This window comes from Hordeum vulgare, chromosome 7H (genome assembly GCF_904849725.1).
Source record: "Hordeum vulgare subsp. vulgare chromosome 7H, MorexV3_pseudomolecules_assembly, whole genome shotgun sequence".
Taxonomy (NCBI): domain Eukaryota; kingdom Viridiplantae; phylum Streptophyta; class Magnoliopsida; order Poales; family Poaceae; genus Hordeum; species Hordeum vulgare.
The window spans coordinates 4642200-4713463 of record NC_058524.1 but is presented as its reverse complement, the minus strand read 5'-3'; the positions used below and the strand labels follow the sequence as shown (position 1 = coordinate 4713463).

Genomic DNA, 71264 nt, shown 5'->3' with positions numbered 1-71264 from the left:
CTGGTGGAAGATGTGTGTGCCTAAGGAGCAAGGAGGGATGGGGTTCCGTGATATACATTGCTTTAGCCTTGCACTACTGGCAAAACAGTCATGGAGACTCCTGACTGAACCTGATTCTCTCTGTGCCCGTGTGCCGCGAGCAAAGTATTTCCCCGATGGCGATCTACTGAACTGCTCATTGAAGAAGGGAAGATCATACACTTGGCAGAGTATATGGGAATGGTCTCCAAACTTTTAAAAGAGGTATCATTTGGAGAGTAGGTGATGGAACATCAATTAACATTTGGAATGACCGTTGGATATCTAGCAGCCCGAACAAGCATCTCCTAACCCGAGAAACAATATTGTTATTACAAAAGTCTCTGAACTTATCGATGTGGACAGTAGATCTTGGGATGAGGAGCTTATAAGACAATTTTTTTGGCCAGTGGACACTGAACGCATACTAAACATTCCATTGGCTCTAGGGATGATGTCTGATTTTGTGTCCTGGCACCCGGACAGACGTGGCGCCTTTTCTGTAAGATCGGCTTATCATGAGGAGTGGGAATTCCAACATGGGCGAAAGTTGAGGAGGACGAATATACACCAAACCTCAGGTATCAACCCAATTTGGAAAACGCTCTGGAAGCTACGGATCCCGTCGAAGGTCAAGATTCATGTTTGGAAATCCTTGCTGGGTGCAATCCCCTGCTATGGTGTCCTGGCGAATCGTCAAATCAAGACCAGCTCGCAATGCCCTCTTTGCACATCACATTGTGAAAGCATCAAACACCTCTTCTTCCAGTGCCCGCGTGTGTTGGAAATCTGGCGTATTCTGGGGCTGTCTAGCCTCATCCAAGAAGTTTGTACGATGGAGAGGGACGGTAGTGCGGTCCTACAAGATTTGCTGCTATCCAAGAGTTCCATCCGGTCGCATATCGCTGATGTTGGGAGGGGGGAACTCATAGCAACAGCTGTGTGGTACATGTGGTGGGAGAGACGACAATCCACAAATGGTGAGAAAGTTTTTGATCCACCCAGGTCCGCACATGCAATATCAGCACTAGCCAAGAACTTTTATAGGGCCAAGGGGAAGAAGTCGGGCGTCCTTCGCCATGGCCGGAAACCACCAGGCGCTGGCCTATACAAACTTAACGTCGATGCTTGCTTCAATATCGACTCCGGACAGGGAGCTCAGGGGTTGTGATACGTGATGACAAAGGAACTTTCATGGCGGCTCTGTGCAGTGATATTCCTTTTGCACATGATGCGGGCTCGGCCGAAGCTAGAGGTCTGCACGATGGTCTCATTCTGGCAAATGAATTGGGCCTGGAAAAGCTCGTTGTTGAGTCTGATTGCATAGAGGTTGTGGACACTATGCTGGACAGTGGCAACTCTTTGGGTCCGGCTGCTGCAATCTACGAAGAATGTTCCTTCCTCGCCCATAATTTTAGCTTTATCCAATTTCAGTTTTGCCCTAAGGAGGCCAATATGGCGGCACACATTCTTGCTAGATACGCTGAACCCACTAAAACTATAAAGTGGTTTGGCGGGGTTTCTCGTCGATGTATTAGCCAACGATGTAACACTATTTTCACATGAAATATAAAGGCCATACAGGCCTTCCTGGTTCAAAAAAAAAATCTGTTTGGGACGACCAGACCAAAGAACGAACGATTCTTTGAGTCCCACGTGCCCCTATCCACTGCTTTGATATTGGTGCATCTCATCTGACGGTAGAAAACGCGTTCGGGACGAGGAGCACAAACAGGACACGTTCGGGATTTATCTTTACCGTCAGGCGTCAGACAATAGGCAAGTCTATGATCTGACTTATCCGGCTTGCCCATCAAGAAACTTTGACTAGTATTGCATTAGTAGCTCATAAACACACGATGATACACATGTCAAACAAAGTCACTATCATCTCATATTATCTTTGCACTATCATATCGTTCTAATCCATTTTATTTTATTTTGGATTGGAGCAACTGTAGCATGTCTCATACGACCATTGACAAAGAAACTAAAGGCCATTCACTCTAAAAGAAACTACTCCCCGTTCCTAAATAGTATAAGTCTTTTTAAAGGTTCCATTAAAGAACTACATACATACGTATATAGGCATACTTTAGAGTATAGATTTATTCATTTTGCTCTGGATATACTCCTCTAGTGCACTATCATATCGTTCTAATCCATTTTTTTAGATTGGAGCAAGTGATCAGTAGCAAGTCTCATACGACCATGTCAAAGAAAGTAAAGGCCATTGACTAAAAGAAACTAAAAAAGAATTCAATCTTTCTTGGGGAAGAAGCAATAACACCCACCATCTGAGTTCTGAATGCAGTGTAGATGAAGAAAAACTCGCCGTTAGACCATCTATAAGTACGGGCGTGGCAAGCAAACCAAAGAACGATAAGCCAGAATCTAAAGCAAAGCAAAGATGGCTGAATCGGTTAAACTCATCGGCACATTGGGCAGCCCATTCGTCCACCGCGCCGAGGCTGCCCTGCGGCTCAAAGGGGTGCCCTACGAGCTGGTCCTGGAAGATCTCCAGAGCAAGAGCGACCTGCTGCTGAAGCACAACCCCATCCACCAGAAGGTGCCTGTGCTCGTCCATGGTGACCGGGCCATCTGCGAGTCCCTCCTCATCATGGAGTACGTCGACGAGGCCTTCGACGGACCGCCTCTCCTGCCGGCTGATCCCTACGACCGTGCCATGGCCCGTTTCTGGGCTCAGTTCCTGGAACAAAAGGTGATCTCTTATATCCTCCCACTGTCCATACAAGCAGCAAGAATCCTTTTGTTATTTCTGGAAAAAGAGGATAACTTCCGTCCTCTACATCAAACGATGCACACAACCATCTTTATTAATTATAGCCGCCATCTTTTCATGAGCATGCACTTACGCAACACTTGATGGCCATGCAAGCAGTGCTCGAGGCCGTTCTGGCTGGCCTTGTGGCTGGACGCCGGCGAGGAGCAGAAGGGGTTCGTGAAGGAGACGAAGGAGAACCTGGCGCTGCTGGAAGGGCAGCTCCAGGGGAAGAGGTTCTTTGGCGGCGACTCCATTGGCTACGTCGACGTCGCTGCCTGCGGGCCGGCTCACTGGATCTACGCGTTTGAGGAGGTGACCGGAATGAGCTTGATGGGTGATGAGAACGAGTTCCCTGCTCTGCGCCGCTGGGGAAAGGAGTATACCGAGAATGAAACCGTGAAGGAGTGCCTGCCGCCGAGGGAGCAACTGGTCGGCTTCTTCAGCGCGAACAAGGACAAATACAAGATGATTGCCAAGGCTATGCTCCATCAGTAGTAGCAACTCGATGGTGCGATGCACTGTGCCACTATAAATATTTATGCATGTTGTGTGCTAGAATAAAATTTGTGGAATGGTGACTATAATCTACTGCTACTGGGATGTATTCTTGTGTGTGTGTGTGTGATATCGAAAAATATATGAGTGCTTAATATTGGTACTATATATACTGTACTTCGGCTAAAGACTAGACCATACCCCCTCCGGTCCTTTTTACTCCTCTCCGCGTAATAGATTTGTGTCACGTTAAATTTAGTAAAGTTTGACAAATTTATGTTAAAAATACCAACATCTACAGTACCAAATAAATATATTATGAAACTATATTTCATGATGAATCTAATAGTATTGATTCGGCATTGTGAATGTTCATACTTTTTTCTATATTTTTTTGTCAAAATAGAGATATTTTGACTTCGAACAAAACTTATATGCAAACTAAAAAGGATCATAGGGAGTACTACATAATAAAGTAATTAAATTGTGTGCGTTAATATTTATGTAAAGAACAATCATAGTGATCAAAATTACATAAATGTTGTTGTTTTCCCGTTGCTTACACTTTGGAAACTATATATTCCTTTAATGGTATCGGACCACTCACCCCCGCTACTATTATTTCAGTAGGCACTCGATGACGATTCCGGGTGGAAGGACGATGTTGCCACCCATTACATGTTTGTCTCGTATATGTCGTTCTATTGATGGTGGCATGCAGGACGTACCTCATGATGTCAAATGCTTTCGATCCATCTCTCATTAAATTTCACCGATTCAGCGGGAACTCGGTCGAATGTAAACTACAAGTGCTCTATAGTTTGCTCTTTATTATTTCCAGAAATTATTTTGGTGCTCCATCGGTAGCAACTTGATCGGTGTGATGCACTGTGCTAGTATAATTATGCATGATGTGTGCTAGAATAAAGTTTGTGGACGATGACACCATAATCTACTGTGATGTATTCTTATGTGTGTGCGTGTGACATCAAAAAATATATGAGTGCATAATATTGGTACTATATACTTATACTTCGGCTAAGATTAGACCATACTACTTGTAAAATGTACATGATATAGTAATTAAATTCTGGGTGTTCAGTCAAATTAATTCAAAGAACAATCATAGGAATCAAAATTACGTTAATTTTGTAGTTTTCCCATTGCTTATACTTTGGACAAAAAGAAATATATTCCTTTAGTGGGAAGATATTTCCTTGTGGTCAAATTTATGTACCGTACTCCGGCAGTAACGCTCAAGGTAAATAAAAAAATTGAGATGGCCTCAGCATATTATGTTACTAATTAACATCACTAACCTTTCAAAAATGCTAACGGGAAGTAACAAGGAGACTTGCGATCTAATACTACTCTGGTAGAGCATGGCATTTTCCATGTTTCTTCTCAAATACCAACTTTTAAATCTCTGAAAATTGCTTATAGTTGGATGAAACTTATTTACTCGTTCTGGAGGAATTGTCAATAACACTAGTCTTTTTTTTTAGTATTATCACAGATAAAGATAGTGCATATATCATGATATTCTTCCTTATGCATGTGTTTTATATTGTTAGCAGCCAATCTATTCATGTGAAGATGATATGAAGTTACAGATAGGGTAGCATGTTGTAGGTGCAAAGTACCTTATGTCAAGGACAAGGTTCATCCTTAATGACATGGTTAGTTCGTGTTGAGTAAATAGGCAATTTTTCGAGTATATTAATCCACGAGATAATAACTAGCATGGCATTGACTAGACTAATGATATACTGATTTTTAGCTAACCTAGCACATACTACGCATATAGTGGATACATCTATGCAGACAAGCAGTACTGCTAGGATAAATACGAACATGAGGATAAACGAGTCATGCCCTTCAATCGGCCAGTTGGCCGTAGCAGCGGCGGCGGCGGCGGCAGTATCCTCTGCCGCGTTCTTCTCGGCTTCGGCCTTCTCGCGGAGACGGTCAGCTTCGCTTGGTGAAGACATGGCGATGACGAGGGCGACGCGGACGTAGACGAAGCAAACGGACGGAGGCGAGCAGTCGCGTGATCGCTCCCCAAAAACCTAATCGCCCCTCTCCCGTACAGGAACCGGAGAGGCGAGTTTCAGAGGCCTGCTCTCCCGTCGACCGTGTACGCGGTAAACGGGACGGAGTCGCCGGCGGCAGCAACAGTTCAAGGAACGAACGCGTGAGGCAGATGTGATCTGATTCTCGTGACGGATAGGGTAGGCGATCGCGTGCTTATAAAGGCGGCTGGGTGGAGAGACGTGGGCCAAGCCCACGTCCGAGTCGTTAACAGCCACGATCCGTCGGATCGTGCCTTGTCCGTTACGTATTTTCCGTTCCTGACCGGCAAAAATAAGCGCGTAGGTATGACCTCGGCTCGGCTCATTCCCATGGCGAGGCGGGCAACGGAGGAGGAGTGCGCGAGGGCACCTTCTCTTCTCACTCTCCAATAGCGTGTGGAAGAGAGACCCTTATAAAGGGGTCCAAACTCTCCTCCACTAGCGGGGTGGGACTAAACTTTCACCACCTTGTCATGCCACCACTTACATGGGTCATTGGAGATTTTTTCTGAAATTCTTTAATGGGCCTAAAGCCCACCTCCAAATTTCAACAGTTCACCACGCGGTGCATCGGACGGCATTCGCCAAGTCTGACGTCATGCCAAACTGGGTTTGCACGTACACCAATCTAGTAGACGCCTGGGCCCAGGACCATTCTTTCACCACCACAGGGAGACGCCCCGCCCGGGTGGTGCATGCGCCTTTCAGATGGGGAGCTTGCCAACATCGGACAGGATTGCACTAGTGCTGCTGTTGGCAATGGCACGAGCAGGGCTCCCGGTTAGGCATGTGACAATGCATCGATTTCTTAGCATCTTACATAGGAGCATTAATAACTTACAAAAACTACAATAGCACAATGCATTTTTTTTTAAAGTTATTTTTAAATTTAATAATTTGATGCTCATGCATGATTAGGCTATTGATCATTTTTACCTATGCATGGCGGCGTACAAATGTTGTATCTTACCTAAGATACAACATGACACTCTCATCATTAACTAATGTGATACGTCAGTAAAATGCATTAGAACCCGCGCTAAGAAATCTCCATTGGCACGGGAGGAAGTGGAGCGGCTCCTCCATTGTCAGAAGGTGGTCGGGTAGGGTAATTGTACCACCGCGTCCTTTCGTGGTCGGAAGGGCCTCGATGATGACCCTGACTTCGATGATGTCACATACCCCGATGGAGATGCCGCCGGCCAGCCCGGCCGGGCATACAAGGCCACCTTCCGTTAGAAATTAGTTTAGCTTTTTTAAGTTTTAGTTGAACGGACAAAATATCAATTGGTTTATATAAAATATATCAAATTTTATGTCTGTTTGCATGAATTTCAACTTGTTTTAGTGATATTTATCCTTCTATTTAGATTTTTGATTGCATTGTGGACGGAGGTTTGATGCAAGCGTTGGATGCCCGGCTCTGGTATCCATGCATGTCCGAGGACAAATACTATGTCTGTTTCCCGCGTTGTAGGCCACCTTACGAGCATACGGCAACGGGAAATACTTTGAGAGATGTCACATTCCATAACACTGTACACGCAGCTGGTACGGTGCAACCTGGAAACTGCATGCACACGGTCGGGAGGCCGGCAGGCCGTGCGTGTGAACAAACGGTGCAACCTGGAAATTGCAAAGCAAAATGTATGCATGGTGGGAGCACAGTTTCTTTGGACACAGACGGCTCTCACAAGTCCGCAGACTTGATAGTCTCGCGTCCACTTGTTAAAAGTACTTTTTTAGCAAAACTTTTTGTCACTATTTCTGTTTACCTCAATATACACACATGTCATGCGTGTGTATACGAGCACTTGCATCTATACTGTGTTAAAAAAAATCCACACATGTCACGTTGCTCATGTCATGTCATCAGTTCGTTTACTTTTATTTCTATCAACATTCACCGAAAATGCACTAATACTATACATTTCTTTCAGCATGCTCACATTTCACTTTTTCAACCGCACTATTTTTGTTTCTCTTAACATACATGACCAATATTAATATAAATATTTAGCAAATACTTCCTCCGTCTGAAAATATTTGTCATAAAAATGGATGAATCTAGATGTATTCTAATTTTAGATATATCCATTTTTATTCATTTGTGTGACAAGTAATTTTAGACGGAGGGAGTATGTAATAACGAAATACAAAACACCATATATATTGTTAGCTTTATTTATCATATTCAAATATCAGACTACCAAAACTCATCAAAATAATATAATGGAACCAATTCATCGATTTGGATGTATGCCGGGATATTTTTACATTGAAGTGTGTGAAAAGTAAACCGATCAAAACCATCACATGCAAATTGATTGTTCCAACTATCATAGTTTACCTCAAGCTTACGCATGGCACCAGCGAGCCACTGATGTCACCCCGGAACATTATATATTCCTGCTCAGCTTCATCGATGAGTGGCATGCATGCATGGACAAAACATACGTTAATTAGTTAGCCTGCAGGTGTTCCAACGGTCTCCACACGGTACGCCGTGGAATGGTCTCCGGACGGCGACGCCGTGTCTGGCCGTGGAATCTAACATTGCACCTCCAGGATTAATTACACGGCCGGCGCCGTGGAATGGTCTCTGTAGAATCTAACGGTGTAACTCAAGGATTGCAAGTCGATCGGTCAATATAAAGCTAACAATTTGATACGGCTTCCACTCACGCATAGTAGCCGCAAACCGCAACAAAGCTATAGTCACGGGCGTGATACGGGGTTTTACGAAGTGACTCTGACTTGGTAGATTTTGATTGGATTAAGGGGGAAGGTTAGACATCCGCAAAAAAAAAAAACAGCCTGTAAAAGGCACTAATACCCCGTGCGTTTATTGTTTTTGCCCTAGACCCTCTCGTGCCTCAGGCTGGTCATAGTGGGAGTAACTAAGGTAGTACTCTCTCCATAAGCAAATATAAGAGTGTTTATATTTCTTTACAGAGGGAGTATCATTTACTTGGGACTAGCAAACATGCTGATGTGGAAGACAATTAAAGAAGAGAGAGAGAGTGTTAGAATAACATAGGTAGATACCGTGACATGTTAAATGCTATGCTACTTATGTGTTATGCATTTCAATAAATAAGGTCATCTATCATACTATTTTATGATACTATGCACTATGAAGGTAGTAGTATCATACAATAGTATTATATGCATAATACTATTATATGATACTCCCCGCTATGGCCAGTCTCACCATCGTCAATTCATGTGTCGGCCTCGGCACACTAGTGGGGATAGGGTCTATAGTCCCGGTTCACCAACCGGGACCAAAGAGGCGGGACTAAAGGCCTAACCTTTAATCCCGGCCCTGTTCCAAGCCGGGACCAAAGGTGCTTCACGTGGGCGCCTCGGAGGGAGTACCTATAGTCCCGGTTGTACTTACGAACCGGGACTAAAGGATCCGTCTGTTTATTTTGTTTGTTTGACCCGAAAAGGTAGATTTTTTTTTAGTTTTTTTCAAATTTTATTTTTTGAATATTTTGTATGTTTTATTCCAATTTTTAAATCTTTGAATTATTTGACAATTTAATCTCTAATCACCCATCCTCACTGCTCTAGCGTGGATCACTCATTTCAAATCGTCTATCTTCCCGGCCGATCACCCATCCTTTCACTGCTTCAGCCCGAGCACGCTTAACTTTCTGGTTCAATCGCCCCTAGTTGCCAAGTGTGCACTTGTTGTTTTCCTGACAATAGTAAGCTATCAATCCTAAACAACTTGGGTCTTGATGTCATGTCACATGATTTAATTTTTTGAATTACAAACAATTATTAAAATAAACTTAATAAGTAACAATAATAGTGAATTTCAATGAAAACAACCTAATATTTTTAAATAAAATTAATTTTCTTTTTTTTTTGGAAAAGACTTCTTTTTGAAATAAGTTTTTTTCCATTTGCAATTTTGAGCATGTGAGAAAACTTCACCGGGCAAGCCCGGGTGAAATCGAGTACCAATTTTTTCTAGTTTTTTTTGATATATTAAATTTTTTTTGGACGTCGTATGCAAAAGTTATGGCCGTTTATTTTTTTCCTTTTTTGCAAAAAGGGTCAAAATTCATATCTCAAAATTTCTATACCGACTAGACACTAAAACCTAACAACATCTCAAAGGATTTTATTTTTTGAAGATTTTATCATTTTTGTTTATTTTTTGAAGATTTTATCATTTTTGTTTATTTTCTACAAAACTCAAAGTATCAAGGTTTCTCACAAAAACCCATCTGCTAGAAAGGCATTTTTTTTAAATTAATTGAACTGTAGATTTTTTTTGTGCGTTAAATATGCACCATACTACAACATGTTAAAATCTACAGAAAGAACTAACTAAAAATAATAAAAAACAACAATTAAATGACTAAAACAACTATATAAGCAAAACAATATTTCTTTAATTAAAATCCTAATTTAAATTATTCTAAAAATAACCAAATAAATCTTACTGTGACAACAATCTAACACATGAGTGGAAGCAAAAAGAATTAAATTAAAAACTATTTGTAAACTCAAGTTATTCAAAAACTGGTTTTGAAGCAAATTTAAACAAATTCAAATTTAAACCATTCAAATTTAAAAACTAATGGCACAAACAGAAACTAGACAAAAGTTTGAATATAATGCAAAAAGAATCAATCAAAAACATCAAATATCCTAAAAGATATAAGCAAGTTAAAACAGAAACTACAAACAAGAATTTAAAAACAGAAAAAAAAGCTGAACACCTTTAGTCCCGGCTCGTGTCACGAACCGGGACTAAAGGTCTACCCTTTAGTCCCGGTTCAAGACACGAACCGGGACTAAAGCCTCCAAACCCTTTAGTCCCGGTTCGAGACACGAACCGGGACTAAAGGTCTCATTTGAACCGGGACTAATGCCCGACCGGCGCCTTTGCCGCTCGAACTGGGACTAATACTAACATTAGTCCCGGTTCCTTTACGAACCGGGACTAATGTGTTTTTCGAGCTCGGACGAAAGCCCTTATTTCTACTAGTGGCACATATGTCGAAACCTCCGGCACTACTTCCTCGATTTGGATGCGTACGTGCCTTGATTTTTTTTTTTACTTTTAAGTTTGTGATGAAAAGTAAGCCCCATGAAAACCCACGCACATCACCCGCACATGGCCCATGGCAATGACAGAACAACGTACGGTGCAGCTACATGTTCCAACCGTCTCCATACCTATGAAGCCTTGGAATGGTCTCCGTGGAATCTAACGATGCAACTTCAGGATTACAAGTCGATCGGTTGATCAGTCCGTCAAGTCAAGCGTTCGTATGTACGTGCATGTTTATCTACACGTACGTGCTTGTTCGTGTATATATACATGCAGCCTGCCCGGTGGAACACATGTATATTCATTGCAGGAGATCGACACTGGCTAGCTAATTACCAAGCTAGCTAGACCAATTGTAGTTTCTGTGTGTGTGCCGAAAAATATGGCTCGCCCAGCTGCAACAAGGAGAAGCAGTACTGTTGGCAGTGCGTTGGCCGTCACCCTGGTAGCTTGGCTACTTGTCCTCCAGCTTCTCCTCGTGGCGCCGGCGCCGGCGGCGGCGACGAGGGGCATCTCCTCATCGGGCGTCAAGAAGTTGCTTGGGTTGGCCAAAAAGGCCAGCAAGTTGGGCCGGCAATCCCGAATCAGGGAGGCGCGTCGCCGAAACAGCAACACCGACATGTTGGGCAGCGCGGCGGCCGACGACGCCGGCTTCATCGTCCTCTACAACGTCTCCGTCGGGGCCACGGCGCAGAGCAAGGTCGTCTCTGGCGTCGTCGACGTCCTCAATGGCTTCGTCTGGACCACGGAGTGCCCGGCGGCGCCGGTGAGGGTGCCCTGCGCCAGCCAGACGTGCCGGAGCCTGGTGACTAACGAGACCACCGACGCCTGCGGCGCCAACACCGGCGATAGGTGCGAGTACGTGTACATGTACGGAGCGGAGTTCAACACTACCGGCTACGTCGCCAACGAGACGCTCACCGTGGGCGTGGGGGGCACCAGCACCATGATGGCCAGCGCGTCGTTGCTCGGCTGCAGCAACACCAGCACGGTGCCCCTCGACGGCGCGCCGGGCAGCTTCGGCTTCAACCGAGGGCCATTATCCCTCGTGTCGCAGCTCGGCGTCAACAAGTTCTCCTACTACCTGGTCCCGGACGAAGCCGGCAGCTCCGACTCCGAGAGCATCGTGTTGCTCGGCGACGCCGCCGTGCCGCAGACAAGGCGAGGCGGCCGGTCGACGCCGCTGCTTCGGAGCACGGCGTTGCCCGACTATTACTACGTCAAGCTAACCTCCATACAGGTTGACGGACAGGCCCTGGGCGGCATCCCCGCGGGGGCGTTCGACCTTGCCGCCGACGGCAGCTCCGGCGGCGTGGTCATGAGCACGCTCTCCGCCGTCACCTACCTCCAAGCGGACGCCTACAACGCCCTGAAGCAAGTGATGATGCGGAAGATCAAGGCGCAGGTGGTGAACGGCTCCGCGCTCGGCGACTTCGACCTGTGCTACAACGCGCAGTCCGTGGCGGCCCTCACGTTCCCGAAGATAACGCTGGTGTTGGATGGGGCTACGTTGGAGCTCACCTCGGTGCACTACTTCTACAGGGACAACGTCACAGGGCTGCAGTGCCTCACCATGCTGCCGACCCCGGCGAGCGTGCCGTTCGGGTCCATCCTGGGAAGCATGGTTCAGGCCGGCACCAACATGATCTATGACGTCGGTGCCGGGACACTGACGCTCGAGGAGGGCGCGGCGGCTCCGGTGCCCTCGCAGGTGTCGCTCATGGCGGTTGCCTCTCTGCTCCTTGCATGGCTGCTCCTCTTCTAGATGATCATCTTATTCTCATGTGTACTATTATTTCATATTCTTGCATTATTTTCCCAAAAGAAATCTTTTAGCATGGTGGTGTATTTATCTACATATAGCTATACACTATATATATATATATATATATATATATATATATATATATATATATATATATATATATATATATATATATATATATATATATATATAGTGCTGTTCTATGGCTAAATAAAATGTCATGTAACTGTGATGCTTCTATCCACATTAAGAAGAAGAATATATGTATATTGTCCACATTTTTGTCCTACTCAGCTTATATCATTATTAGTGTAATTTGTATCATCTTGATATTACATCGTTATAGAAATAAGATGTAATCGCTGTAGTCTTAATATATTAACCTTTTGTTGTAGAAGAAAAACCATCAGTGTAGAAATATGTGAACTAACAAAATAAATTTTAAATTTAGAAAAAATAAAAAATCTAGAAGCATTAAATTAAAACGTATAATACTCACTTCGATCTAAAATAAGTGTCACGGTTTGTAAACTAAGACTGAAGTAATTTTAGTTCAAAACTGCAACACTTGTTATGAATCTAAGCAAGTATTTTTATTTTTGCGAGATGAGGCAAGTATTATTCAGGTAAGGCTACAATAAATCTCTACTCCTATAAAAACCGCAGTTGTGGCAATGGTGTGTCTGCCATCTTGCATTTCAGACCATCGGATCTTCATCTAACGATTACAAAGGTAGAATGTTGCATTATTGCAAGAAGACGCCCACCGGTACGCTCATATTTACAAATAACTCCTTATCCTCTCGCGTCCAACCCATCCTTTCCCCCACCTCTAGGCCCCCGCCACCGTCCCCATCGACCACTCCTTGCTGTCACCAATGCAGCAATACTTTTTATCGAGTTTCGTATAACGGAGACTCGGTAAACATTTCCTATTTAAAAAAATTTGGAATTCCAGGGATCATATCTTTTTCGAGTTCCTGACAAACAAACTCGGTGAAGCTATGACCCTGGACTTTTGTTTAGTCCCACCTCGCACTCGAGAGGCACGCCAACCTACATAAATAGCCACATCGGTTGACAATGGCAATCCAATCTCTTGTTGCATTAGGTTCATCAATGAAAACTTTATTTTTTTCCTTTTTCTTCAGTTTTGTTGTTGTTATAGGTTTTTCTTTTTCTAAAAACAAAGAGAAGATGATGAGGTGCAAAGTTGCCGCGAGTACGGCAAGGCCGTATGTTAAAGATAAGGGATGCGGTGGTGAGAGTGTGAGGCCAGACGCACGGAGGAACATTGACGTGAAAGAGAAGCGTACGGACGCAATCGTTGACGGTGTGTTGGACGCGTTCAACGCGACCGTTCTGTTGTGAAGTATAGGGACAAGTGAGATAAAATATCGTGCCATGTGTGGTGAGGAGAGTACGAACAGCCAGGTTGTCAAACTCCTTCCCGTTGTTTGTTTGGAACACAAGAATGAGATGCCCAAACTGCGTAGAGACATAGGAGTAAAAGGCAGCAAGGGTGGTAACGGCATCAGACTTTCGCCGTAATGGGAAGGTCCACACATGGTGCGAAAAATCATCAAGGATGACGAGATAGTAAGAGAAGCCCGTATTACTTGCAACAGGAGATGTCCACACATCACTATGAATTAACTCAAACGGGTATGAGGCAACATCAGAAGAAGCACGAAAAGGGAGACGAGTATGTTTGCCAAAGACGACAAGCGTGACAAGAGTGATTCTCATTCTTATTACACGTGAAAGAAAAATTGTGAAAAATATGACGAAGGGTGGCCGGGTTGGGATGACCCAAGAGAGCATGCCAAAGATCCACGCCGGTGGCGAGTGCAACACGAGCGACAGAGGTGGAGGAGGAAGTTGTGCCGACCGGGTAGAGGTCTTCAGGATTGTCACATCGGTGAAGCATCATCCGGGTACGGGCGTCCTTGACAGAAAAACCAAACTCGTCAAATTCAACAGTAACGGGATTTTCACGTGTAATGTAGCAAACGGAAACATCATTTTTGATAAGGTCAGGTGAAACTAAGATATTGAATAAAGAAAGTGGTGTGGAGGAGGAAAAAGAAGTATGGCCTATATGATTAATGTATTTCCATTTAGCCTTTGTGCCATCCTCATCTAAATGACTATAATTTCTGTAACGATTACTGAAAAAGTTCCACTGCTTGGAAAATTGTAACATTTGTCATGTAGTCATATCATTGCAGGTCCTTCGTTAGGTGCAAAATGTAACAAAGGAAAACTGTAAGCTGAAAAGAGGAACATTAGTTTCAAAGGTACTCTCCATAATCCATCAGCCACATATCACAAGGAACTACATAAATATGACGAGGAACTAAAAGAGCACTTCTCCATGGCAATGTTAAAAAAGCACCAAGGAAGAATTAATTAATCATATTTGAATAGGTAGCTCCGAAATCTAAAACAATGGGTTAAGGATGAGCAAAACCAGCCCTTAACAGTATATAAAGAATGTGAAGCAAAGCCCTAGAGAACATTTATTTGTTGCAAAAAAAGTAAATATTAAATCTGGAAACTACAATATAATGTAGAAATTGGACAACTAGGAATCTTCTTTCCGAAATAGATCGCTGATTTATGCCTTACCGCGCCAAACGCATCTTCAGGTGGTGGTTCAGGAGGCAACTCGTTTTGTAGATTGCTATTCATTCTCCACACACTTATTTTAGGAGCTATGGATTTGAGGATATTATTTAACAAAAATAGAAGGTAATGCCGAGTTTTCAGTGTTGACAAAAACAGAAGCTATAGAACTGTTCGTCATTTGGACCGATATTTAGCTGCATAGAGTATGGATTTTGAAATTGAATTTGAAGTTGTAAAACGAGTCCTAATTTAAAAAATTAAATGAAGTATATCAATAGAACCTAAAAGGAGAAATCAAACTGAAGACAAAATCATTCAGTTGTCATTAAAAATCTGTGGTATATGCACATGGCAAAGAAATATAATTTCTTCAAGCTCCTCAATCTCCAAATGTTCTTAATACAGTTTGCAGGGGGTAGAGTTAGCTATTTCTAAACTAAAGAATTCAGCATTCAATTCATTGATAAGCTTCTAGTCCTCAACAAATGAATCGATAAGCTTTTACTTCATAATCAGACATAAATGATAAATGTATTTCTGGATCAACAAAACTCAGAGTTTAGAACAACACGGTAATACACAATATAAAATACTTGAATAGATACAATTGCTATGCATTAATAAGGACTAGTTTATTTGTGTTCATACTGATACTCGATCTTTATTAAACTTTCTTGTTTCTGTATCAATCTCTCGAAGGTTCTCCATAGCAGAGGCATGTATGACATTTCTGCGTTCTGCACAGAAAAGGATAGGTATGGAGGGGGTACTATAATATCATCAGTAGTAAAGGGGGAAGCATGATCCACCTCGGCCTATTACTAGTAATTTTTGGAATTGCCGAATTTTGGAAATCTCGTTCAGGGGCGAAAAAACACAAACCGAAAACCAAAACCTTGATTAAACTCACTAGAGTGTAGTGGAGCAAGCAGCACGAATCGCTCGCAGTTGAAGCAGCACCGTGAGCACCCTACACCATTCCGGCGGCCAGCAAACTACCACAAACCGCTTTTCTCACCCCGCACACCTCGCCGACATTGCCGCCGATCCGATCGAGCACCACGTCGTCACACCCCCACCATGGTCAGCCGCTGCTTCCCAACTCGCACAGGCTTTCATCCGACCAATATGCCATCGCGCCGACCCGCTTCTCACTTAGGTGTCGGCCACCGTCGAAAACCACATGCCATGATGATTTTTTTAGGGAATCAGACACCACAGTTACAATAGAAAACAATCACAAACACGGTCAATTTACATCGGCGCCTAAAAGATTTTACCTCATGAGAAAGGGGGCTATAGGTACCACGAACATAAATGTTTTTTTGCAAAAGTAAATTTACATCGGCGCCTAAAAGATTTTACCTCACGCGTGGAGTTCAGGTGGAACATCAGAGACACAACACGTCGGTTAGACTAGACCCAATAGGAATCTAACACGGTCAATCCAATTACTTATTCTTCAACCTACATTATTACTTATAGGGCCGGTTCTTTTGCTGGCTTCTAGAATAAGCTACCCCTACCCAGCTTATTCTAGAAGCCCAATCAAATTTATTTATTTAGAAGTCTACTAATTAAGACTTGACTGTTAGGAATAAGCCACGCATGAGTATGTGCTCGTGTGTGTGATCTGTGTGCATGGGTGTGACCGTGTGCATGCAAGATTCTGTTACTGCATGCCCTGATTAGTTAGCTAGTTTGTTGGCTTGGCCGGGTCGCCGGACGAGCGCGTATGGGCACGTACGTTTCGGTGAGAGAGGTAGCTGGCTAGGTAGGCGATCCGTTGGGATCGGCCGTGGCGCGCGCGTCGTGGGCGCGCGGCGCCGGGCATGCGGATCCTGCAGGCAGGGTGGGCTGTGCGTCGTGCGCCAGCCCGGATATAAATTATGTAGACCGCGGGATGGTTGTAAGGCACCGAGTTGAGCACCATGTAGACATTAGAAAGAGAAGATAGATTCGAGCGTTCGTGCGTCCATGGCGGTGTTCGTGCGCCGGCCGGAAAAACTTATGTCCACTGTGTTCATCTCCTTCCTTCTTTCTTGTTCGAGCGAGTGAGTTGAGAGGGAGAGGTAGTTAGGGTTGCCGTTTGACAACAACATTGACTAGTAGGCTTCTAAAAAAATATTTTTGGTTGGGCTTTTAGAATAAGCTGGGTAGGGGGCAGCTTATACTAGAAGCTTAAAAAAGCCACCAAAAGAACTAGTCCTTATTAATATAGTTACTACATATATAAATGGCTAAATGACCGTCATCTGCACAATCACAAAGATGAAGTACATGCACCCCTAATTCTTACCCCCGGATCATGATTTGAGTTGAAAACATCAAGGCCAAGAATCATGGCATGATGGCAAGCAAGGTACAATAACATCAAATCATCCATCATGAGAATTCCAGGGGTTCCTCAAACCGCCGCTATAACATTTTTTAATATCACAACCTAAAGAAGAGAAGGTTATTGTTTTGTATGACATGGAAAGCTGATCAATCAACGATTACATTAACCTAACAATAGTAAACCTATGCTCTGACAGAAATGCATCATCAAGCCAACAAACATGAAGAAACTGAATTCACGAATGCAGATTTAGACCAAGATATGTCTACCAACCTATACGAAACATTACATGGCATTGTAAAAATGAAAAAAATCTAGGCTTGCAACCATCAAATGAACAATTCTCGTTTGATGATTTTCCAATTATGTCATAAATTAAACGATTAAGAAAATGGTATTTCTAAAAGATTTGAGAATTAGAATGACATCAATGCTATTGTGGTATTGTCGCTGATTCCTGAATGAGAATAAACTTATACGGAGAGCAAATCTAAATCATAAATCTAGCTAGTAAGGAAAGATCTTGGATGGACAGATAAGATGTAAACTGAGTCATGTCTTTATCACTTTACTAATGCAGTAATGCTGCTTGTACAGTACTTGTCCAGCATAATTTGCTAAATAATCTAATCATCAGTAGCCAAATGACTAATATGAACACACACGCATGCATGCATGATAACATCTACAGAGGGAGAGAGGGGGAAGAAAGAAAGCGAGAAAACCTGGAAATGGCTTGATGCCATGCAGGAGACGGAGCCATGGAGCCTGGGCATCTTAAGTGGAGCTTGCTGGAGGATTCACAATCACAATGACTCGACAACCTCATCAGTGCTATGTTAGAATTATAACTGAGTTTAAGTTAGAGATAAAGAGATAGAGATAGAACTAGTTTAAACCACATGTAACTGGTCTTGTACTACAAGCTTCTATCCCTCATGTACTCCTATATATACCCTCATAAGGGTTAGATCAATACAACAGAACAATACATAATATTAGTCATCCTATAATTTTCACATGGTATCAGAGCGGTTAGTCTCACGACGCCGATCCTAGGACTTTCCATCAATTTCGCAGCGCGCCGCCCCCGGGGAGATTAATCTTCTCTCCTCGGGGGCGCTGCACCCGATCGATCAAAAGATTAGATCGTCTAGATCAGTTCATAGATTAGATTCAATTTTCGAAATTCCAGTAGGTTAGTTCTTCAAGCCACCAATAAATTCCGTCGAGTCTCACCAGCAGAGCCGGCAAACAGGGCCTCAACTCTACGGGCGTGCGACTCCAGCAAACCTACGCGGGTGCATCGACCGCCAGAAGGGCGGACGATCGATCCGATCTGCACCGACCCCACGGGTAATCAGGAGTCGAGCGCGTCGGATCCAATCGGACCTCCTCCCGACGTAGTACAGGCCTCCGGCCTCCGGCACACGGACCTCCTCCCGGCGTAGTACCGGCCTCCGGCCTCAGGCACACGGATCTCCTCCCGACGTAGTACCGGCCTCCGGCCTCCGGCACACGGATCTCCTCCCGACGTAGTACCGGCCTCCGGCCTCCGGCACACGGACCTCCTCCCGGCGTAGTACCGGCCTCCGGCCTCAGGCACACGGACCTCCTCCCGACGTAGTACCGGCCTCTGACGCATTCACCCGAAGCAGTTCAGCGCCATGTCTCATGGACCTCCGAGATCCCGATGGGCGTTGGTTGCACGTCCTCGACATCACTTCCAGGATCCAACAAATCTCCATCGGCTACTCGGGACTTCGTTTGTCCACCTCGGCGATTCTGCACCAGGACGCCATTCGATCCGACTACACACGCGTGTATGAGTATGGCAGAGACAAGCGGCTTGCTGATGATGCACTCAGACGAGCTACACATGCATTGTCGGCGAGCGACCGACGCAGACTGAATGACCTCTAGCGCGCGGGACTACAACGAGCGATCGTCTTCACCAGCTGCGCTCTAACGAGCGATCGTCTTCACCGGCCGCGCCCAAGAGCGTATCTCAGATGTATGTATGCAGGTACAGGTCAAGGTGGGTAGTACACGTACATGTGGCCAAGAGCCCTTGACTACTACGTCATGGTTCAGTCGTACGGCGCACCTAGCAATCCTGCATCGACATCGACACACGACATCTGCATCAAGAGGAGCGATCTCCACCGACCCGGCACCGCGACACCAATCCATCAGCACGACCGCACCGAGCGATCTACACCGACCCTACGCCGCGACATCGAGCTGTACGGCTACATGGTCTAAAAAAATCTTTGTCGAGTATATCTTCGAGAAGCGACATCAACACGCATTATCCACACGCCAGGCCGGTGTGGAAGGTGATGTAATTTTTCATTGACTTCTCCGACGCACACGGCATCGACACTTGGTCGCCGTAAACGCCTTCAAGCGACACATTATCGTCGACATGCTGCTGCGACGTCATCGCCGACACTTCATCGCCAAGGTCTTCATCAACATGGTCTTCACTAACATCTTCGTCAACACGCCGCCACCCCTCGTCCACAAGATGGACACCTAGCGTCCTCTGACAGATTTTTTCTGCAAGACGTGACCTCGACGATGGCAATGACCGCGTCACGACGTTGGCATCGACCACGTCGTCCATGACGGCATGACTGCATCGACACGGCGTCACAATAGTGACGACCCCTACACGGCCACACGGTTCTGGCAAAACCGATGTGTGCTCGATGGGCTTCCTCCGGTCTTGGCAAAACCGATGGACTCATCGCCGACGGCACCCTCTGACATCCGCAAGGTGCATCGTCCACGTCTGCAGCTCTGTTATAGCGCATTTTTTTGCGCCTCCGGTTTTGTGCGGCTTCATCATCCACGATGATCACACATTGACCACGTCTACCTCGACCACTACTACATCACCATAATCGGCTACCTCGACATCAACATTAATGACTTGGTCTACAGCAACTCATCGGCAACAACTCCAGTCAACAGCGTCCGCATCGTCACTAGCGTCCACGCCACTCCCGCTGTGACTGCGGGAGAGAATAGAGGAGAGACAAGGAAGGCACCAGAAGGGGACGCAGTCACCATCCTAGGTGCCGACCCATCAGAGACGCAGTTGATGATGACGCGGTGGAGAAGATGACAAAGGCGTAAGACTTTAAATTCAGTCGCAAGCGTCTGCTTCACTCCCGCTACGACTGAGGGGGAATGTTAGAATTATAATTGAGTTTAAGTTAGAGATAAGGAGATAGAGATAGAACTAGTTTAAACCACATGTAACTTGTCTTGTATTCCAAGCTTCTACTCCTCATGTACTCCTATATATACCCCCATAAGGGTTAGATCAATACAACACAACAATACACAATATTAGTCATCCTATAATTTCCACACGCTATCGACCAGACGTAGGCAGGGGGTCTCTTCTCGCGAGCCTCACTCCAATCGGAGCCATCCTGCTGCCGTGCATGTCAAAAAGGAAGGAGGAGCGGAGTCCGGCGCAGCGCGACGACGAGAGGCCAGGGCAAAGGCTTCGGATCGGGGAATGGGAACGGAGGTTGGTTGGGCGACGAGGGTGGGTCGTGGGCGGGCTCGTGGCGCGGCCGTCGACCGAGGTTCCAAACGTCTCAGAACGCTGCTCACCATGACGCTGTCGTCGGCAGACGGGGCCACCCCTGGCGTCGCACGCATCCAACTACACCCGCGGCTGCATGCCGTCGGGTCGCCGCCGAAACCACCGGCTGCTCGCCTCCTCGCCGCTCGCCGCTTCCGCTCCCAATATTCCAGAAATTGCGGGGAGTGGGTTAGCTAAACAGTTGCTAGGCAAAAATAAATTACCTCACTGTCCGCGCAACAAAAGATTACGTCGGCTGGATCTATGTTGCGTTCGACTGGCTTGGTCATACGACCGGGGCGAAGAATAAGTAATTCTTCACCCTGGGTCATTAATAGTATATATATATATAGTGTATTCATCACCTAGGATGCAGAATAAGTTATTCTTCATCCGGAATAATCTTACAATCGTTTCATAAATAAATTACTTTAAAATACAAATAGTTACATTTATATTGATTCATTACACAAACTTTGACATAGAAAAACAAAAATATAGGCCATAAGACCAGAAAAATGTTGTTTTTTGTATATATTATACACTATGTTTTTGTGTTTGTAATTTTACATGACATAAAATATTTTTTACGGTGATTATATATTTCTTACGGTCTATTTTTATGTATGAAATAAGGAAAAATTACGGAACGTAAAATTACTGTGCATTAATATGAAAATAGAGGGGGTGGGATGAAGAATAATTATTCCTCGCCTAGGGTGACGAATAAGTTATTCTTACCCGAGGTAATTTTATGATTATTTTATAAATAAATAAATTTGAAATACAAATATTTACATTCATATTGATCCACTAAGTAAAATTTGGCATAATAAAACAAAAATACAGGCCATAAGATCAGGAAAAATGCATTTTATGTATATTATGCACTATGTTTTTCATTTGTAATCTTACGTAACAAAAATATTTTTATGACAATTATATACTTTCTTACGTTCTCTTCTTACGTATGAAACATGACAAAATTTACGGAACGTAAAATTACGATGCATTGATGTAAAAATAGAGGGGGGTGAAGAGTAATTATTCCTTACACAGGGTGACGAATAGCGCGTTTCGGTCGAGAGAGGACTGTAGTGGCATTATTGAAATGTGGCGTTTTGTGTGTGTGGAGGAGGATCCACACCCAATCCACTCCCCGGCGGCCATCTAAGTGCAGACGGAGGGCTCGACCACATATCTTGCACGCCACTAAACCACCCGAATCCCATTCCCGCTAGCAGCTGCGCTTCCACCACTGCTCCGGCGAGGCTCGGCGGCCGGCTGAGTGCAAAAGATGGAGGTGGCCCTCGGCTTGGCAACGTCGCTCCTCGGCAAGGTTTTGACGACGCTGTCGGACGGCCTGGTGGCGGCGTATGTGGACAGCCTCCAGCTCGGCCACAACTCCGACCAGATCAGGGACAAGCTGCTGCACACGCAAGGCCTGCTGCACCTGCACAACGCCCAGGGCCAGGGGAGCCACGTCGGCCACAAACCTGGCCTGCAGCCCTTGCTGGAGAAGCTGAGCAGGGACGCCGACCAGGCAGAGGACTTGCTCGATGAGGTTCACTACTTCCAGATCCATGACAAGCTACACGGCACCAACTACGCCACCACCCAAGAGGCCGGCCATGATCTGGACAGCCTTGTCCGCCATCAAGCTCTCCACGCTGGCAGCGCTCTTCGCCACACCCTAAGCAGCTTGGTACAGTGCTTTTCTTGCTCCCCTACACCCAAGAGGAATGGTGGTGATGAATATGATGCTGCTGTTCTTGCCGGTGCACCACGCCGCGTCACCAATACCCTAGGCACCTTGCTCCACTGCTTTTCTTGCTCTTGTACACCCAAGAGCAAGAGGAATGGTGGTGATGATGATGCTCCTGCTGCTGCTGTTGCCGGCGTCCGTGGTGATGCTTCTGCTGTTGCTGCTGTTGCCGGCGTTGGTGGTGATGCTTCTACTGCTGCTTGTGTTGCCGGCGTCACCAACTCCAACTCTGCTAGTCCTGATGATGGTCATGCGCTGCATTTCGACCGAGTGTCCATGTCTAGAGAAATCAAGTCCGTGTTACAGGGCATGCAGTCCCACTGTGATTCCGTCTCCAATTTGCTCAGCACTATCCCAAGCAGCAGCACGACAATAGTCCTAAAGCGGCCTCAGACTGCTTCCATGATTATACAAGATAGGTTGTATGGCAGGACAGACATTTTTGAGGAAACTGTCAACCGTATCACCACCGTTACCGGTGCCACACGCACTCAGACTGTTTCTGTTCTTCCTATAGTTGGTCCAGGGGGTATTGGAAAGACAACTTTCGTCCGACATCTGTATAATGATGCAAGGACTAAAAACCACTTTGATGTCCCAGTCTGGGTATGCGTATCCACTGATTTCGATGTGCTTAAGATCACCAGGGAGATCCTTGGCTGCATACTTGCAGCTCAAGAAGGAGGAAGCAACAGCAGCGTTGCAAATGAAACAACCAATTTAAATCAGCTTCAGATATCCATAGCAGAACGTCTCAAGTCCAAGAGGTTTCTAATTGTCTTGGATGATATATGGAAATGTGACAGTGTGGGTCAGTGGAAAACCCTGTTAGCTCCGTTCACAAAGGGCGAAACCAAAGGAAGCGTGCTACTTGTCACGACTCGATTCCCAAAGCTAGCAGAAATGATGGAAACTGTTAGTTTGGGTTCACTAAAACTAGCAGGTTTGGAGCCTAATGACTTCCTCACATTCTTTGAAGCATGTGTATTTGATGAAGGCGACAAGCCTGAGCATTATGAAGATGAGTTTGATGGTATTGCACGAAGAATTGCAAACAAGCTAAAGGGTTCCCCGTTGGCAGCCAAAACAGTTGGTAGACTGTTGCAGAAGGACCTTTCTTGGGTACATTGGAATGGAGTTCTTGAAAAGCATCAGTGGCTAAAGCAACAAGATGATGATGATATCATGCAATCTTTGAAGATCAGCTACGACTTCCTCCCCTTTTATCTGCAGAAATGCTTTTCCTATTGTGGCCTTTTCCCAGAAGATCATAAGTTTACTTCTTCAGAAATCAGCCATTTCTGGGCTGCAATAGGCATCATATACTCTAATCACCAAGACAATAGCGATTACTTGGAAGAACTAGTGGACAATGGTTTTCTCATGAAGAAATTCGGTTGGCACGAGAATGAGCAAGGTCCATACTATGTAATGCATGATTTAATGCATGAGCTATCTAGGAGTGTTTCTGCACAAGAATGCCTCAATATAAGTGGCTTGGATTTCAGAGCTGATGCCATCCCACAATCTGTTCGACACTTATCTATCGACATAGAAGACAGATATGATGCAAATTTTGAGGAAGAAATGTGTAAACTAAGGGAGAGGATAGACATTGCTAATCTGCGGACTTTGATGATTTTCAGAAGATATGAAGAAAGAATCACCAAGATTTTGGAAGATAGCTTCAAGGAAATAAATAGTCTGCGTGTCCTATTTATAGTGGTGAAGTCTGCACAATCTTTTCCATATAGGTTTTCAAAACTTATCCATCTCCAGTACCTCAAAATTAGTTCACCTTACGGAGTCCAAGAAATGAGTTTACCTAGTACACTATCAAGATTTTATCACTTGAAATTCTTGGACCTAGATTGTTGGTGTGGTCGTTCTGATTTGCCTGAAGACTTTAGCCACCTTGAGAATTTACATGATTTCCATGCTAGAAGTAAACTCCACTCTAATATTCGCAATGTCGGAAAGATGAAGCATCTGCAGGAGCTGAAAGAATTCCATGTCAGGAAAGGGAGCATGGGATTTGAACTGACAGAACTTGGGGCATTGACACAGCTTGAAGGAGGGCTGATTATACATGGTCTTGAACACGTGGCAACCAAGGAGGAAGCTACCGCAGCCAAACTGATGTTAAAAAGGAATCTGAAGGAGTTGGGGTTACTCTGGGGCAGGGATCGACCAACTACAGATGCTGATATTCCTGATGCTCTTCAACCACACTCTAAACTTAGAGTACTTACAATTGCAAATCATGGTGGTGACGTTGGTCCTAGTTGGCTGTGTCTTGACATCTGGTTAACAAGTTTAGAGACTCTCACTCTAGAAGGCGTATATTGGAGAACCCTCCCACCTTTTGCGAAGCTACCAAATCTCAAGGTACTCGCTTTAAGGAGAATCTATGGAATGTTACAGTTTGGGCCTTGCTGTGGTGGCGCTTCAGGCAAATGTTTTATGCGCTTGAAGGAAGTTCAGTTTTATGATATGCCAGAACTTGTTGAATGGGTTGTGGAACCTAATTGCTGTTCCTTTGCAAGTCTTGAAAAAATAGAATGCACTGATTGTCCGAATCTCCGTATGTTGCCCTTCTCGGAGGCATGTTGCACCAATTTGCGTATATTTAAAGTTTCTGGGTGCCCCAGGATGTCTCTGCCCTCCATGCCTCACACCTCCACACTGACAGATTTGTTTGTTGAAACATCATATTCAGAAACGTTGTTTTCTTATGATGGAAAGAGATTGGCTGTTACAGGGTATGGTGGAGCTTTGGCCTCCCACAATCTGGATAAAGTAGAAGACATGGATATTGCAAATACATCGCGCATATCATTGTCAGACATTGAAAAGTTGAAATCCCTAACAGAGCTAACTGTCGGAAGATGCGACGGTTTGTTCCCTCAAGAGCTGGATGGCAGTATTGTCTTGCGTTCGGTTAAGAGTCTCACATTAGATGTATCTCATCTTACCAGCAGCAAATCATCATCTTCAAAAGTGTTAAACTGTTTCCCTGCTCTTTCTGTGTTGGAGATAGTTGAAGACGGAAACCATGACTATGAGCAATGTGTAATGCAGCTCCCATCATCCAGCTCACTGCAGAAACTTACCTTTTCACACTGTAAGTGCCTGGTTCTTGTGCCTGTGGAGAAGGAGAATGGAGGAGGAATTCAGGAGGACAAATCATTGCTCCAATCATTAACAATATCTGACTGTGGCAAATTGTTCAGTCGGTGGCCAATGGGAATGGGAGAATCAGAGACCATTTGCCCTTTCCCTGCTTCCCTGAGAAAACTTGTTGTTGAGGAAGAGCCAAGCATGAGGTCAATGGCTCTGCTCTCAAACCTCACGTCTCTCACCACTCTAAGGCTAGAGGTGTGCACAAATTTAACAGCGGACGGATTCAATCCTCTCATCGCAGTGAACCTCAAAGAACTGCAAGTGCGTTGGTGCAACACCTCTACCTTAGCAGCAGATCTGCTTTCAGAGGTGGCCGAATTATTGCCTGTTGAAAGTTACATCTCTAGATTGGAGGTACTCGTCGTGGAAGACATATCTGGATTGCTTGTTGCTCCTATTTGCAACCTCCTCGCCCCGGCCCTCCACACACTTGAAGTCTGGTCTGATTGGGGGACGGAAAGCTTCACGGAAGAGCAAGAGATAGCGCTGCAGCTCCTCACCTCCCTCCAGACACTAAGTTTTTACTCCTGAAAGGGTCTCCGGCCGGTTCCTTCCTCAAGGGTTACATCGCCTTTCCTCTCTCGAGGTGTTACGCGTGTCCAAATATCCGGTGATGCCCGAGGGCATCCCGGTTTCGCTGAGAAAACTACAGATGGATGGTCGCATCGCTGAGATTAACGAGCAAATTAAGGAAATCAAAAGAACCAACCCAGATTTATCCGTAACTAGACCCAAGGTAACACTTGTCGCCTCCCGATTTTTACTGTTTTTCTATTTCTAATGAAGCGAGGTTTATTCGCCATTTCTCTGCTGCCTCATCTTAACCACTGTTGTCAAATCTTACTTACATACATGATCGGTATTTCTCTGCAAGTTGAATCTGCCGGTTAGTACGTACGTAGCTCCAGAACCAAAATTCTGGTCCTTAATTTATGATTGCATTCACAGTGCAAAGCGACCACTTTGCATTGGGTTGCTTATTTATCTTTCTCCCGCTTGATCTCTCTAGTTTAGAATATGTGCTTAATTTATGACTACATTCGCAGTCCAAGCAACCACAGTCCAACGCATGTTTCTTTTCATCCAGCTCTTTTTGTACCCCTTTTCTGCTATTAGACTTGAGATTGTTAGTTGATGTCACCACCATTACTTTTATAACATAATATACATGCGTTCATTTTCTTCGGCAGGCTTCTGTCGTTCCCTATGTATGTGAAATAAAAAAGGGGCGTTTGAGACATGACTCACTCACTTGGTACCGATAACAACAAGACTCGAATCATAGGTGCAACAACTGATCGAGGCTGGAATCATGGAATTGTCAGGCTTGTGCTCCTCTTTCGCATGAAGCAGCAGGACTGATCGCAGCAAGGAATAGGTATTTGCAAGCAGAGGAACATATGTTTTCATGGCGGACAAGTCCTGACTGACTAATTTTGTTTTAGTCAAGAAGTAATTCTTGTCAATAATTATTACTCTTGTGATTCAGAGAGGAATTAAACGTCATGGTTCTGCTAATGCCCGAGGACCGTAAAAATATATATTCCCTGCCAGCTCTGAGTCTGAGGCCACGACCGTAAGATTTTTTTCTTCAACTCAACCATTTTCTTGGGGATGCTTTCGTTCTTTCTTGCAAGTAATTCATCTGTTGTGCCACTTCTTTGCTACTATCTTCTAGGTAGTGTGCATCTTCGGCCTCATCATCACAGATCCTGCTGGTTAGTTGCTCCATGGTGCTTCAGCCTTCAGGTGACTCCGGCGGACGTGACCAATAATTAGTACCATTGTGCTGTGGCGCCCAAGGAAAGGAAGAATAACAACTCTCCAATGGCCATCTAATTTCTCCATGCTGAAGTGAAATCGGAGCATCTGATTTTTACTTTATCATCTGGTGTTTATAGAGCAAAAGGGGTGTATATATCATTACTAAGAGTGAAACAGCTGGTTTTACAGCTCCTGTTTGTGTTCTGAAACTTCTCCCAGCAAAGCCAGAAGAGCAAAAACTGCATGCAAAATTGCAAATGCAACAAACAGGCAGGTAAAAAAAAGCACATCTCATTACAGCTCAGTCATGTAAAGGCCATCATGTATATATATCAGCATCATGTATATATATTCACCTGATTTTGTATGCATGTCATTTATAAGAGGTTCATTCAGAACCCCGTGTGTGTTCTAATTGGTTCATTGTTTCCTCGAGTATTTTCTTTGGATGTTTTCCACCTCATTTTGTTCCTTTTATTAAGTTTTATTTTCATTGTTTGCTGGAGTATTCGTCATTACTGGAACATTCATCCATATACTAAAAAACATTTCGTTGTGAGCAGCTTGCTGGGCGTCCTAATCTATATTAGCTAGGTTTTCTGTACTAGTAGTAATTTACTAGGACTAGGTCAGTTTACACCGGCATTGCTTAGTTTTTTGTTGTCTCTGCCTTAGGTTCAAAGGAGCACAGCAACCACCAAGCCACTCATTCGCTCATCTCATGAACACCTACTTGGTTTTGTTCTTTTATTTCGTCTTTTCAGTCCGGTTTGTTTCTTTTCTTTTTACTCTTTCTTTTTTTCCTTTTATTTTTTTGTTTCCTTTAATGGGTGGTTTTAAAAAGAATCTTGATTTTTATTTAACAATCCGATAATTTCTTAAAAATTATTTCAGCTCCTTTCGAATTTTAATGAACTACTTTAAAATTAAACGAACCTAGTTTCGGAATCATTGAACATTTTTTCAAATTCTATGAACACTTTTCAGTTTTGTGAACGTTTTTCAAATCTGATCAACTTTTTTCAGTTTGGTGAACTTTTTCTAAATTTATGAACATTTTTTCAAGCTTGTATTTTTTTCGTAATCCGTGAATCTTTTTAAAATCCCGATTTTTTTCATTTCTTTACGAATGATTTCATTTTTTTGTATTTTTGCCAAACGCGATCGAGCAAACCAGGAAAAAAACGCGAATCTACATGCACCGGCCCACCAGAGTCGGCATGTAAGCGCCAGGAAGCTTACCTGGCGACCGATGCGCCGAATAGGAGCTGCGTGAGACCCCTAATCACACGCATTGTCGATCTATTGGCCCAGCCCATCTCAGCTGTACGCATAGATTTTCAGTTAGTTTTGGAAACCATTTAGAAGGTTTTGTTTCATTTCCTTTTTTTATTATTGTATTTTTTAATTATTTTTTCATATTTTACATTTTTATTATTTATTATTTTACTTTTTGTAAATAACTAAAATATTCAAAATATTCAAAAATTAAAAGGATATTTACAATTTTATAACATTGTTCGTTTTTTCAAATGATATTAGAAGTTTCAATTATTTTCGTGTTTCAAAAATAAAATGTTCAGAGTTTATAATTGTTTTTCACTTTTGTCACAAAAATAAAAAAAAATCAAGTTTTTTACAGAAATTAACAACTTTACAAATTTATTCACTTTTTTCAAAAAACTAATTCATATTTTTTTTTAATTTTTGTCTCATTTGACCAAAATTTTCATGTTTTCAAAATTACTCATGCTTTTCAAAAACTATTTTGGAATCTTGTAGATTGAAAGTTTTGTTTTTTCCACTCTATTTTTTGTCCGCTTTGCTTATGCCACTCTAGAATTTGACATCCCATTATTGCCACTCTTAGATTTTGACAATACATCACAAATGTCATTCCGTGCCAAATGCAATAATTTTTCATTTCACGTTTACCACTCTTAGCTTCTAACAATGTATCACAATTGTCACTCTGGAAAAGAAAATTGTGCCATGAATTAGCAATTGTGGTGTATTGTTAAAAGTTAAGAGTGGCAAAAGTAAAATATCAAATTTTAGGGTGGCATAAGCAAAGTGGGTCAAAACTGGAGTGGAAAAAATAAAGTTTTGCCCTTAATAAACGGTTGCTTTTTCAAAATTATTTCGTGAATTCAAAGTGTCACATTTTCAAAAATTATTTGGATGTTAAAAAATAAATTTTGTTCATGTTTTAAGTATATTTTTGTAATATTGCTTGTGTGTGTTTGTTAAACATACAAAATAAAGAAATAAGAAAAATAAATTACAAGAAAATATAGAAATATTGAAGAATCAAAAGGAAATAGAAACACAGAAAAGAAATTCTGCTAAAGTGAGTAAAACCGGTCAAAAAAGGGCTGAAAAACCAGGAAAAACACCTTCAGAAAAAGAAATCATACAAAATCCCGTCTTTCCTGTCCACTATTGGACAATGACCATGTCGGAGCGCTAAAGGCAAGCGCAATGTATATTTCGCAACAACAAGGATATGGCCTTTCTGTCTTCTCCTTCCATGTGCATCAATCACTGCATAGACCCAGTTGGTTTATCATGCAAAGAGAGCGTTGACTAAGTGGTTGGACATGCGGTTGTGCATTTCAATGATCCGAGTTAAATTTTTAGAATTGACAGGTGATGCACAGGGAGTTTTCTTCCATTCATTAAGAATCAAGTTTGGCGTGTGGTAAAACCATTCATTAAAAAAATCTTAATATTCATTTAAAATTTTTTGAAGATCATGTTTATCTTGGTACTCATACTAAAATGAATGTATGCATCTCTAGTTGATGCAGAGGCCGGGAAGTAAAAATCTCTCTCATTTTTTGAGTTGTACATATGCTACATAAAAAGGCCGATGCTAACGAGAGCGGGCGACTGCCAAGGCGATCTCGGAGGCACCCGTTCGGGAGGCCACCCCCGATGGAACCGATTTTGGGCAATCGCCGGATCAGACTCCGGCGGCTCTAAGGATGACGATGGAGACCACGTCGGGGTGTTGCCAGAGATCTCATCCCCAACACCGCCCGACATCATCTGCGATTCATTTTCGAGGGGGTGTACGGAGGAGGAGATAGCTGATTCTATCGAACACATTCTACCGAAGAATGATCTCGCATGGAAAGGGTTTAACAGAGATAACAAGATCAAGGTTCTACGTCGCGTTGTGCACAGGAGAACGGCGGCGTCGGCGGTCAAACCATGAAAGGGACCTCTGCCCAAGGTACGCCTTCCATCTCTGACTTTGCATGATTTTCTTGCTTCCTGGAAAACGATTCCGGCTAGACGTAAAAAAGGTGGGGCGGCGGCGGAGAAGCCGTTGTCATTGAAACAATTGAGGGGCGCTGCGGCGGTGGAGAGGCCGCTGCCACAACCGCCGTCGGCAGAGCCATCAGCCGAGATCCGAGCGGCCAGGACGACGCGTTTGGATTTCTTGCTCGGCTCGGATGGGCCAAATCTTGAACGCAATGGGGCCATGAAAACTGGGTATTTGACCCAGGACCCGCCACAATTCAGGAGACCAGTCTTGCTGTCGCTGGAAACCGAGTAGAGGTGATTGTATCGTCACCCGTCGCTCCTTCCAGGGCTGACGCAAAGTATTACTTCTCGGTTGAAGCTAGGGCTCGGCGCAAACCGCAACCTGGCTTTCCATCGCAGCAGGGACAGGCTACTAGGGTTCCTCCACCAGCTGAAGCGGCCATGGCGAGGCGTGGGAATCCGCCAGATTAAACACATGCTGCGAAACCGGACCCACCCAAGCCTGTAGCAGCGGCTGGCCGTGCCAACGCAACTCTACTGAAGAACGGTGTTTCAGTCAACGTATTCAGGGACAGCCTAATGCTGACGACGTACAGTTGGGGCGTGCTATGAGAGCAGCCAAGATTCGTGATACCGAAGTTAACACAGGTATGTCAGTTAATACTGATTATTTAATTCTCCATTTTTCTGAGCATACGACCGTAGAGAGGGCTAATGATTTAGGTATATCACTTGGGAAAATGAAAAAGAAATTGAAAAATCTGTTAATGATATCCTAGATCTAGAGGCAGATAGAGCCATGGAAATCATCACAAACTTAGCAGCAATTAAACCAATGGATGAAAATGATATTAGTAACCTAGGTGTCTCAAAATTACAGAATTTTTGTGACGACTTAGTGCAAAAGGAGAGTGAGGAGGTGGAAGATGAAGAATTGGGATCAGAGGGGTATATGACCCCTTGTTGCCTGGCAACCTTCTTCATAATACAACCACAGTTGATCACGACAGCATGATACATGTTAAACCAAAGAGATCTTGGAAGAGGAAGGTTTATGCTATATCAGCTGTTCAGAGAAGTGCGAGAGCTGTTCGGAGAAGTGCGAGAGTTAAACAAAACAAAAAAAATCCATTATGAACTATGAGAGGAATTTTCTGGAATAGCAAAGGTCGAGAAACCGCCACCGGCCGGAGGGCCTTCCGCGTCGGCCATTGCTGTGCGTCGGAGGGCCTGTCGCATCGGGAGACGACCGTGCTTGAGGACACGCTGCCGCCGAAGTGGCCATGTCCGCTAGCAGCCACGCCGGAGTTGGTTCCTGCAGAATTCAACCGCATCTTCCTATGATTAGGGCTTGATTTTGTGGCCGCTGTTCGCGTCGGGGGTCGCTTCAGACTCCACTGCGATGGATCTGAAGGATCCAAACGTGTTGATTTAGGTTGAGGGCCTGGTTGGCGTTGCCGATGTGCTACAGTATTCTCTAGAATAACAAAGATTATGAAGCTAGCACCTGATTTCTCCTCGGTAGTTGGCTTGATACATGTGTATGAATCACGACACCTTGTGTCCGTAGTTGCCGCTCCACCATGTTCATATTGATCAGCGATTCCTCAGTCATATGAGGATAATTGACTTGATGTTCTTTTATTTACTATGGTCAAGATGATGCAGACTTCATGCCCTATACAGAGTAGAGAATAATAATCTCTCAACTAGATTCGTTTTTCTTCTCCCTGTACGGCCAAATCGCTTGATCGGAGAGCAAAGTGCATGATAACGTGTTTGAAAATAGAAAGTAAAGAAAGAAAGAGATGAATGAAAGATGAATCATTAGTCTTTATTGATTATAGTAATGAAGTATTTATACCCGGGCAAAAATACACATTTACTTGGTAGTCAAGTAAACTTGAAGTTACTTAAGAGCCAAATTATTACATAATTGCCTTGAGAGTCAAGGAAGTGCATGGTTGCTTGAGGACTAACTAACCCATCTAAGAATTAACTTAATCCTAATTAGCTTAACTAATAAGCCACTAATCTATTTTTAACACATTTTTTCGCTCAAGCCTGAAGTGATATCTAACTCGGAGTGTGCCATGTGGCAACACATACCCCAAGGTAAGTGCACGACTAGGCGAGGCCACGGTGCTAAGTTCCGCCGCCGACTTACCAACCTGGCTGGAAAAAATTGTTCACGCTACTTTTTATATTCAGCACCATTGTATCTTAGTCGGTTGATGGCTTCATTAATTTGAAATCGGACCTTCGTGCCTTTTTTCTAAAAATAATGTTCACTGGAGGCGGCGAAAATGCGGCATCTGCACATGCATTGCTGCTATCTTGCTTAAATTCTCCTCATTTTTTTTTCAAAATGAAGGCATCGCCCCGGCCTCTCAAATTCTCCTCAGGCCGCTCCGATGTGTTAATTTTGTTTTTTCATTGAGATTGCAATAATTTTTTGTTATTTCCATGGAAACAAGGCACGGTCGTTCAACTAATCGGAGCAAAATCCCTGAAAAAAACTAATCAAAGCAAAAAAAAAGGCAAAACCAACCATTAGACTACCTAATTTGATGTGTAATTAAGCGCCACATGATAACCCAGCAGCTCCTGAAAAACCTACCAAGAAAGAACACAAATTCCCAACAAAATTCATGCCTACAACTTAATTAAGTATGGCGTTCTAAAAAGAAAGCACTACGGAGGCTGCGGTGGCCACGGCCACGACGGAAGCCACCACGCCGCCACTGCCCATGCCGACGCTGCCGCTCTCGTCGTCTGCGGCAGGGCCAGGCGCGTCAGCTGGCGAGTCTGAGTCCGGCGAACCGGCGGGCTCCGGCGGGCTGTCGGCGTCTGTGCTGGAGTCCTCCGACGATGACGACGAGGAGGACGGCGTCGTGGCGGATGAATCTTCCTTGGCGGTGGCGCCGCCGCCGTCCGGAGACTCAGCGGCTTCGGGTTCGGAAGGGGAGGCGGACGGGCCCGACGCGGAATGCTTGGACGAGCTGGCCGGGGCCTTCGCCGGCGTGGCGCCTTTGCTGGGCGACTCGGCGCTGGACCCCTTGGCGGGCGCGTGGGCGGGCGTCTCCGTCTTGGCCGCCGGAGCCTTGGCCGGTGCAGTCTTGGAAGTGGCCGGGGACGCTGCCGTTGGCGCCTTCGCCGTCTTTTCGTGGACCGAAGCAGGAGCCTTTGCGGCGGCCTTTGAGGGTGCTGCCGCTGCACCGGGCTTCTTGGAGGCCGCCGGAGCCGGAGCCTCCGCGGCGAGGGCCACGACGGCGGACGCGGCGAGGAGGAGGACAAAGAGGCCGACAGAGTGTGCCATGGTGCGTCGCCGGCGGAGGGGGGTCCTTTCGGAAGAGCCATGGCGCCGCGGAGTTAAGTAGGTTGACCAAGCAGATAAGGGTGCCGGCGAGACAAGCACGGTGAAGACGGTGGCTTTCCTTGGGTGGGTCGGCGTGCTGCGTGGGGTGGTGGCGCGCGCCAAGCGGCGGCATGCATGATGCATGCATGCATATGGTTATGTATTGGGCGAATGTACCTGGGATATCTTCTATTCTCAAATAGTTGATCTTAATTCTTCCAACATATAAAATGTCCACCTCAACATCTTCATTAAATCATGCAGTTAAATCTTCTCTTTTATGCCACATAAACAAGGGGAACTCTTACCTTCCACCGACGGATCCAAATAAACTGTCCACCGCTTCCTCGTTCGTCGGATCTTACTCCATCTAACCCCGCATCAAACGATTTCTGAAACTGGGGCACAGTTTCTGAAACTGGGACACAGTTTCTGAAACTGGGCAGTTGTTACAGAGAAACTGTCCAGTCCGTGCCTCCGCCCCGACGACCTCGCGTCGCCGGCCTGCTGTGGCTCGCCGCCCCTCCACCGTCGGCTGCTGCAGCCCCGCCGCCCCCTCTGCCGCCGGCCTGCTGCGGCCCCTCCGCCACCAGTCCCGCATGCCCCGCCGTGGTGCGCCGCCGCCGGCCGATCCTGCCGCCACCGGAGCCCCCAGCCATCGCCATCGCGTTCCTGCCGCCGGCCGACTCGCGTCGGTCCTGCCTCCCCGCGCCAGACCGGATCCCGGCTGGGGTAGTGCTTCTGCAACCTGACTTTGCAAAAAATCCTGAAACTCGACCGTTGTTGCAAAAAATTCTTCCGTAAAAATACCTATGTTACAGATAGACGAAAAAAAAATCTGCAACAAGCAAATTATTTCTGAAACTTGACCGTTGTTTCAGGAATTAACGGATCCAAAGTTTATTTCTTGCAACAAAGCGAAAGTTTCTGCAACTCGAGCGTCGTTTCAGGAAATAACTACTGACCATGCGGCGGGATGCGGGCGCGTTAGATCAAACAGCTGTTAGCTCGGGCATCCGACGGCTAGCTAGGTGACGAATTATTTTTAGAAATCATCCGACGGACGCGTAGCCACAATTATATTTTTGTGCGCTAGTGAGCATTGGTTGAGCAGTACAAGTATAATTGAACGTAAACTATATTGTACGATTTGGATAAGCCAACTTCCACGGATGGCTTTCCTCCTCTCAAGATTCATTGTTCATCATCTTCTCCCTACAATCTCAACCATAGTTTTAGGCTAGCCATAATGGAAGTAACTTAGGTAGTATCTCCGTTATAGTTTAGAAGACACATTTAAATTTACATGTATTTCCATAATAGACATGATTTAGGAGCATTACATTTACTCCTAGCAGCTAATTAGTACTCCGTTGTACTACTTCTATATGCATGCATAGTGTGAATGTTATATTTCAACCCATCTCACAGTCAATCAATAACCAGCAGGTTCTAGAGAATTTACATGCACGCCTTCTAAACCGTGACGGAGGGAGTAGTATCATGTACTTGGGAGTAGCAAACATGCTGATGTGACGGATAATTAAAGAAGAGAAAGGGGGTTAGAGTAACATAGGTGGATACCGTAACATGTTAAATATTATGCTACTACTCCCTCTATCTCAGTTTATAAGTCTGGCACGTGTATGTATCATGCATAAGTCAATAAATGTGACGAGGTACTAGTTTAATTATGATACTATGCATTAGGCCGGTTGTAATGGATAGTATCATATACTACTATCATGCATATGATACTAGTCTATGATACCACATCCGTAATGCACAGTACTTCCTCCGATCCATATTATGATACGGTATCATGATATGATACTCAACCCTCTCTTTCTTCATTTAATTTTATGCCACATCATCGAAATTGCCTAGTTGGCATGCATGATACTATCTGTAATACTCTCATTACAGGCAGCCTTGGAGATAGTATCATACAATAGTATCATATGCATGATACTATTAGGCTGGTCATAGTGGGGAGTAACATATAGTAGTATCATGCAAATGATACTGCATATGATACTATCTTTATAGTACATAGTATCATAAAGTAGTATCATAGATGACCTTATTAATTGACATGCATGACACATATTAGCATAGCATTTAACATGTTATGGTATCTACTTATGTTACTCTAACCTTCTCTCTCTTCTTTAATTGTCTGCCACATCAGCATGTTTGTTACTCCCACTATGGCCAGCCTTATATGATACTCTTCATTATGGCCAGCCTTAATTAGCACGTTATGTCGACGCTAGGGTGTTTGGAGGGGAATCATGCTAGGACGTGAGTGTCATTTAGTGCCATTTATCATGCTATAGCACAATTTAATGTGCTAACGCTATTTTCCATAGCATATTATTTAGAGCAAGTACAATAAGGTACAGTCAGCAGGCTGTAAGAATTAAAATACTATATTTTTGCTGAGTTGGATGAGAGAGAAGATGAGAGAGAAGGGAAACGGGCTCTTCGTGAAGAGCTAGCTCTAGCACGTGCTCCTAGGTGCTTTGTGAGAATGAAATGTGGACCATATATGATAAAAATAGTACTTTTTTGTAGTTAACTATTGTACAAGCTAGCTATAAGATGGACTATAAGATGACTTATAGCCAGCAGTTGGCTATACTATTAATCATGCTCTTAAAAACAGTTTTGCTATTTGTCATCTAGATAACGTCTGCACAAAGTTCTCAAGTAGCAACGTCTGCACAAAGTTCTAGTATGCAAAGTAAAAATAATGTAGGAACTGTGTTTCATTCTTAACTTCTATGTGTATGCGTATTCATACTATCATGTGTATACATGTTAATTCTACATTGGTATTAACTTAGCAATGTCTATATAGGTATGCTATTAAGTATAGAAAATAATATGTTTTTTATTTCATATAAATAGGGTAAAAACACACAACATTGTTATTATGACCTTTTAGGGAACGATATAAATCACTCTTTGTTTTCTGGGGTGCAAAATGACACATAGGGGATGTCACTCTACTTTAGTTGAACTTTAAAAAAGAAGGGAGTACATGATACATTCGGTTTGCATCATGTTTTACTGTTATTTATAATGTTTTTAATTAGTATTTCATTTTACTATACAATTATTATGCATTTTTGTCTCTTAATTTGCAAGTTACGTATAAAGAGGTAAATTACCGACAACTAGAATTCTGGACCCTCTAATGATTTTGATAATCAACCCACAATTCAATTTTAAAACAAGCCGGAGTACATACCAAATGATTTTATAAATAACATATCTATTAAACTTTAACTTCAAATTTAACATGTTATATATGAAATTTAATTAGAAAAATGTATAGAATCTAAATATAATTTAATTTTACATGTTAACCATTAAAAAAAGAAATTTGGTGTGCAAATTTAATCAATAGTGAATGATTTACCTTTCTTTTATGCCAATGCCGCTCTGGAGTGGAAAGGCGCACCTCAGCAAACCAGTATAGGAGACAAAAAAGACCATCTATATCCAAACATGCACGCCTCACCAAAACCTCACAAGAAAGAAAGTAGATATCCTATCTTATGCCGACAATTACGCCTTAGTATTGAAAACATTCAAATATGTAATGATTGCGGAGGGGCGATTCGAATGGCGATTCCGGCGACTACAGCCAGCGCTGCTCCAGGCCCCGACGCGAGAGCTAGACCGGGGGACCGCTTCTGGTTGTTGGCTGACAGTGACGACGAGAATGACCACGATGGGACTGTCGCCGGAGGTAAGCCTACGGGCATCGCTTCCCCTACTCCCTCTTGTTATATTTGTGAGGCATTTCAGGTCGGATACTTGGAGGAGGAGGTCGTCGGAGTGGTGGATGTGGTCGTTCCACACGATGATCCGGCGAGGCTGGGGCTTGTGGCCGATGACAAGATCGATATGGCGAGGTGGATTGTTCATCACAGGACTGTAGTTCGGCCATGGCATGGGCCCCTTCCCAAGGTACAATTGCCGAAGCTAACTTTGTCAGATTTCTTGACTCCTTCGTGGCAGGTGCTTCGAAACAAAAAGCGCCGGCGGTGGCCAGTGACTGAGGCGGCGCCGGCGAGGCAGATCGCACTCTGCCTCCTTCGGTGCGTGAGCGCACTCTGCCTCCTCCTCCTCTGCCTCATCCGACTAATGAGCCCACTCCGCCTACTCCTCCTCCGCCTCCTCCGGCGTGTGAGTGCACTCTGCCTCCTCCTCCTCCTTCGCCTCAACCGACTAATGATCCCACTTCGCCTACTCCTCCTCCGCTTCCCCCGACTCGTGAGCGCACTCTTCCTCCTCCTCCTCCGCCTCCTCCGGCGCGTAAGCAACCGTGGAAGAGATCCGCTGTCACTCCGGCGGCTAGCAGTACAATAGGCGGGAAGAGATTCAAATATGGTCCAAGCCTCAAGCCACTTAAAAAGTTACCATATGAGATGAGTACCGAGGAAAACGCGATAATCGTGGCTGCCTATAATAAGGAACAACTTGCACCGAAACTTCCACCTCCACAGGAGAAACTTGATTCGTTAAAGTGAAGCGATGTATGGATGCCCTTCAGAATCCACCGAAGCATCCGCTGCCATCTCACTATGAGCGAACTATCGTAAAGACACATGCTAAAGCGAAGCGGTCGGACAACTTAATAAGTAGGAGTGGTTCGAGAAGTGGGAAAACAATTCCCTAGCTCAGCAAACAGAAGAAGCAACCGTGCCCCCCCCCCCCCCCCCGCTCAAGGTGTTTACTGATGTTGATCCGGGGGTAGTGGCCCCCTAATTATCCTGGTTTCAATACAGGTGATTTCTTAAGCGATGATGTACAGTTCAAAACTGCCCGATAGTAGCCCACAGATACGAGCACGGAAAGCCTCTCGTCAAACCTGAGCAGTTGACGGAACTATCAACGATGATGCGAAGACTGCATGATTGGTACTTGAATGCCTGCAATGATGGGACCAATAGTATTTATGTGGGATATGAAGATGAGCACTTTTACAATGGAAGAGGGTCGTTGTACATTGAATTTGACGAATTATTTCAGTTATACAATCAAGACGTCCTTGACAAAACGATCGTGAACTCCTATTGTGTATAAGTATTATTTCTGTAATTAAGTCTCTATAGCTCAGCCCCTTCATTATTGCATCTGTAATTATCCTTGGTATATTTTTTAGATTGAAAGTCCTCAAATGCAAAAAAAGACAAATATATGACATTGGGTTCAGTAGCCCAGATACCGTAAATGCTCATAATATATGTAAGACTCCCATTGATACAGAGAACAACTTGCTAACTGCGTTACTTCGACAACATGACAGAAGGGAAATATTATTTCCTTACAACTTTGGGTGATTGTTACTAGTTGTCTTCTACACATTATGCTTCACTTACTCGAGGTTAAGTGTAATTGATGAGTTATGCGTGTGCACAAGTTTTACTTTATTCTGCTAATCATTAGGCTTGACGACAGTCTAGTAATTGTCTTAGACTCGCTACGTAAAGACCCTACGGAGTTGGCGCCGGTTACTGAAATGCTCTGAAAGTAAGTTCAATCATTATCACATCATATTGACAACTTTCTTTCATTTCCTCATATCAAGTAATCATTTTCTTTGCCGTGTAAGGTTTAGAAAAAGTTCACGAAAAAAGCTAAAGGTGAATGAATAAGGAGCTGCAAATTTCCTTCCACAAAGTAAGTACGCAGTACTAGCTAGTTCCACACATCTATCATTCGTTCTAGTTTCAATACCGTTATGATGCTTGATTATTATTTTAATTAAACTCTATTCTCGTAAAGTACTGCTTGAGGCAGGAATCCAGGACTAATTTATGTGGATACTTCGTTTGCGAGTGGATTCAACACACGACCTGTGAAAAGTGCAGATGTTTGAAAGAACTTGATGTACGTAAACAATATTCACATTTTTATTTTATTATCATCAACTGTGTTGAGTTTTATTCGTATATATATTGACTCGAGCGAAAGCGGGACGAACTCCTATCAATTGATCGCATACGAGCAATTCAAAAGGAATTGACGAGATTCTTTGTTGAGCATGTCATACCATCAGACGGGGAATATCGTCTAAATTTTCGCTCCGATTTTGGTGGATAAATATTAGCTAGTTAGGGATCGCAAGAGATGTTATATATTGTATATATGCATGATCGTGTATTATATGTGGTAGCATTGAGTTGTTCGACCAAGCACGGAAAAAGAGAGGTCACTTCTCTCTATATATGTTCATGACGATGTTGTGTAATTAATAGTTTCTCCATTTGCTTACAAATTTATTCAACCTACAACCGTGTAGCTTTAGGATTGGAAAATGGGAAGAGTGAGGGGCTCACCCGATGAAATGGGGGTAGACTAGAACCCTCAAACCCTCAAACCCTCTTAGAGCATCTCTAGTAGAACCTTCAAACCCTCAAACCCTTAAAAATAACCGCTTTTTTACAGTTTTCGTCCGAAAAACGGCGTAGACTAGAACCCTTAAACCCTTAAACCCGTAAATATTTTTAGAGGTCCGACCCTCAAACGCCATCGCAGCCTGTAAAAGTGAGGGTTGGGGGGAGTTTCTCCCCCCAACCTGCACTCCATTTCCTCGCGAGCGCGGGAGGAAGTTTCAGCTTCCTTCCCTCCCTCCGCAGCGCCGCCGCCGCTCCGCTCCGCCGCCCCTCCCTCGATCCGCCGCCGCCGCCCCGCCCCGGCCGCCCTCTGCCGCCGTCGGCCCGCCCTCCGCCGCCTGCCCCGTCCGCATCGCGCGGCCGTCCCTCTGCCGCCCCGCCCCGCCCCGGCCGCCCCTCTGCCGCCGCCGCCCCGCCCGCCCCTCCGCCGCCACGCCCCGGCCGCCCTCCGCCGCCGCTTCCCCGCCGCCCCGTCTGCCCCGCCAGCGTCGCCCCGTCTGCCCCGCCCCCGTCCGCATCGCCGCCCCGTCCGCAGCACCGGGCCGCCCCCGCCGCCCCTCCGCAGCGCCACCCCGCCGCAGCGCCGCCCCGTCCCCGTCGGCCCTCCGCAGCCCCGCAGCGCCGCCCCGTCCCCGCAGCCCCTCCGCAGCCCCGCCCCGCCGCAGCCCCTCCGCAGCCTGGGTCATCTCCGTCGCCTACAGCCTGGGTCATCTCCGTCAGCAACGCCTACAACCTGGGTCTGAATCAAACTTCTCTACTTCACGTTTACTGAATTTCACTGAATTTACTGAATGTGCATAGTCTCTGAACCCAAGTCTGAATGTGCAAGGCCTGTTTCAGGAACACTAAATGTGTGTGGTCTATTTAGCACATTCAGAGACTACACATAACTGTTTGGACTTCTACAGACTTTACTGAATGTGCGTAGTCTCTTTGTTTACCGAACAAAATGGTTTTGATTGCGACTGAGCAATTAACTGAGCATTTATTTTAATTGATCAGCTCCTGTTTGTGGTCTAATTCTTGTACCCTGTCTGCTGCTGTTTGTGGTGTGTGTTGTTAATGGATCTCCAGGTCGTGGATCAATAAGGAAAATCATGAAGTAATCCTGTTATCTAATCATGTGTAATTGTCTCCGTGAGTAATGCATGTGTATTGTATGTCTAAATGTCTAATTGTTCATGTAACATCATGGATTTTTATGACCTGAAATTATCATGCGTGAATAAAATCAATGGATATGGTATTCATTCTTTTTCAAACCTTATGTGTTTCTTTCTGCTTGGATGAATGGGGTACAATACAAGTTCCGCAACAAGGGACTTTTTTTGCAATTAAGTTCTCTCCTTAATTAACTTCCTGGTCATTATTGTTTTATTCGGTGTTGTAATAATAACTAGAATGATTATTGTTTTATGTCAAATGTGATTGAATTTGTGATATGTCATATGATGAAATGTGTGATATATGAACGACAGTTTTAAGGTTTGGGGTTGGGGCAAAGACTAGAACCCTCAAACCCAACCCTTATAACGAAATATTCCGTTATAAGGATTGGGTTTGAGGGTTCTAGTCTTTGCCCCTGTTTTTCAACCCTTAAAAGAGTCAAAAATGTGCAATTCTCAACCCTTAAAACTGGTTTTTGTTTTAAGGGTTTGAGGGTTCTACTAGAGATGCTCTAAAGCATCTACTATGGATGTAGTATTCGCATAGGATACCGTTTGTTTGTCTGTCTTTTTACTGCATTGCCTTTTATTAGTTCCTTCGAGGCCAGTACTACTAGTCTTTTTAGGTAAAAAAAATGCACTCTGGTAGTAATTATTCATGTGCTCTTGTGCAGTGGATTCCAAGCCCAAACAGCTCATTTGACGCCTGCTTCGAGCGAAGGCGCGGTCGCCCGTGACAGACACACATGCCCGCTGACACTGCCAGACAAGAAAGAAAGCATCACGCACCAAAGCACGCCATGGCGGATTGGCCATTGGCCCTTGCCGTACCGTACTATTTCTATACCATATCATCTCCCCACGATTGGATCCAGGCATCCATCCAGTACCGCCACCCAGTGAGCACAGCACCTAGCTACCTAGGGCCCGGCAGCCGGCACAATGGAGCCAGCGGCGGCGACGACCATCCTGCTTCTGCTGCTCGCGTCGGCCGTGGCCGTGAGCGCGCGCGGGGGCGCGGAGAGGGCGCCGACGCTGGTGTTCATCCTGGCGGGGCAGTCCAACATGGGGGGCCGGGGCGGCGCCACGTCGGGGAACCGCTGGGACGGCGTCGTTCCCCCGGAGTGCGCGCCGTCACCGCGCACGCTGCGCCTCTCGCCGTCCCTCCGCTGGGAGGAGGCCCGGGAGCCGCTGCACGCCGGCGTGGACGCGGGCAACGTGGTGGGCGTGGGCCCCGGGATGCCGTTCGCGCACGCGCTGCTCCGCTCCCCGGCCTGCCCGCGCGGCGCCGTCGTGGGGCTCGTCCCCTGCGCGCAGGGCGGCACCCCCATCGCCAACTGGTCCCGCGGCTCCGAGTTGTACGACCGGATGGTCACCCGCGCCCGCGTCGCCGGCGCCGGCACCGGGAAGAAGATTGCGGCGCTGCTGTGGTTCCAGGGCGAGGCTGACACCCTGCGGCGCGAGGACGCGCTGGCCTACGCCGGCAGGATGGAGGCGTTCGTCCGCGACGTCCGCCGGGACCTCGCCTTGCCCAACCTCCTCGTCATCCAGGTATGTCCGTCTGTCATGGCCACACCAGCTACATCCATGGATGATGTATCCATTGCTCTGGCTCCATTGATCTCTGTTGTGAAATATGTGAGTGAATGCATCATCCATGATGTCTTGGATGGATCTACTGTTCTGGCTCCATTGATCTAGATTGTGAAATACTATGTGAGTGAATGCATCATCTATGATTTCTTGGATGGAACAGGTTGGGATCGCGACGGCGCAGTGGCAGGGGAATAAGCAGGGGAAGTGGCTGGACCTGGTGAGGAAGGAGCAGAGGGCGGTGCGGGTGGCGAACCTCAAGTACGTGGACGCCATGGGGCTGCCCATCGCCAACGACATCACTCACCTCACCACCCAGGCGCAGGTCCGGCTCGGCAAGATGCTCGCCGACGCATACATATCCACGCTCTGATGATTAGTTTGGCGAAGATTAGTTGTGGACAACACAACAGATGAATAAATCTGATTCAGTATGTAGCAGTAGGATACTTGATGTGAGGCTCCCAAACAAAGTGCGGGCTTAGATTATTGCTGCCATTATTTATTGATGTACACAAAGATTGGAATCGGAAGCACTTCACACAAGAATCTCCGTGGAGGAAGACAAAAGTAAATTCGTTGCAAACTTGCAATGACTCGTGTTTTCTCGAAAAAGAAAAAAGAAAAAAGCCTCATGTTTGTGACTCTCAAACACATTGATATTGGCAGGGAAATTGGGTATGTGGTAGAACGTGGCTGGACCTACTACTTCCCCGTGATGCTTATCAAGACAAGCCGCAGAATCAACTTGGGAATAGCTTAGAGCAGCTTCAACCGGGCGATTCATTTCGTCTGTCATAGTCTATTTGAATCGTTGCGGATAAAAATGAAGGTCCAATGCGTCAATCCATTTTCAAATGCATCCATTCTCCGTCCGCATGGACCCATTCCAACCCAAATTTAGGGCTGAAATGCTTTGACGCGGACGGACCCATTTCAGGCCCAAATTTAAGACTGAAATACGTTGACGCAGACGCGAAGCGGACGCGACGCGCCCTCACATGCCCGCGTTCGTTCACGCGTAGTGCCCGATCAATAACCGTCGGTGTCTCTATTACCGACGATCGCCCATCATAGGCCCAAGCGCAAGTAGCCCATACGTCCTTTCAGAAGTCTTTCAGAAGTCGTCCCCATCTAGCCACCCGTCGCTCCCCGCCGGCGACAAACCCTAGCTGCCGCCATGGGTTTCTTCTCCGACTCGTCGGTGTCTCATGTATGCCTCAACAGCGAATCAGCGTACCAGTGCACCAGGTGAGGTGGCACTGGAAGCACCGCATCCCCTTTCCCTATCCCGGCGTCACGTTGTTGCACGACTCACATTTGGATCCAGAGAGGATCCCAGTGCCAGCGATGCGCGGTCGGTGCGGACGCATGCGAAGGAGGTGAGGCGCCTATGGCAGCAGCCGACGCCAGAGCAGCGGCAGAACCCCGTATACGTCGCAGACTCTCCCGAATGGTAGGCCTGGTTTCCATGGGAGCATGAGGAGTAGCGCCAGCGTGGCGTCTACAACGTGGTGGCTGGACCGTCGCCGCCCCTCATCGTGTGCGGAGAGGACCAAGAGGCGGAGGTCGCGTACCAGAATGCGCTGGCGCCCGTCCTGCGTGCAAGCAAAGAAGAAGAGCACCTCGAGGAGGAGGTGGAGGAGGCGGCTTACCAAGCGCGCATGGCGGAGGCCATGGCGCTCTCCGCTGTCGGCGACTGCATCGTGCCGCCGTCGCCCCCGCCGTCCCCCACCAATGTCGAGCCAGGGCCGCTGGCCCTGAAGTCCGAGCAGTATGTCTGGGATAGGGTGGTGTGCGAGTGGGTCAGCGCGCCACCCGTATGGTTGGGTGCGATGCTGGAGCAGGAGGTGACCTACGTGGAGCACCGACGGCAGCGACGGTTAGCGCAAGAGCATGCATAGGCCCAGCGGCTAGAACAACTGGAGCGCGAAGCCGAGGAGGAGGAGCAACGTGCTGCCCAGTCAGCGACAGTGCATCTACCGACGAATGACGTTGCCGCCGCCTGGGAGACGGCCTTCCCTAGTGCTGGGCCAGTGCCGATGCTTGTCGACCTCACCGGCCCCGACGACAACGACAAGGAGGACGCTTAGGAGAGTGTGTCTCCTTGTTTTTTGGCTAACTTAAATATTCTATTTAATGCAATGTGAACTCATGTGACTATCGCCGGTCTTTAAGGCTGACATTAATGTTTAATTAACGTTTTTTATATTTTTAAAATATTTATTATGTTTTTTTTGTCCCGTCTAAAAATGAGTCATGACCGCGTTGGACGCATGCGCCGATCCAATTACGAAAGCGGACATGGATATCCGTCGGGCCGATCCAAACGTATAAAATACGGACAAATCGCACATTGGTTTGGATCACGCTTTGCTCTTATAGTACCTCTATTAGTCCTCTTTGTATTCTATGTCAAAATTTGATTTTAAATTTAACTAACTTTCAATGACACGCATTAACAGTTTGTTAGTTAATTCCCTATTAAAAATTTGGTATAAAATACAAAGGGGGTTTCTAAACCAGGAGGAAAGTAGTAATACATGGATATAAATATAGTATTGCCCTAAAGAGTGAGAAGTAATGAACATTGCATTGTGCTGGGGCCGCTAATCTCATCCCAAGCTTCCATCAGGCCTTCCTCTGCTCTCCTTGAGCGCAACCAAATCTGTCCCCCTCCCCTCCCCACGCCACCGCCGTTCAAGCGTGCGCTCTGGCGAAAAGGAGGACGGCGGCCGCGGGGCGAGCAGCGGAACCTTCCTCTCTTCCCACATGTTGCAGCTGCAGGTACCATCGATTAACATTTATTTTATTTACACACAACGGAGACTGATTATTTATCAGGAGAGGGGACTCACGCGTATGCCCATTTACTTTGCAGCTACTATTCTGGATCTTCATAAATGTATCCACGTGGAACAGAGGAAAGCAAGTGGAAATACTCCCCACCTTCTCTGCATCGTCTTCCCAACTCCGGGCACCCACATATGCTTAAGACATCGAGGGCTGGCAACCGCTCCAGGAGACCATGCGGGAATTCCTCCATACCTGGACAACCATGAATCATCAATTCCCTCAGAGAAGTGAGGCCACACATGCCATCAGGCAGCACTTTCAGGCTCCTGCAGCCGCTCACATAAAGATGCCTCAGCTTGGCAACTTTGCCAAGGTTCGAAGGCAGTGCTACCACACTGCGGCAGTTCACAATCCTCAAGTGCTCCAGGGACAGCGGAAGGGTTTCCTCCTCAGACGATGAAGTGTTCCCCTCCACGTAGTCACAATATGTGATACGCAGAATGCGGAGGCGATCCATGCACCGGAGCTCCTCTGTTGGCCAGCGGACAAGATTGCTACAACCATCAATCGTCAGATCTGTCACGAACCAAAAACATTTCCAAACCATAAGTTGTGATTCGGACAATCCGAAGCTTCTGATCAAGCTGTTGGGCCCATCCAGAGTCAAACTCACAAGCTTTTCAAGAGGTCTTTGACTTTGGCTTTGCTGGGCGTCTAGAGGCAACATGGGTGTGTCTTCTGGAGACCCAAGAGTTAAGCTGACGAGAAATGGCCAGGAGCCCAAACGGATGCTCATAAAAACTGAACCATGTGCAGTACTGTGAGCTCCAACTATGCTCAACTTGCTGACAACGGGGATCGCTGGAATACGTGCAAGCTTGGGGCAATTTTTGATCTCTAGCTCTTCAAGCATCGGAAATGTTACCAGGTTATCACAACTAGGCTCTCCCATACTATTTTCTGCCCACATCTCCAGACTTGGTAACCGAACCAACTCCATCCTCTTCAACCTTGGGAAAATCTGCATAGGGGTAATGCATCCTATGGCTTCCGCATCAAGGTTATTACATAATGTGGTCAGGTTATCCATGTTTCGTAAGGACAAAAACTCAAGAGAGACCGAAAACCATACTGCAGGTATACTCTTGCATCTTGGGCAGTCGGAAATTTCGAGTTCTTCCAAACTGTTAAACATCTGAGGTTCTCCTACACTATTTTCTGCTCATATCTCCAGGCTTGGTAACTGAATCAAACACAACTTCTTCAAATTTGGGAAAAGTTGCAGAGAGGTAATGCTTCCTCCAGCTTCCACACCAAGGTTACTACATAATGTTGTCAGGTTATCCATCCTCTGTAAGACCAAAATCTCTAGAGATGTCGAGAGCCATATTACAGGGATACTCTTGCATTTCGGGCTATCAGACATTCTGAGTTCTCTCAAGCACTCAAACATCTGAGGCTTTCTCATCCATTGTGATATTTCTAGGCCATGATATCCACGTATCTCCAGTTTTTGGATATTACTATGAGGTTCTAAGCACTGAAGCACTTCTTCCACATCTCTAGGCTCATCATCTATTTCTTGGCCCCAAGAGAACAACAACTCACTTAGATTTTGCTTCTGACTGAGATTGGCTTCTTTTGCATTCCCCCCACTCTTTATCTTGTTCAAATTGAATAGTTCCAACCTATTGCTAAGGTTTTGCAAGTCTTTGAGCTGCTCTATTCCAAGGCCATCTCCGGTACCAACAACAAATGTTGTTAATACGTGAAGGTTATTCAGCAGTCCAAAGTTTGGAGACATACTTTTGAGATTCGTACAACCAGAAAGGTAAAGATAGATGAGCTTTCTCAGTCTTGCCATGTCTTCTGGTAACTGGTTCAACTTGTAACAGCCTATTAGCCTCAGTGTTTGCAAGTTATACAACACACATATTGAATCTGGCAACTTAGTGATGTTATAATCGGAGAGCTCAAGGTATCGTAGATGATTTGCATTTATGGCCTTGCAATTGACAACTGAACAAGAGCTGCAACGCAATGCTCTAAGTGATGCCGATACCTGTAGCAACTCTTTAAAATGCTTGTGTGATGCTGAAGGATCTAACAAAGTGCGAATGTTTGTTCTGCCTTTGCATAACCCATTGATTTGTTCTAATTCACCCTCTGAAATTTGCATGTGACAGACATCTTTTAACAATGATTTCTTCTGAGTCAGTTCTTTCACACTTGCACATTCATCCGTGACATCTTTTGCTAGATCATGCATTAAATCATGCATCTTACAGTTAATAGTCACATAAGTTTGTGTACCATAATTGTGTCTGAACTCTTGCTTATCTTGGAGGAAGGACCTCCAAACCAACTCATCAAAAATGAATTCTCCTCTGAGTATCAAATCCATCGTTCCCTTCTCTTGAATAAAACCATTTGCCATCCATAGTTGGATCAGCTTGTCTTTGTCCATCACATAGTCCTTGGGGAAAACTGCTAAGAATGCAAAACATTGCTTCATTTCAGATGATAGGTGTATGTAGCTCAACTTTAGGATGGACATGATCTCATCTTTCCCTCCAACATTACACCTAATATTATTTTCTTCGATGTCCTTCCATTCTTGTACTTGTTGATATGAACTTAGCAATCCACCCATTGCCTTCAGAGCAAGAGGCAGCCCTCTGCATTTGTTGACAATACGTCTGCCAATGCTGACCAACTCTGCTTGCTCCTGCCCTACACCATTGCTATATGCTTTCTCTGCAAACAATTTCCATGAATCTTGTTCACTCAGACACCCTAGCTTATGGGGTCCAAGGGTCTGCATTATGGAGGCCACTTTCTGGCTTCGAGTTGTCACGACTATTACACTTCCTGCTCCACCAACAGAACACAAAAGAGGCTTCAGGACATCCTCCCACTTCCTCTCATCTTCATTCCACACATCATCAAGCACGAGCATAAACCGTTTTTTGCCAATGACTTGCTCAAGTTTCTTTTGCAACAGCTCAATCGTGTCAGGCATGTCACATCTTCCACTTACAGCCAACTCAATGATGGATTTTAAAAGAGCAATGGAATCAAAGTTGTCGGACACGCAGTGCCACATCTTCAACTGGAAATGTTGCTGGACCCCTTTGTCATTATAGACCATCTTAGCAAGAGTCGTCTTGCCAAGACCTCCCATCCCAATGATGGGCAGCACCTGCACCCTCCGCTGATCCTGCTGGTCCAGCAACAACTTCACATATCATCATATCTTCCAGTTTCGAGTGTGCAGTTGAAGATGTGGAAATAAGCAACAACTTCTCCTTATCATCATATCTTCCAAAGATCTGGGTAGTCTCGTCCAGTTTCGAGTGTGTCTGCCGCCAAAGATGTTGGCGCTCCTCCCTACGGACAGAACTCTCCAGGCCAAACATGTTCATCTCCATAACCAACTTATTGATCTTCTTGAGGACGTTCTTGAGTTTCCTGCTCATTTCAAAGCGGAAGAGCAGCGGGCTGTGGCGCGTGATGTAGCTGAATGCCTTTCTGGTAGTGGACTTGCCAATCTTAGACTCGCGACGCAGCGCCTCGTATTGGAAGTCGTCGAGCACGTCGTCGGCCTCGTAGGCGACGGACTTGAGCTCCTTCATCCATCTCTTGACATAGGAATTTTTCTCGCTCATCTCCTCAGCATTTGCCAGCTTGCACTCGACGGCTAGTAGATGCCGCTCGAGTGTTTGGCGGTCGTCGTCGAGGCCACACATGCGGGTCACCGTCTCGACGAGTGCGTCTGTGGCCTTGCCAGCCACACCGCGCACTATAGGGAGAAGCAGTGACTCCGCCATGATATTGCAGATCAGAAGAATAGGCAACTGCAGCACATGAAAGAACATATAAAAGCAATTAAGCACTAAGAGAACACCAAACAACCTTGTTATCTTCCTATTGAGCCAGGAAACATTGTGCTCCTAGATTCAAAGCATGGCTTACCACCTTGTAATCCCCCATCTATTTTACTTTATGTCTTCTATAGTTCGACAGTAGCTTAGCTTGTATAGATGTTGTACATACTTTTAAATACATATACATAAAAACTTCATGTTTTGTACAGCTAAACAAACAGAAGATGAAGAACCAAAGGAGAGAAAAACAAGGTAAAGATTGAGGAGAGCATTCACCTCAGCAACGCCCAAATTTGATGGTTGGTGAAAGAGCGATACTGTTGTTCGTTCGTCGCCGGCACAGTGCAGATCTCTCACGCGTCAAGGCTGCTTGGTTTGGGAATGAGAGTTATAAGCTCAAGGAATCCAATAGCTGAGTTGTAATATTGCCTGGCCCCTTAATTTATGTGGAGATAATCAAGGTGCGGTGCGGTGCGGTTGTTGGAAAGGAATCCAAAAGCGACTGATACATGTACCTAACGTTACCACTTCAGTATCATATTTTGGTTCATTTGCTTTGTAACTTAAAATAATTCTGTTGGCCACTGCTCCAGGACAAATTGAAAACCAGAAATCCCACACTCAGGAAGGAATTTATCTGTGGAATGTATCACCTATGAACAATATGTGTACGTACGGGTGGCCCCTCACTTATTTATAGCTATATATGGTATCACTATTGTTGGATATTTCTACAATTTCCTTAATTCAATATACTTCCAAATACTCTTATACCTGTACGCAACTGTTTTTAGATCATTTTAGCATTTGCCATCGTGTTACTGTGGTGAAGTGTATCCTGTTCCATTTAACCTTCTTTACTGTGGTGAAGTGCAGATCTCTCATGTGGTGATGGTGTCTAATCGTTCAGTTACTACCAATAATTGTGCAAGGAAGCATTCGCTCAGAAAAAAAGGCAGTCGGAAAGCGTGTGAGGCTTGGTTTATTATTGTGGAAATGTTGTACAGGCTGACATCACTCCCTTTTCACTCGTTGGTGGCGGTCTCCGCCCACCTCAGTCGCTGGCGGCTGGCAAGCTTCCCCACCGCATGGCCCGTTTCCCTTCCTGGCTCCTGCTCTCCTCGCCGGCAACCGGTCCCCGTTCCGCCCCTTCATCGTTGCGTTCGGCTCCTTGACGCTGCGATGCACCTCGAGACGTCTGTGCGGTCAGCCCCGTCCCGCCGTGCTCCCTTCGTCGGTGTTAGCTCCTGGCGCGGTGACAGCTGTGGTAAGGCGGGAGACCCTCGCTGCTCCCCCGTGACCCGCGGGCTGAGCCGTAGCCTAACGTGCTACCGGGCCGACATGGGCCACTTGGCGGGACACCGACAGGCCGTGGCCAACGCCCCCTCCTTGGGGCTTGGGCCGGCGCGGTCCCTCCTTGCTTGGCCGATTCCTCGGCCGATCTGCCCGCCTGCCGGCTTCCCCCACCTCCCGACTCCTCATTTCCCCCAGCTCCCGCTGCCCTACTCCCGTCCCTAGCCGTCCCGTCGTCGCCGCACCTCCCCCCTGCTCCGGCGCTCCCCCGGCCTCCGATGCCGCACAAATGGGGGGACGACGAGGACTGCAACAAGCGTCCGCTGGATGATCGGCGCGATCCTCCTCGCCCCTCTCCCGACACCATGCGCTGCGAAGATGACCTTCGTTGTCAGCTCTCCTCCCGGGAGCGCCGCTCGCGTCCCCGCCTGGAGCATTGCTCCCCCCCCCCCCCCCCCCCTCCGCTCCCCTGGACCGAGAGGGCCATCCCAGACGCTCCCGCTCCCCTTCCCCGGAGACGTGGCGGAGCTCTCGCCGGTGGTCTCGCTCCCCAACCCGACGTCGGGACCGCAGCTGTTCCCCGGCTCGCTCGGGCCGGTCTCTGCCTAGCATGCAACAACAACGACAATAACCGGATGCGCATGCACCATCCCCTCCCCGCCGTTACCAGCCTCCGTGCGGTGAACCCAGCTCCCCCCTCCAATGGCACTGGGGCGACTAGGGGTCGCCCAGGGGCAAAGAAGAAGAAGAGGAAGCTCGGCTGGGGTGGAAGCAAAGAAGAAGAAGAGGAAGCTCGGCTTGGGTGGAAGCAAAGAAGAAGAAGAGGAAGCTCGGCTTGGGTGGAAGCAAAGAAGAAGAAGAGGAAGCTCGGCTTGGGTGGAAGCAAAGAAGAAGAAGAGGAAGCTCGGCTTGGGTGGAAGCAAAGAAGAAGAAGAGGAAGCTCGGCTTGGGTGGAAGCAAAGAAGAAGAAGAGGAAGCTCGGCTTGGGTGGAAGCAAGTAATGAAGAATAGCACTCGCTCAGCAAAGAGTGGTATTTACCACAGTAATACCTACTACTCATAAGTATCTCCCATAAGGAATACTAAAAACTTCTCATTTATAGATAAAGTCAATGAGGTGGTGAGAAAGCGATGCTTGTAGCAAAAGGGTTCACGCAGAGACCCGACAACAAATTATGATGCAACATACACTCTTGGTATGAGTGGAATTAAGTTTCGATAATAAATATCATTAGCAGTACAAATAATATTATCCATGCAGTTAATGGATGCAATAACTACATACTCATATGAGTTACTCGTTTTGTAAATTTATAACGAAGTCCTTGAAGGCCTTACAATTCCAAATCCAAAATAAATCGCAACATATTTGTGTAAAATTTCAGAAGTGACTCTATGGCTTAAAATAATCGGAGATCATATGGTACTACCGACTAAATGAGTTCCTTCTTCAAAGCATTACTCAAAGGATGATAATTGTTTATGTATTAATAAAGGAATCCCAAAATTTGATTTCCTTACATCACCTCTGTGTATATCGATGATTTCGTCATCAATGTCTCTACAAGACCTTAACATACATAAAATCATCTCAAGACGGAAAATTTGGATTCATCCAAATTTAGTTTAAGTTTACAAACTTGAGCATTCTCTCAAGAATACATATCAGTCTACATATATCCAAAACATATACGAGAAGTTTGATTTGGATATATCATATCAATAAATGACATGTATGGTCATACTGCCCCGATCGGGTACAAATATATTGTTACCTAGGGGTGATAATGAAGTGAAATAAAGACGCGAAGTTCTATCTCACTAATATCAAAGCACTCATATAATTACAAACTATGTCACGCGTGACACCATGTTTTTCTATGTTTGTTTAGAGTGCAACCCACAACAAAAGGTACATGCTTGATATATGGAATATCATCCTATATCTGAAGCTCACAATAAATCTTGGACAATTCCATCAGGAAATACAAGATATGACCATGATATGATATAATGACATTGGCTCTTTATTTGATCCCAACGACGTCATATCAATGACTGAATTTGCTAGAATATCCTTCACATGGAAGTCATCCAAATGGATTTTAATGGTTATTCCAGTTATCATTCTGACATACTTGCTTTATCTAAAAGCATTGAAAATATGCATAACTCAGTAGAATGGTTAACCACACTCAAAATCATGTTGTTGAGATTCATGAGAATCACCTAACTTGATTTATCAAGATACTTCCACTTGTGTTACTTAATACCTACAGGTTATATGAAGAGCAATATCATAAATTACATTGCTCGGAAATTACTTATCCTCACGGATTATAAAAAAGTGAGGAAATAATTTGCAAACAAAATAATATTATAATCTAACAGACTATACACAATCTCATGTTCATGTCAATGGAATTGGTATGAGACATCCTCCATATTTGCAAAGTTCGGGGGGGAGTATTCTCCCAAACTATAACCTATTAACAATCATCAGATTGCATATATTATACTCTTTTTTCCTTGATGAGTTTCCCCTAATGGTTTCTCATAAAAGATTTTTAACGAGATAATATAAACACAAGTGTCTATATATGCCATATCATTTTCTCCTTATATTTTTCTCACTGGGTTTTAAAGGAGTTTTCAATGGCATGTATGATTGCACTCTTTTCCCTTATGAGTTTTCTCTCAAAGTTTCTCATGATGGTTCTTAGTTGAGGCAATAGCTTCTCAAAGATCATATCTCATACTTTCTATTTTCCCTATCGCGGTTTTTAAAGGAAGTACTCAAGACATATTAATTGTTCTCTACACTCACCAATGAGTTTTCTCTTTCTTCAAAGGTTTTTCTCATATGAGTTATCAAGAGACAATAATCATTATATGTTGCATTACTTTCTCCTTATTATTTTTCCCACTGGGTTTAAAGGAGTTTTAGCAACATATGTGCACAATTCTCCTCATATTTTTTCCACAGGGTTTTTCGAGGAGATTTTCAACATTACTCAAAGAATTTGTCAAGATGATGGATATACCCAAGAAGAGGCGTTGTACAAGGGGGAGTGTTAAGAATAGAATAGCTGCTTATTAATTAAGTTGGTTAGGATAAAGTTAATTCTTAGATAGGTTACTTAGTCCTTAAGCAACCATACACTTCCTTGACTCTCAAGGAAACTATGTAATAACTTTGTCCTTAGTTAACCTCAAGTTACTTAATTCTCAAGTAACATGTATACTTCCGCCCGGATATAAATACCCACTTCTATCATTAATAAAGACTAATGAATCATCTTTCATCCATCTCTCTCGTTCTTTACTTTCTACTTCAAACAACTCCAACCAACTATTCGTGTGGAAATTTTCTGTACCGTCATGCCAAGTGACTCCAACCAACTATTGCACAACAATAACCAACTTTGAGCATGCATTATTTTTCCAACTTGTCAGATGGGACAATATATAAGCGAGAGACATGTATGCATCTACTGTGAAGACTGAAGACTTGTTCTCACTTGTGTAGCTAACGGTTCTGCAGCAATAGGCGAGACTGTCACTTGTTCCATGGCGTACTAGCTAGACGAGACCTGGCAACCCCTTCTTTTTGCTATATATCAATAAAATTCTAGATTATATAACAAAATTTCATATTTTGGTGAATTAGTTCAGTGACGTCAAGAGTTAAGAGGTAAATAGATTGTTCAATTTGAGAGAAGTTAGATTATGCACGATGCATGGAAAGGATTTTTGCACCAGCTTTCTTCATACCAACAGTATAAATTGTTAAATTTCTGCTGTTATGATCGTCGAAAAATAAATAATTGAGAAACTGGGCACACCTCCATGAGTAAAAACAGATGACACGACCATTATTAACCGTTAGGTTGCAAACGTAGGGATGAGAATGATTGTAAAACATCATTAATTTTGTAGTGAAACAATAGTCTGACGTTTCTAAGCTATTTCGGAAAAGTTTCTGAACTATTTTGGAAAAAGAAAGTTTATGAACCAAGAAAGGTTACACAATCGCTATATGCCTATATCATACTATCTATTGTTCTCGCTGCTGTACCCGACACACAACAGAATCATGTATTCCCTTCATAAAAAAATATAAAAGCATTTAGATCATTAAAATAATGATCTAAATATTTTTTATTTTCTTTATAAAGGGAGTAGCCAAAAGCATATAAAACCAGAGGTTCATTTTTGCCTTATTTATATGGGGTCATTACTGAATTTTTTTTATACGCCGAGTGTAAGGCTCTTCGTTGAGAACCAAATCACGGGCTCTCGGCAAACAAATATATGCCGAGAGCCCCCCTCGGCAAACAAGTGTTCACGAAAACTACGTCCCTTTGTCGACAGTGGCTCACCGCGAACATGAGCCGAACAGCAAACGGAGCAAACGTCGAGCGTTACTCTCGGCAAAGAGAAGCCATGTGGCATTGCCATCGGGAACTGACGGTGCCGTCACTCGGTTTAACTATACCGAGAGCAGCTACATCATCCTCGGTAAAAACACGTCACGTAAACATTTTCTTACCTGACGTGTGGTCCCAATGGTCTCCTGGAGTATACGATTCATGAAAGGAATGTCGTGAACAGGTGAACGGTTACACTAATACCGACTATAAAGGGTTTTCAACTAGGCAACAGGCACATGATCAATTTACACCAATTATTGCTATAGAGGTACAACTTGCTGTTCACACCAATTTGACTTTATATTATGAACTTTTTGCCCAGAAGTCATCAGGGGCTTCTCCTTCGTGGATTTTACTTTATACAAGTACAATAGAAGTTTATTTTATCGTCGACGTAGTGGCTTTATTTATCTCTAAAATCCTTCTCCAGCGACCCAATGAAGCCCAGCCCAGCCCAGCCCAGCCCTCTGCTAGTGTCCATTGGGTCCATCAATCCATCCAGATCCTGACCATAGTGGTTGTACTGACGCTGCATCTTTGTGGCTAGCTCTCCCCCACTCCGCATCTCGCTAGCTCCACCCTCGAGAATCGAGATGAACCACCGCCGCTCGTCGCTGTAGCGTGCGCTCTGGCCGGTAGGTCGGTCGGCTTGCAGAAATCCGGACCCCGGTAGGCAGGCAGCTGCAGGTACGTACATCGAGCCATCGTGTGAGCAATCCATGTTATTATCCGCAGAACCATTTCTTTTCTTTAGTGGCATCAGATTAAGCAGCAGTCTCGTTTAAGCGATCTCTGTATTTATCCATGCAGGCTCAGTTGATTTGCCTCCATCAATTTGATTCTAAGGCAAGAGGAAAGTCCAAGTTTGTGGTCAGATTTTTTAACTGAAGCCATTCATGGTCTCTAATGGATCTGCTGTATGAGACGGTGGCATCAGAATTCAGGTTCCTCTGCCTTTGCTCATGGTCTTGAAAGCCTGTCCGGATTCTAAGTTTCTAACTCTCCCAAACCTGAAATCATTGGCAAGTTGAAACCAAAATTGGATGTGCTTGGCGTCAGTTAGTACCAAATGTTCACAACTCCCACTTAACAGTTACAGGAAGTACTCCAGTAGAGATGAAGCAACAATATTTACTTTAGGGGAATCGTAGCAATGCAAAAGAGTTGTGGAATCCATATTTGAAAAAGGAAGAGACTCTGCTGCCCACGGCGTGCATCTCTGCTTCGTCAGCGCCTGGATGTGGTGAGGAAGGAGCCCGGCTCGGCATGGACGCATACATCACCATGCTTTGGTTGCCGGATTACAAGTGGTCACTGAATAAATACTAGCTATCCTTAATTCCATGCAAGAGTTAATTTGGTGGGTGATGATTACTTGTGGACAACAGATGAATAAATCTGCTCTAGTCTCTGCTCTTTACTAGTAGTATCAGGATTGTTCATGTCAGGCTCCCAAAGGCACCAACTCAAGGAAGGCGCAATCACGATTGAGGTCAGATTATTACTCCCATTCTTATCTTATGTGCATTGTAGGAAATTGGAACAATCCCATCACCAGTATGTATGATATCGCCATTGTGTGGAAGAAGTTTATTTATTATCTACCTGAAAAGAATATTTACTGTTATAACACAGACTGGTTGTCTACACACACACACACAAAAACAGTGACGTACACAAAGATTGGAATCGGAAGCAGTTCATAAGAATCTCCGTGGAGGAAGGCAAAAATAAATTCTTTGCAATGGCTCGTGACTCTCAAACGCATTGATATTGGCAGGACAATCCGGAGCTTCCGATCAAGCTGTTGGGCCCTTTCAGAGTCAAACTCTCAAGCTTTTCAAGAGGTCTTTCACTTTGGCTTTGCTGGGCGTCCAGAGGCAACATGGGTATGTCTTCTAGAGACCCAAGAGTTAAGCTAACGAGAAATGGCCAGGAACCCAAACGGATGCTTGTAAAAACTGAACCGACTGCAGTACTGTGAGCTCCAACTATGCTCAACTTGCTGACAACGGGGATCGCTGCAGTACTTGCAAGCTTGGGGCAATTTTTGATCTTTAGCTCTTCAAGCATCGGAAATGTTACCAGGTTATCACAACTAGGCTCTCCCATACTATTTTCTGCCCACATCTCCAGGCTTGGTAACTGAATTAACCTCATCTTCTTCAACCCTGGGAAAATCCGCAGAGGGGTGATGCATCCTCCGGCTTCCGCATCAAGGTTATTACATAATGTGATCAGGTTATCCATCCTCTCTAAGACCAAAATCTCTAGAGAGACCGAGAACCATATTACAGGGATACTCTTGCATTTTGGGCAGCCAAACATTTTGAGTTCTCTCAAGCAGTCAAACATCTGAGGCTTTCTCATCCATTGTGATATTTCTAGGCCATGATATCCACGTATCTCCAGTTTTTGGATATTGCTATGAGGTTCTAAGCACTGAAGCACTTCTTCCACATCTCTAGGATCATCATCTATTTTCTGGTCCCAAGTGAACAACAACTCACTTAGATTTTGCTTCTGACTGAGATTGGCTTCTTTTGCATTCTCCCCACCCTTTATCTTGTCCAAGTTCAACAGTTCCAACTTATTGCTAAGGTTTTGCAAGTCTTTGAGCTGCTCTATTCCAAGGCCATCTCCGGTACCCACAACAAATGTTGTTAATATGTGAAGGTTGTTCAGCAGACGGAAGTTTGGAGACATATTTTTGAGACTCACACAACCAGAAAGGTAAAGATGGATGAGCTTTGTCAATCTGGTAACTGTTGCAACTGCCGGCAGTCTATGAGCCTCAGTGTTTGCAGGTTATACAACATACATATTGTATCTGGCAACCTAACGATGTCAGACCCTGAGAGGTCAAGATAACGTAAATGTTTTGCATTTATGGCCTTGCAAATGACAATTGGAGAAGGGGATCCGGAGCAATGCAATGCCCTTACTGACGCAAATACATGTTGCAACTCCTTAATTTCCTTGTGTGATCTGCTTGGAAACTTATAAAGATGATCCTCCCATGATTCTGAAGGAGATAACAAAGTGCGGAGGTATGTTCTGCCTTTGCATAACCCACTGATTCGTTCGAATTCAGCCTTTGACATTTGCATGTGACAAATACCTTTTGATAATGCGGAGGCTTTCAGAGATTCATACCTGCAGTTGCAGGTACCATCGATTAACATTTATTTTATTTACACACAACGGAGACTGATTATTTATCAGGGGAGGGGACTCACGCGTATGCCCATTTACTTCACAGCTATTATTCTGGATTTCCATGGCGCCGTCATCGCGAAATGTCTTTACGTGGGACAGAGGAGAGCAAGTGGAAATACTCCCCACCTTCTCTGCATCGTGTTCCCAACTCCGGGCAGTCATGTATGCTCAAGTGTTCGAGAGCTGGCAACCGCTCTAGGAGACCATGCGGGAATTTCTTCATACTTGGACAATTCCAAATCCATAATTCCCTCAGAGAAGTGAGGCCACACATCCCATCAGGCAGCACTTTCAGGCTCCTGCAGTAACTCACATTGAGACGCCTCAGCTTGGCAAGATTTCCAAGGTTCCAAGGCAGTGCTACTACACTGCGGCAGTTTCCGATCGTCAAACCCTCCAGGGACAGCGGAAGGGTTTCCTCCTCAGACGATGAATTTTTCCCCTCCAGGTTGTCACAATTTGTGATACTCAGAAAGCGGAGGCGATCCATGCACCGGAGCTCCTCTGTTGGCCAGCGGACAAGATTGCTGCAACCATATATCTTCAGATTTCTCACGAACCGAAAACATTTCCAAACCATAAGTTGTGATTCGGACAATCCGAAGCTTCTGATCAAGCTGTTGGGCCCTATCAGAGTCAAACTCTCAAGCTTTTCAAGAGGTCTTTGACTTTGGCTTTGCTGGGGGTCTAGAGGCAACATGGGTATGTCTTTTAGAGACCCAAGAGTTAACTCAGCAAGAAATGGCCAGGAACCCAAACGGATACACATAAAAACTGAACCGACTGCACAACCGTGAACTCCAACTATGCTCAACTTGCTGACAACGGGGATCGCTGGAATACTTGCAAGCTTGGGGCAATCTATGATCCTTAGCTCTTCAAGCATTGGAAATGTTACCAGGTTATCACAACTAGGCTCTCCCATACTATTTTCTGCCCACATCTCCAGGCTTGCTAACTCAATCAACCTCATGTTCTTCAACCTTGGGAAAATCCGCAGAGGGGTGATGCATCCTCCGGCTTCCGCATCAAGGTTATTGCATAATGTAGTCAGGTTATTCATCCACTGTAAGACCAAAATCTCTAGAGAGACCGAGAACCATATTAGAGGGATACTCTTGCATTTTGGGCAGCCAAACATTTTGAGTTCTCTCAAGCAATCAAACATCTGAGGCTTTCTCATCCATTGTGTTATTTCTAGGCCAACATATCCGCATATCGCCAGTTTTTGGATATTACTGTGAGGTTCTAAACACTGAAGCACTTCTTCCACATCTCTAGGCTCATCATCTATTTCTTGGCCCCAAGAGAACAACAAGTCACTTAGATTTTTCTTCTGGCTGAGATTGGCTTCTTTTGCACTCTCCCCACTCTTTATCTTGTCCAAGTTCAATAGTTCCAACCTATTGCTAAGGTTTTGCAAGTCTTTGAGCTGCTCTATTCCAAGGCCATCTCCGGTACCCACAACAAATGTTGTTAATATGTGAAGGTTGTTCAGCAGACCAAAGTTTGGAGACATACTTTTGAGACTCTCACAACCAGAAAGGTAAAGATGGATGAGCTTTGTCAATCTTGCCATGTCTTGTGGTAACTGTTGCAAGTCATGGCAGTCTATGAGCCTCAGTGTTTGCAGGTTATACAACATACATATTGAATCTGGCAACCTAACGATGTCAGACTTTGAGAGGTCAAGATACCGTAAATGTTTTGCATTTATGGCCTTGCAAATGACAATTGGAGAAGGGGAGCGGGAGCAATGCAATGCTCTTACTGACGCAAATACATGTTGCAACTCCTTAATATCCTTGTGTGATCTGCTTGGAAACTCATAGTTAAAATCCTCCCATGATTCTGAAGGAGATAACAAAGTGCGGAGGTATGTTCTGCCTTTGCATAACCCACTGATTCGTTCGAATTCAGCCTTTGACATTTGCATGTGACAAATACCTTTTGATAATGCTTTATGCTGAGACAATTCTTCTATACTTGCGCATTCATCTGTGACATCTTTTGCAAGATCATGCATTAAGTCATGCATTTTACATAGAACTGTCTCATATTTTGTGTTACCAAACTTGCCAGCATATTTTACTACCACTTTCTCATCTTGGAGGAAGGACCTCCAAACCAACTCATCAAAAATGAATTCTCCTCTGAGTATCAAATCCATCGTTCCCTTCTCTTGAATAAAACCATTTGCCATCCATAGTTGGATCAACTTGTCCTTGTCCATCACATAGTCCTTGGGGAAAACTGCTAAGAATGCAAAACATTGCTTCATTTCAGATGATAGGTGTGTATAGCTCAACTTTAGAATAGACATGATCTCATCTTTCCCTCTAACAGTATCCCTTATATTACTTTCTTCGATGGCCTTCCATTCTTGTACTTGCTGATATGAACTTAGCAATCCGCCCATTGTCTTGAGAGCAAGAGGCAACCCCCTGCATTTGTTGATAATACGTTTGCCAATGCTGACCAACTCTGCTTGCTCCTGCTCTTTACCATTGCTATATGCTTTCTGTGCAAACAATTGCCATGAATCTTGTTCATTCAGACATGCTAGCTTATGGGTTCCAAGGGTCTGCATTATAGAGGCCACTTTCTGGCTTCGAGTTGTGACAACAATGACGCTTCCTGGTCCACCAACAGAACACAGAAGAGGCTTCAGGACATCCTCCCACTTCCTCTCATCTTCATTCCATACATCATCAAGCACGAGCATAAACCTGTTTTGGCCAATGACTTGCTCAAGTCGCTTTTGCAACAGCTCAATCGTGTCAGGCATGTTACAACTTCCATTTGCAGCCAACTCAATGATGGATTTCAAAAGAGGAATGGCATCAAAGTTGTCTGACACGCAGTGCCACAACTTCAACTCGAAATGTTGCTGGACCTCTTGGTCATTATACACCATCTTTGCAAGAGTCGTCTTGCCAAGACCACCCATCCCAAATATGGGCAATACCTGCACCTTCTTCTGATCCTGCTGGTCCAGCAGCAACTTCACCACCACCTCCTTATCATCTTCCCTTCCAAAGATCTGGGTAGTCTCGTCCAGTTTTGAGTGCGTCTGCCGGCAAGGATGTTGTTGCTCCTCCCTACGGACAGAACTCTCCAGGCCAAACCTGTTCATCTCTTCAACCAACTTACTGATCTTCTTGAGGACGCTCTTGAGTTTCCTGCTCATTTCAAAACGGAAGAGCAGCGGGCTGTGGCGCGTGATGTAGCTGAGTGCCTTTCGGGTAGTGGACTTGCCAATCTTTGATTCGCGGCGCAGTGCCTCATACTGGAAGTCGTCGAGCACGTTGTCAGCCTGGTAGGCGACGGACTTGAGCTCCTTCATCCAGCTCTTGACATAGCGATTTGTCTCGCTCATCTCCTCAGCGTTGACCAGCTTGCACTCGACGGCTAGTAGATGCCGTTCGAGCGTTTGACGGTCGTCGTCGAGGCCACACATGCGGGTCACCGTCTCGACAAGTGCATCTGCAGCCTTGCCAGCCACGCCGCGCACTAGAGGGAGAAGGAGTGACTCTGCCATGGTCTTGCAGATCGGAGGAATAGGAAACTGCAGCATATGAAAGAACAGAAAAGCAATTAGGCACTGACAGAACACTGAACAACCTTGTTATCTTCCAAAGCACGTCTCCTAGCTCCAAACCAAGTAATCCCCCTTCTATTTACTTACTTTCTTAGATATGGATGTTTTGCACAGCTAAGAAAAAAGAAGATGAACAACCGATGAAGAGCAAAACCAGAGGTAAGGATGGAGGAGAGCATTCACCTTACCAACGCCCAAATTTGTCGCCGGCCTTGTGCAGATCTCTCACGCGTCGAAGGCTCTGCTTGGTATGGGAAAGTGAGGTTGCTGGAGAGAGGATGCAAGCAAATTCAGATCTGAGATGTATATTGACTGGCAGGTACCTACTGGCGGCCTCTCAATTATTTGGAGACAAATATGGCGTGTGCTCTGTTCCCCTGTGCGGTTGTTGGAGAGAAGGACTGTCGATGGGTGGCCCCTGCAACTTGTTTTATTTGCAATCATACATCACTATTGTGAGTATATTTTTATGATTTCATAATTCTATATGTGGCCAGATACTCTGTTTTACCTACAACTGAATGTTCTTAAGATCGCTTAGCATTGGCACTGTGTAAGCCCGGTGAAGTTTATTTTTCTGTGTTTAATAATCTTCTTTAGACCATCCAATCCACTGTAGATGGTGTCTAATTGTTCAGTTACTACAAATGATTCTAACCAAATAATGTGAACAGAGTGCACCACTTTCCAACTTACAATAATTGAAGAGAGAAGCATGGCATGCATGCATCTGCTCTGAAGGCTTTTCTCACAAATGGTTCTGCAGGAATCCAGAGCTACTGATGCTCCTCATTTATTTGCAATTGTATTCCATTACTACTTCAGTTTCATATTTTGGACAAATTGAAAACCAGAAACCGGGCACCTATGTGTGGAATGTATCACCTATGTTATTGCAAGAAAATTCTGAAGAGGTGCTCCTGTATCAGTTCTCTTCATGATGCAGCGGCCCAAGTGAAAACTCAATTCTCAACCCTCTAGAGCTTAGATCACCAAAAAATATCGGTTCTATCAACGGCAAATGGAGATCGTTTTAGCATTCCCGCTGTGGAAGTGCGGTGAAGTTTATTCTTCTGTGTTTAATAATCTTCTTTCGACAATCCAGTGTAGATGGTGTCTAAATGGTCAGTTACTACAAATGATTCCAACCAAATAATGTGGACAGCATGCACCACTTTCCAACTTGTTGATAGGACAATAATTGAAGAGAGAAGCATCACATGCATGCATCTGGTGTGAAGACTTCTCTCACCTGTGTCACTAATGGTTCTGCAGGAATGTATGGCGGGGCCAGCTCTATGGCTTGTATCTTTCCTGTATTTTTGTATTTGTACATTTGCTATCTATGTCGTATGTACGGTTTTCTTACTCATATAAATACAAGTAACGTATGCTTGCGGGGGTATGGTTTTAGAAAAGAAAAAAAACTTCAGTTCAACCCCCTCACAATGTAAAAGATATTATTTTTTTGGAACGAAGCTTAAAAAGGAGCCTAATTTTAAATTAATAAAGCCATCAACCGGCCAGAAGTACAAGACCAAGGCCACCAACAAAGCAACGGCTAAAAGATACAAGAGAGAAATAAGAACAACTTACAACACTACACCTACAACCAGTAAACAGAAAATTATAATAAAATGCAGCTGATTGAGGATAAGCCCCCTACACCTAGGCCCCTGAAACGACTACGAAAGAAGCTACGAGGTAATGCAACCGCCTGCACAGGTCGGACACATGACTGAACCAGGAACTAGAGATGACACAAGAAATGCCTTCTTTAACACCGAAGGGTGTCCTTTCCCCTTGCCTAGGCTCGAAGACGCCGTACCTTGAAGTGTAGAGATGCTCACTCGAGAGGTTGGGCTCGAGTTCGGGCCAACCATTAAAAACAACCAACAACATGCCGGAACACATAGAAGCCACCTGCACCGCGGGCACCAAAGGAGAGAGATGAAAGAGGGTAAGCAGCCGGGAGAGTTGCCAAAAGGAAGAAGCTGCCGAGCCACGTGGCGCAGATTAGGACCGAGGTGCACATGAACTAGCCGTAGTTGGCACCAACGCGCTGGTGTAGTCGGGAAGGAGAACCCAATCCGCTTTCGCCCAGGCTCGAGGACGCCAACCCGCCGGGACTGCCAAAACACCACCGGAGACCAACGCGTGGCTGGATCTGAAACCTGCACAGAAAACGCCAAAGGGACTCCACAAACGCGAGGCACCAAACGCGGTTACCCTAGGGAGGACGACGCGAGGGGTGGGGTGGGGGAGTCTCTGTAAATACTAATCATCTCATGTAAAAAATACTTGAACACAGGACCTCCTGTGCTGATAGCAAAAATCCAAACCACTAGACTGAACAACCTTTCTTGATGTTTTAGCACTGTGGTATATTTAAAAAATACAAAGCAGCAGATTTGAATGATTTTTTTCAAAAATCTTAACACAGTTTTTTTAACGTGAACATTATTCAACATTCTGACAATTTAAAATGCGAACAATTTTATGAAAAAATGGAACACATTTTGCAATTATGAGCAAATTTTGAAAAATGAGAAAAAAGCTCAAATTACGAACATTTTTTTAGAAGACGAGCAAAATAAGTCTGAACATTTCTGAAATAGCGAACAATTTTTTCGAAAACACGGACAATCTTTGACCAATTCTGAATTCTGAGAATTTTTTAAAAATGAGAACAAAATTTGAAATTTCAAAGAATTTGGAAAACTAGAACAATGACAACACGAAAAATTTGAAGCTCCGAACTATTTTGAAAGAGAGAACAATTTCTGAAAACATGAAGAGAATTTTGAAACTCCAAACATTTCTTTAAATCCATGAATTAATTGGGAATTTGAATGAATTTGAAAAACACGATTTTTCTGAAATTGTGAACAAAATTAGATATTTTCGAGTACTTTTGAGAAAAATGAAAACATTAAATATGTTTAACATTTTGCGAACTTTGCAATTTGTAAAAAGAAAAAAGAAGAAAAAAGTAACAGAAAAGAAGATAAAAGAACAAAAAAAAGATTCATGAACCTTCTAGAAGGTCCACAAACCAGTTTGCGCTTTTAACATTTGTTCATAATTTTCAAAATATTTGTTTTTTTATTTTTTTCAAAATTTACAAATATTTGTAATTAAAAAATTTGTACAGAAATTTGAAAAAAATATTCATGTCTTTCAAAATCACTCAGAATGTCAAAATACATACTTTGAAAAAAGAGAAACCTAAATTTTGAACATGAACACTTTTAAATTTCTGAACATTTATTGAAAAAACACTAACATTGCTGCCATCGTTGTTCACTGATGTTTTCCTGGTGACAGCTTGGAGCTTATGGAAAGAAAGGAACAATAACTACTTCAGACACATTGCTCCCACGGTTGCTTCTTGGAAAAACAGATTTACGTTTGATTTTAGCAACCTTGGATATAGAACATCTGAGGAGAATAAAGCTTTTGTTAGCTCCTTCCTAGAAGGACTTGCTTAGTCTCTACCACACCCAGAGTGGTGTTTGATGCCCCATGTATAGATGCAATATGTAACTTATACCCTTATTGATACATTTGCAGTAGGAGCCTCTCCTACAGTTTCCATGGTCAAAAAAAGAAAAGAAAAAACACTAACAAATTTGGAATTAAAAAATCAGAAAGAAAACAAAAAATTGAGAAAATATCCATTTCATACATGTCAAAAAATAGACTGCGTGCAACGGAGTGTGTTTGGGCAGGCGAGAAGGGTATGTCTGGGAGCACTTCGTTTCTTGACATCCTTAAAATGGCTCAAATTCTTTTCTCTTGGTCTTGGATGACCAATTCAAAACACCATGCCAAATTGCTTCAGTTTTTGACAATTTTTGTATTGTTTGAAGTTTTCTCGATGAAAAATGGTCGGACGTGACGCAACTTGCACATGGTGTAGAAATTCGTTCAAAGTCGGCATAAATGCCTACCATGGGCATGTCCACTGGCTTGCAAAAGTTGTGTTCAGTTGATGCATATCCAAACATAGACCATGTTCAATGAAAGGAGTTTGATTAGGCTAATACAGTCTGTTTGAGAGCCCGCGTTTGTTCATAGCTTTGTACAGCCAATTCAAAGCACCATGTCAAAAAAAAAATCATTTTTTGACAATTCTTGCATGTTCTAGAGTTTTCTCACTGAAAAAATTGTCAAACACATGGCTGAACGTGATGCAACTTGCATGCGCTGTTGGAATTCATTGAAACGTGGCATTGATGAATATGATGGTCTTGCCCGCCTACTAGCAAAAGTTAGGTCATTTCCTTCATGTCTAAAAATAGACCATATTCGACGAAGAGTGTTCAGGTAGGCGAGAAGGGTCCGTTTGAGACCATGTTTTTTTGGCATCCGTCACATGACCCAAATTTATTCCATGACCGTATATGGCCAATTCAAGATACCATGCCAAGTTGCTTGAGTTTCCGACAGATTTTGCATTTTCTGGAGTTTTTTCAATGAAAATGGCTGATAAATGGTCGAACATGTCGCAACATGCAAATAGTGTCAGAATTCAACCAAACCTGGCATGGATGCCTCATATGTCCATACCAGGCTGCTAAAATAAGTTGGGGTCATTTATCCATAGTCTAAAAAACCACTAGTTGAGATGGGTGTGCTAGACTAGGTCACACGGGTGCCTCCGTGAGCATGTAGTTTTTCCTAATTTTGATGTTTCTGTTATTTGTAATTTCTATCACTATCAATCAACAGGAACATTTTGTTATGCACTAACTATTTCTTGAAATTTGTCAACAATTTTGGAATTTCAAATTGTCTTTGAAAATTTTACAAGTTTAAACACCTTTTTAAAAATTCCTAAACAAATTCCCAACAACTGATGAAAATCTTGAACACAAATTGGAAACAACGTACCATTTTAAAATATTATCAACCTTTTTTGAAATACAAACATTTCTTAAATTTGTGAACAAAATATTCGAAAGCGCGAGGATTTTTAAAATTCCAGAATATTTTATAAAATTCTAGGAAATATTTGAAAAGAAGAACATTTTAAGGTACTCCAAACAATTTTGCAATTTTTTGAACAAGTTTCAAAAAATAATGACGCTCAAAAAGGAAAAATTAATGAAGAAAAAAATAGAAAACAAAAAGATAGAAGAAAAAGCTTAGCGGCCGGCCTAATTAGGAGATGGCATCGATCCCATCAGGCGCCTGATGGGGGGAAATCCTATTTGACGTTTATTACATGAAACAGTAGGTGTTGTGCACAGATCCATTCGATACGAGTGAACATGGGCCAACCCATTTGGGAACCTTCTAAATAGTTCCACGAATCGTTTTATGTTTCTTTTTTCTTTTCGAAAATCACAAAGCCAAAAATTGTTCATCATATTTATTTATTAATTTATTCAAAATTTTCAAAAAAGTTTGAATTAATGAAAAATCGGTCGTGTTTTCTCAAAAGTTCAGAGTTTCAGAATTGTGTATGTTTTCAAAAACCGTTCAGAATTTTAAAAAGTCTCATTCTAAAATCTGTTTGACGTTTAAAATATGTTCCACTTTTCGGATTTTTTTGCATTTTCTAAAAAAAATTACAACTCGGAAAAATGTTTGCGTTAAAAAAAATAATGTTCAAATTTCCGAAAAAATGTTCAAATATGTCGCTGTCATATAGTTCTGAAAGTACGGTGCTGCATATTAGCAAGATAGCTGGCTCATTCTAGTGGTTGTGTCATCTTTTAGTTCTGAAAATTAGCACTGGAAATATAGTTCTGAAAATACGGTGCTGCATATTAGGATTTCTTTTGTTCGATACATAGTGGATGCATTATCTTTTATTATCTTCCACTCTTGCACTACAAGACCAATATAGAGATCGTTAGTTGCTGGGTCAGCCCAATTTACTGCTCTCGATTGTGTACTGTTTTTATGAAGGGGTATGAACAGGTCTGGTCCGTCAATGTATTTAGGGGTTGTATCGGAAAAAAGTGTTCAAAGAGTACATTGGATATGCACAAAAAATAGTTTAGATGACTGGCCTCTGATAACTTGAGTCGATTGCTCCAACATACATATAGGGGTCAAACAAAAAAATGGGACTTTTATCACCCTAGGTTTGCATCAATGGCTTGCTTGAGCTTCCCCCCTAGCGCGTAGGCGAGGGGAGGTGGCACAACGTTCCCTATCTGCCCGTGCTTGCTCTGGATGTTGTTGTTATGAAAGCAACTTGTATTTCTAGGAGGCCAATGCCACTATATATATGATGTACATGAGAATGTCAAAAGGCAAGAATACAAAAGGCCAAAGGCCAATAGATCCACTACATTGAGTCTGGAGAGGCGAAATCTATGTTTTGCTCTAGTTTATGCCTTCGTGAAAAAATCGCTAGCTGCAACTCGAAAGACACATACTGAAGAGCAATAACATGATCCTGCACAGCAGCGCACACACAATAAACATCAACTTCAATATGGTTGCTATGCTCATGCTTCACAGGGTCCCATGTAATACTGATAGCACATGTACTATTAGACAAGAGGGTGGTAGCTGTAGTAACAGAAACAATAAAATCCTTCAGTAGCCATCGTAACCAAGTCACCTCTACCATCAACGTAGACGGCATGAGAAGAAATGCGACGCCGTGAGTGGATTGTAGCATGAGTTGTGCATGCGGAAAAAAACCTAATGCTCTAATGCCATGTTAGAAAAACAACTTGTATTACTAGAAGGCCAATGCCACCATATATATGATGTACATGCTCATGTTAAAAGTCAAGAATACAAAAAATCAAAGGCCAACATCAATATAACTCTAACAATTTCCAGTGAAAAGATAGCCATCAGGAACCTGGCAGCCACATTCATGTCATGGGATTGGATCAAGGGTCGATCTCTAGAAATATAGCACCAGATTCATTTGATTTACGGTAGTTAGCACATTACGTTCTGATCATTTGGACAAGATCTTCCTCTAGATTTTGGACAACAAAAATACCTCAATCTATTAGTCTACCACCTGCAAAAAAAAGAAGCTACCATGAACCACTCTGAACTATATGCTTCATTTTAGTCAAGTGCAACTATCGAGGCATCAGCCCTGCACAACAGTTGGTTCCTCCTTGCACATTTTCTAAACAAGACCAAAAGAGAACTACTTCCTCTGTTTTTAATATAAGTCTTTTTAGAGATTTTAATATGAATTACATACGAATATGTATGAACGTATTTTAAAATGTAGATTCAGCCATTTTGTTCCGTATGTAGTCCATATTGAAATATCTAAAATGACTTATATTTTGAAAAGAATGAAGTTGGACTGTTGTTGCGACTGTGGAGAGGCAGATCTCAAGAAAAATCAGAGGGACATCAACAACATACGCCCTTGGCGGACCCCAACTCAGGCTCCACAGGGCACAATGACTTTTCTCTATTAGAACCGTCACAGTGTGGGTAACCCCGCAACAGTTCATGAGCTTTGCGAGTTGGCGAATAAATTCGCCCTTGAAGCCCCCTCAGGACACGGGTACTTCATCATTCGTTATAGGAATTTGTCTATGGTGTTTCTCTGTTGTTGAATATTCTTATAATTTCATGATTCCGTATACTTCCAAATTCTCTGTTTTACCTACATATGTAACTATTCTTTTCAGTCATCATAGCATGCGGTGAAGTATATTTTTCTATGTTTAATAACCATCTTTAGAGCATCAAGTGTAGATGGTGTCTCATTATTCACTTACTCCAAATAATTGTGAAAGGAGACATTTTGCTTGGAGAAGAAGATAGTGGAAGAAAAAAACATGGAAAAACTGAGGTTTGGTATATTCGTGTGGAAATGTCGCATAGGTCGACAACACTTCCTTCTCACTCAATAAATATTGAGTCATCAATATCGAAGTTGAGCTTTAAGTTTATGTGACAACTTGATCACACAAACAGTTGCATATACCATCATCACAAATGACTCCAACCAAATAATGTTGAACCCTAGGCCGCATGCATCATTTTCCAGCTTGTAGATAGGACATCATTTTCCTACTGCGAAGACTTGTTCTCATTTGGGTCACTAATGGTTCGGAAGGAATAGTCAAGAGCTGAAGACATTGTTTTCGATCAGTCACCCATTCTATGGCGTACTAGATGGGAGGCGTGGCATGCTGACCTGGTAATCCGTATCATATTTTTGTTTTGCCATATGTACAACATATTTTCTTTCATACTTAACTTTTCTTTCTCTGTTGGCTACAACTCGAAGACTAATTGAAACCAGAGATCAGACTTGAGTAAGATAAATGGCTGCAGCACAAAAGTATAGCTGGAGGAAACTTAAGAAGCATTGTGTAAGTTATAAATGCGGTAAGGTAGAGCAGATAATGCGAGTAAAAGAAGAACATCATACTAGAGAGTGTTCTACTTACGGTCTGCAACCTTCTTCAGGGTTATTTCCAAATGGACAGAGTTGGGCCTCGTCTAGCATTCACAAGGTCTTATGAGTTTCAGTGGAAGTTACATCACAATTGGATGTTCAATGCCTCTAAGCATTAAGATCTTTCTCTGTTTTTGTGCGGCGAGGTGATCTTGACAAGAGATAATTTTGCGCGACCCAATTTGCAAAGCCAATATATTGTCAGCAAGAGGCATTGAACAGTATGGTTAGTGAAGATATAACATTGCTCTCTCATTTATTCTACTTATGTCACTTCATCTGAGATATTAGGTGTAATGATCAGAAATCAGCGATGAGGAAG

General features: G+C 44.2%; 7 protein-coding genes across 8 annotated transcripts; 4 read left to right on the top strand and 3 right to left on the bottom strand.

Annotated features, from left to right (window-relative positions):
• The first annotated feature begins 2397 nt into the window (after positions 1 to 2397).
• LOC123411512 (probable glutathione S-transferase) lies at positions 2398 to 3464 on the top strand. Its single transcript, XM_045104475.1, has 2 exons — positions 2398 to 2740; positions 2921 to 3464. The coding sequence occupies exons 1-2, from the start codon at positions 2429 to 2431 to the stop codon at positions 3296 to 3298; spliced, it is 690 nt and encodes a 229-aa protein (XP_044960410.1). The 5' UTR covers positions 2398 to 2428; the 3' UTR covers positions 3299 to 3464.
• A 7365-nt stretch (positions 3465 to 10829) lies between these two features.
• Positions 10830 to 12212, top strand: LOC123413130 (aspartic proteinase nepenthesin-1-like). Its single transcript, XM_045106085.1, has one exon. The coding sequence runs from the start codon at positions 10830 to 10832 to the stop codon at positions 12210 to 12212; it is 1383 nt and encodes a 460-aa protein (XP_044962020.1).
• Positions 12213 to 22004: 9792 nt separating this feature from the next.
• On the top strand, positions 22005 to 27935 carry LOC123412224 (putative disease resistance protein RGA3). The gene is made up of 4 exons (XM_045105164.1): positions 22005 to 26472; positions 26927 to 27114; positions 27226 to 27312; positions 27415 to 27935. Exon 1 carries the CDS (start codon positions 22086 to 22088, stop codon positions 26265 to 26267), a length of 4182 nt encoding a protein of 1393 aa, XP_044961099.1. The 5' UTR covers positions 22005 to 22085; the 3' UTR covers positions 26268 to 26472; positions 26927 to 27114; positions 27226 to 27312; positions 27415 to 27935.
• Positions 27936 to 42354: 14419 nt separating this feature from the next.
• LOC123407721 (probable carbohydrate esterase At4g34215) lies at positions 42355 to 43889 on the top strand. Its single transcript, XM_045100916.1, has 2 exons — positions 42355 to 43261; positions 43467 to 43889. The coding sequence occupies exons 1-2, from the start codon at positions 42653 to 42655 to the stop codon at positions 43674 to 43676; spliced, it is 819 nt and encodes a 272-aa protein (XP_044956851.1). The 5' UTR covers positions 42355 to 42652; the 3' UTR covers positions 43677 to 43889.
• Positions 43890 to 45918: 2029 nt separating this feature from the next.
• LOC123407130 (putative disease resistance protein RGA1) lies at positions 45919 to 49938 on the bottom strand. The gene is given in 3 exon segments (XM_045100196.1): positions 45919 to 46084; positions 46189 to 49343; positions 49399 to 49938. Coding segments are annotated over 3 exon segments (3852 nt in total). The 5' UTR covers positions 49930 to 49938.
• Positions 49939 to 57287: 7349 nt separating this feature from the next.
• Positions 57288 to 58570, bottom strand: LOC123409823 (putative disease resistance protein RGA1). Its single transcript, XM_045102695.1, has one exon. It carries the CDS (start codon positions 58416 to 58418, stop codon positions 57471 to 57473), a length of 948 nt encoding a protein of 315 aa, XP_044958630.1. The 5' UTR covers positions 58419 to 58570; the 3' UTR covers positions 57288 to 57470.
• Positions 58571 to 58672: 102 nt separating this feature from the next.
• LOC123409821 (putative disease resistance protein RGA1) lies at positions 58673 to 63556 on the bottom strand. 2 transcript variants are annotated; one of them, XR_006612907.1, is made up of 2 exons: positions 58952 to 62709; positions 58673 to 58868 (listed from the first exon to the last, which is right to left on the bottom strand). XR_006612907.1 is itself a non-coding variant. In XM_045102694.1 (2 exons), exon 2 carries the CDS (start codon positions 62470 to 62472, stop codon positions 59002 to 59004), a length of 3471 nt encoding a protein of 1156 aa, XP_044958629.1. In that variant the 5' UTR covers positions 62473 to 62499; positions 62716 to 63556; the 3' UTR covers positions 58748 to 59001. The 2 variants fall into 2 exon arrangements, 1 of the variants encoding a protein (XP_044958629.1); XM_045102694.1 differs by adding an exon at positions 62716 to 63556 and having other exon boundaries at positions 58748 to 62499.
• Positions 63557 to 71264: the final 7708 nt, after the last annotated feature.

What these genes read in the sequence shown, in the direction of transcription:
- LOC123413130 (XM_045106085.1), top strand. Translation starts at nt 10,830, where the DNA reads ATGGCTCGCCCAGCTGCAACAAGGAGAAGCAGTACTGTTGGCAGTGCG.
- LOC123411512 (XM_045104475.1), top strand. Translation starts at nt 2,429, where the DNA reads ATGGCTGAATCGGTTAAACTCATCGGCACATTGGGCAGCCCATTCGTC. An exon ending in CTCAGTTCCTGGAACAAAAG is followed by an intron (nt 2,741 to 2,920) that starts GTGATCTCTTAT and finishes CCATGCAAGCAG; the next exon opens with TGCTCGAGGCCGTTCTGGCT.
- LOC123407721 (XM_045100916.1), top strand. Translation starts at nt 42,653, where the DNA reads ATGGAGCCAGCGGCGGCGACGACCATCCTGCTTCTGCTGCTCGCGTCG. An exon ending in CCAACCTCCTCGTCATCCAG is followed by an intron (nt 43,262 to 43,466) that starts GTATGTCCGTCT and finishes TGGATGGAACAG; the next exon opens with GTTGGGATCGCGACGGCGCA.
- LOC123409821 (XM_045102694.1), bottom strand. Translation starts at nt 62,472, where the DNA reads ATGGCAGAGTCACTCCTTCTCCCTCTAGTGCGCGGCGTGGCTGGCAAG.
- LOC123409823 (XM_045102695.1), bottom strand. Translation starts at nt 58,418, where the DNA reads ATGTCTCCAAACTTCCGTCTGCTGAACAACCTTCACATATTAACAACA.
- LOC123412224 (XM_045105164.1), top strand. Translation starts at nt 22,086, where the DNA reads ATGGAGGTGGCCCTCGGCTTGGCAACGTCGCTCCTCGGCAAGGTTTTG.